Below are 72,089 nucleotides of genomic sequence, written 5' to 3' on the forward strand. Positions count from 1 at the left end.
TGGACTGCCTGTGGAAGGAAGGGCAAGGGCAATGGTCAGGCTAGAGTCCTCCTGCCTCCTCACCTCTGACAATCACACCACTAATGAAGAGCATTGTCACACCAGTGTAAATTTCCACAGCTCCCTTACAGTCAAAGGATGGCATCCGTTTCCTCCATCTGAGGATCTGGTCCAAGATGAGGCTTGATAAAATGCAGTGTAAATATGGAACAAGTTACAACCCAAACCCAACAATCTTAGGAATTATGGACATCCTATTGCTACAATGGAGAGCTAGCTGAGGAAAGAAGAGTAAGTCTACATCTACACTACGAGCTAGGGGAGTGATTCCCAGATCACATACGCTACTTGCAATAGCTCAAGGATGGCTAGCACAAGTCTAAAAAGTAGTATAGCCATGGCAGAAGGGGAAACTGTGCTGAATACAAAGCCCCAGGGTTCAGGTGGGTCTGTACTCAGCATGGCTACCGCAGCCACACTGCTATTTATGCTCACCAAGCTAGCCCACGAGTACATGTATGCAAGCTGGTGAATCACAGCCCTAGCTTGCTGAGTAGACATAGCCTAAAAGAGTTTGGCTAATTTAACCTAGCACAATGCTGGCTGAGAGAGGTTAGGATCACTCTCTATAAATACATCGAGGGGGTAAACCCCAGGGAGGGAGAAGAGCTCTTGATGCTAAAGGACAATGTCGGCACAAGGAGGAACGGGGATAAATTGGCCAGGAGTAAATTCAGCTTGAAAATGAGAAGAAAGTTTGTCCCCATCGGAGGAGGGACAATCTAGAGCAGCCTCCCAATAGGAGCCGCTGGGGACAGACAACTTAACTGGTGTTAACACGGAGCTGTGTCAGTTTAGGATGGAGATTATATGACTGGGTTGCCAGTGAGAGCAGGGGATTGGACTCGGTGACCCAGGTCCCTTCCAGGCATTTCTTCTTCGGACAAACAGCAGGCTAACAACTTGGACAGAAAACTAGACTTCTAAACCAGCAGCACAGCCTGATCCCCTCTTCCAAGGGAAACAAAACACGGACATACCCCGAGCCCCAAGTGACAGCTCCTCTGTGATGATTCCACACCAAGTTCTGTGCAGAGACGGCCTGCTACCTGCTGACAGATTGATTCATGGTCCCTGATACCTACAACACTTGTGTCTCTGTGTAAGGATGGGCTAGGAGCACCCCTCGGTTACTGCTGTGGTTTATCATTTCCCTCTCTATCTTCATGTGCGTGCTAGGCAAGACAGTGGCAATCAGGAGACTTGGGTTATGTTCTTGTCTCTGCCACTGACCTTCTGCGTGACCTTGAGCAAGTTGCTTCCCCTTTCTGTGCCTCTCTTTCCTCTTCCCCCCTTTCTCTGCCTTGTCTACTAGGACTGTGATCTCGGGTAGGGAGGGGCTGTGTTTTGCTATGTGTATGTTCTGTGCACCAGTTTGCAACATTGGTGTTCAGCTGGCAGCAGTGTGGGACAGAGGATATGGGGCTGGAGAGGGAGATCTTGCTTCTGTCCCCCTTCATTTCCTCTGTGTCCTTGGGCAGGGTTGAGATAGACAGGCTTCAGGTGGCTGGTGCAACGTTGACTCTGAGTTTACAGGTGCTAGTGTGTACAAAACACAATCTGCAGGCTTTGCTGCTAACCTGTTTTTTTACCTTCCCGTAACTATTTCTTTGAAACAGGAATAAACACGGTTGCAATAGAACAAACAGGTTTGAAATGGCTGTATTATTAAATATAAGAATAATGTTTCCCATCTTTGTTTAAAGCTCAATTTCCAATTAAAACTAAACAAAAATGTCCAGGGAAAGTTGCTGCTATACTTGAAACAAATTTAAAAAAAAAACACAAAACCTGAAAACCTCAATTTTCCTTTGTTGGCAATGTGACATTTTCACTTAACACTAGTATTTTGCTAAAAACAAACACGTCTGGTTGCCAAATCCTGAATCTTTTTCTGATTTTGGGGTATCTGATGTAAAGTCAAAGTTTTGCGCTGATTTTTTTTTTCCTGACTGGCTCTAGTTCTCTGACTTAATTGACAGCTAAAGCCTTAAAGGGTTCAAATGATCATTTATGTTTAAGGTCTTACATTTGTTCTGTATATTAATCCATGACTGTATTTAATTGAAATTAGTGAATTTACTGTGCTAGTCTCTGTGGATTTTCCCCAAACTTGTGATGTATCTCGGATCGACTGAGCATGGTAGTGTAGATCAGCCCTAAAACAGTTCAGATTGTAATTTCACATTTATGGTCTTAAATATTAATAGACCATATTATGTAACTGAAATAGCAATCTTACTGTGCTGGTGTTTGTGGACTTTGTCTCAGCTTGTGATGCAGTCGATTCTCAGGCATCAGAATTGTTTGGACATTAGCTAGCTAGCTAGCTAGCACCTGTCACTGTGTTATCCAGCACTCCTTTGCTGTCCGCTTGCTGGATGTCCTGAGTTGCTGACAGTCTCTGCAGTTCCTAGCAGACCAGGATCTACTCCACAGATGGGCGCTTCCTGCTCCCCTCCTAGGGCAGGCTTGGCTGAGAGGCGATGGACTAAATGGGATCAGGGACTGAAAGCCCCTCCCAGCTCTAGAGCTGACCCCAGCTTGTTCAGGCTTCAGACACGGCCACAGCCCAGGATGTCCCTGCTCTGGGGCTAAAGAGCCGAATCTGGTCTCCAGGGCTGTGAGCCCAGCTCTGGTCTCACCACAGGAACAAACCATCCTGACAACCTGCCCTAGTTGATCCTAAGCCCACAAAGGTGAAACAGCACCCACCCTGGATCTCTCATGATGGCAACATCCCTGGAAGAACCCTTGTGTTGGAGACCCCAGGGCATGGCCACTAGTTAAGTCGAGGGGATGGAAGGCCATAAGGGTTGAGGAAGTCTCCTTGCTGAAGGCCTAAGGGCTTCTTCTTAACCCCCCTTAATAGAATTCAAGCCTGGCTGCTTTGAGTCAGCTCTTTTGCTTTTAAAACAATGTTGCAGCCACAGATAATGCCTCATAGTGTAAGGTTTGCTGACGCCAAGCTAAAGATAATAGGAGATAGTCACAAGGCCAGACAGAATGTGCTGGTTGTTTAAGTTGCTAGGAATTCTTGTTAGAGGTTGCAGGAAATAAACATTGTTGTACTCCATATAAGGAAGGCAGAGTATTTGTGCAAAGTTTTAATTGGCTGACGTGTAGTGCAATAGCATTAAGGAATATAAAAGTGTGTGTAATAACCTGCTCTGGTGTGCAGGATTTGAGATTCTCTTCTCCCTGTACCTTGTTTGCAGCTACAAATAAACTTTTCTGCTTCTCCGCCCCGTTGTGATTACTGAGTGACGCACACCGGGTAACGAACCCCTGCTGTTGTTTTGCCTCTCGGGACTGGGTGCCGGCAACAGCTTTTCGCGTCTCTGGGTGGGCAACGAGGCTGCAATTTAGCCTTGCCCGGATCCCTTCCAGAGGTCGAGGATTGCAGTGACAACCGACGCCCAGCGCACACTGGTGAGTTCATCGGGGGCCTCGGAGGAGACGCAGTTTGATCGACCCCGGAGGGCACGACGGTGCAACGCACTCACATAGCGGAGAAGCAGCTGTGGGCGACAGTGGTGGAACCGGTCCCTTGGATAAAGTAGGAATCTTTTAAAATCCGGATTGTATGCTCTGTTGGAACCTGGGGACGCCCAGAGTTACCCTGTAGGTATGGGACAGGAACAGAGCACGGGAGGTAGGGTACGGTGCACACCCCTAAAGTGTATTTTAATAAATTGAAAGGTATTTGAATCAGATCCAATAACTAAGGGTAAATTGAAGCGATTTTGTACGGTTAACTGGCCTCAGTACCAGTTAGAGGACCAGGAACAGTGGCCTCTCGGAGGATCACTAAATCATAATACAATCCTCCAGTTACTCCTGTTCTGTCAGCAAACGGGGAAGTGGAATGAGCATTCGTATGCTTATTTGTTTATGACCTTGTGGACTCGTACTGATAATTTCCGATGCTGTAATTTAACCCTATTGGCCCAGTAGCAATTAATGTCAGTCCCCGGACCCCCACCCCAAATGTAATGGCAGATCCGGTGTCTCCTTCGGCCCTTACATCCGCACAGAGTGAGGCTCCTTCGGCCCCTACACCCACACAGAGCAAGGCTCAAAGTAAGATTCCTAGTGAAGCTCATAGTGAGGTTCGAGCTCCATCTGCTGGACTATACCCGTTACTTACTGAGACTAAAATCGCCCGTAATGAAATAGAAAGAACAAGCTGCTCTTACTATGCAGGTCTATACTCATGCACCTTTTAATCCTATGGACCTGGCCACTTTCAAAGCACAGGCTGGAAAATTTTCTATCAACCCAAGCAAGTTTGTATCGGTTTTTGAGGGATGTCTTAGCAGCTACAAGCCAGACTGCGATAATTGTAATGTCCTTCTGCAAACATTATTGACTGAGGTTGAACGAGAACAGGTCATAGCTAAAGCAAGGGAGGAAGAAAAGAGGCAATATGACCAGGACCGTAACAATATCCCAACCCCAGATGATCAGGTTCCTATAAAGGATCCTAGGTGGGACCCAAATGACAATCAGGCTGTGACCCACCTCAACTCCTATACGGAGCTGCTACTGTATGGACTCCGTCACGCAGCTGTCAGACAGAATAATTGGTCTAAACCATATAAGGTAGTGCGGGATCCAAAGGAAAACCCTAGAGCCTTTTTACAGCTCATTCGAGATACAATCCGACAGTATACCAATGCAGATCCTAATGATCCACAAACTGAGGCAATTATTAAAAAAGTATTTACAAGCAGGGCAGCCCCCGACATTAAAAAAAAGCTACCAAAAAAAAAAGGATTTGATGGGTATAACCATGGCACAAATTTTAGAAGCAGCAAATCGAGTGTATAGTTTAAAAGAAATGAAAAAGAAAAAAAAGCAAGTGAGATTGATGGTAGCGGCGGTGCAGGCAGGCACGAAGGAAAGTGAAAGAGAAGAAAGGGGTCGTGGACGCGGACGTCCAGGCCCGCAGGAGAGACGACTGGGGTGCAATCAGTGTGCCCTGTGTCGGCAAGAGGGACACTGAAAAAATAAGTGCCCAAACAAGAAGGAAAGGGGGGGTACCTCTACAATGGCAATAGAAGAACAGAAATAGGGGTGTCAGGGGAGACGGATCATCCTACCCCCGGAACCCTGAGTAAAAATGCAGGTGGGAAATAAAGAAATAGATTTTTTAGTGAACTGTGAAGCAGCGCAAACTGCTGTAAATCAACCCCTTCAGTTGCCAGTAGCAGACTCCCTCACTGTGACAGGAGCCACAGGCAAAGATACCAAGCAAAGCTCTTAGAGAACCCTGAGGTCACGCTGCGGCCTTGTCCATCCCTTAACCCTGCCACCCTCTTACCACAAACAAAAAACAGGAACATGACTGTTTGGAGATCATAGATGCCCAATATTCTAGCCGCCCGGACTTGAAGGATGTGCCCCTCCCAAATGCAGATTATGAGTGGTACACTGATGGTAGCAGCATGGTGATAAATGGGCAAAGAAGGGCGGGTTATGCTCTTGTGACCCTCAGTGACACCGTGGAAGCTAAAAGTTTGCCCGCTGGGACCTCTGCCCAATTGGCTGAGCTAGTGGCCCTGACCCGTGCACTCAAACTGTCGAAAGGAAAACGGGTCAATATTTTCACTGATTCCAAATATGCTTTTGGTGTGCTGCATGCTCCTGCTGGCCTGTGGAAGCAGAGCGGAACGCTGACAGCCCAAGGCTCCCCAGTCAAGTGCGGGCCCCAAATTCTCCGGCTTCTAGAGGCAGTGCAACTCCCTTTAGAAGTGGCAGTGGGACACTGTAAGGCCCATCAGAGGGAGGATCAAGATGTGACCAGGGGTAATGTCAGGGCAGATAGAGAGGCGAAGCCTGCTGCCACCCTGATGTCCCCTCAAACTGAGAATACCTATATGCATGCCCTTATCCCATCAGTGGGAGAGCTCCTGACCCCTCAGTATTCTGGGGAGGAGAAACAGCTAGCTGACAAACTTGGTCTCCAGGAAAAGGAGGGATGGCTTCATTCCCTGGAAGGGAAAGTCCTCTTACCAAAGAGCCTAATTCTGCCCGTATTACAGAAATTACATCAGACCACTCATGCTGGCAGGGAGGCACTTATCCAACTAATGGGAAAGTACTTTATAACCTCCAGACTCCAACCCCTGGCTGCCCAGTGGCTCTCAAGTTTGTTAAGGAGATTATTCCTCGCTTTGGACTTCCCCAGTGGATGGAATCTGACAATGCAACACACTTCACGTCAAAAATCGTCCAAAGCATCTCAGACGCCTTACAGATTCCCTGGAAACTCCATACACCCTGGAGACCACAAGCCAGTGGGGTAGTGGAGTGGACCAATCAGACCCTTAAGCGACATCTCTCAAAAGTATGCCAGGAGGCCTCCCTACGGTGGCCTGATGCCCTGCCCCTAGTTCTGCTCTGCATCCGTGCTCTCCCAAAGGGTAGATTAGGGCTCAGTCCCTTTAAAATTATGTTTGGAAGGGCATGGCCTATAAATGGTACACCGGTTGTGTCAGGGGGAGAGTGAAAATTGGGAAATGAGTTTTTGTCTCAGTATATGTGTTCCCTGTCTGCTGTTCTTTCGTCTCTTCATAGGTATACTAAGGATTCCCAGCCTCTACCCTTGGATTTGCCCATCCACTCCCTGCAGCCTGGTGATTCAGTGCTTGTACGTACCTGGAAAGACGAGCCCCTCCAGGAAAAGTGGAAGGAACCCTATACCGTTCTGCTGGTCTCCCACACGGCAGCAAAGGTCGAGGGACACAAGAATTGGATTCATTATACCCAGCTGAAAGCGGTGTCAAACCCCACCCCACCCCCCCCCACCCCCGGCTGAAAGGTGGACCATGCATTCAGCCCCCTCCACTGAGGATCTTGGACTAAAATTACTATTTAAACGGCAGCCCACCAAAAAAGCAAAAAAATAAATAAAAAAGTATATTTTATTCCCCCTCTTAGCCATGTGCCTAACCGGTACTGCTGTTTCAAGCATTGTACCCGTAAATACCTGGCTGGCACTGGCCCAGAGTGCAGCGAACGCAACGTCGTTCTCAGAGAACCTTATTCTCAGAGACTAAGGCAGCAGCTCTGGCCTTTTCTTTAGTTGGTATCCCTGGGCTTGTGGTGCATAATTATCACGCAGTAGAGCACCTTGCCTGCACGGTGGCAAAGGCCATTAACTTAACCTCAACTGTCCTGGCCCAACTCTCACATGAGTTAGGGGACGTACGTCAGGGTATGCTACAGAACAGGATGGCTGTGGACTATTTGCTTCTACGCCATGGTCACCTATGCCAGGAGTTTGCAGGCATGTGTTGCTTTAATATAACAGATGCAGGGCCATCCGTAGAAGCTGACTTACAATGCCTAAAGCAGCTGGCAAAGGGCATTCATCAGCAAACTGGGAAGAATTGGCTAGGCTCTTTATTTTCTGGTTGGGGCCTTTCCCCGTGGCTAAGTGGGTTGTTTAGCTATTATTTAAGGGTTTTTTTCCCTGTATGAATCATGTTATGTTTACTGTGTTGTATGTGGCCCTGTGTAAGAATGCTTATTTTGCACAGTTTTGAACATTTTAATTTTATGCATGGTCCGCTAGTAAGTAAATAAAGATGAGAAGACTCAAGCAATAAAAATGAGTATTCTCAAAGGAGGGAATTGTTGGAGACCCCAGGGCATGGCCACTAGTTAAGTCGAGGGGATGGAAGGCCATAAGGGTTGAGGAAGTCTCCTTGCTGAAGGCCTAAGGGCTTCTTCTTAACCCCCCTTAATAGAATTCAAGCCTGGCTGCTTTGAGTAAGCTCTTTTGCTTTTAAAACAATGTTGCAGCCACAGATAATGCCTCATAGTGTAAGGTTTGCTGACACCAAGCTAAAGATAATAGGAGATAGTTACAAGGCCAGACAGAATGTGCTGGTTTTTTAAGTTGCTAGGAATTCTTGTTAGAGGTTGCAGGAAATAAACATTGTTGTAATCCATATAAGGAAGGCAGAGTATTTGTGCAAAGTTTTAATTGGCTGATGTGTAGTGCAGTAGCATTAAGGAATATAAAAGTGTGTGTAATAACCTGCTCTGTGTGCAGGATTTGAGATTCTCTTCTCCCTGTACCTTGTTTGCAGCTGCAAATAAACTCTTCTGCTTCTCCACCCCATTGTGATTATTGAGTGAAACACACCGGGTAACGAACCCCTGCTGTTGTTTTGCCTCTCGGCACTGGGTGCCGGCAACACTTGGCTAAAAACAAGGCAAGGCAGAGTCTGAAAGGGTACCCTAAGGTGTTTTCAGAAAGAAAATATAGAGCACAGACACGTGACTTGCAATAAGTAAGAACCCAGAGGCGCCAGAACCTCAGTTGGCCCAGAATAGCCTGTTCCTTCATTAACCCCACATAATTACCTCTGGGCGAACAGAGATCTTTTTTTTCTCTTGCGTTGCACCAGCAGCTCTTGGGATGCAGCCACCAGAGGTACCTGCTGCTCAGGCTGACCTGTTTGCTTGAAGCTGATCACTAGGAGGTACCCAGAGGGAAAGACTAAAAACAAAGGGCCAAGCACAAAGCCACTGGAAATTGGTACAGTTCCATTGACTTCAGAGTAGTTAGGATTATTTACTCCAACTGGGAATCTGGTCATGTGATTTGAATGGAGGTATGCTGGTTTACACCAGCAGGGGATCTGGCCCGCTACACAGTTTCAAATCCATATTCTTTGCCTGTGAAACGGATCTGAAGCTGATTCCAAAGTTCCTAACCCGTCTGCACTTTCTTCGCTCTTTGCCCCTTGGGATTAATTACAAGTGAAACTTTTAATGGTGATGGAGAGATTCGTTTCCACTCGGGATAGAACTTTGGAGGAATTGAGTGTTGCTAATATTTTCTGTATCTGATCTTCAACTTCTGTTGGGATGAATGGCCCAGAATCAATCTTTCTTTCTTTCTTTCTTTCTCAACATTTACATTGTTTTTCCTCTTAGTGCAGACAGCACTAAACTAAAAGGCTCATTGGGCTGCAGATGCAATGCTGCATGACATTTTAAAAACCTGTAATTCATATTTGTTGCCAAGCCTGTGTAAATTGGCTGTAGCTCCTTTGGAGTCTACATCCCTGATGCCTACTCTGCAGAGGTGTTTATCGCCTACTTCATGTTAATTGTCCGCTCATTTTAAGTGGTCTCCTACAACATGTGTGATCTTCTTAGTGTAACAATCTGTCCCATCTTATATTTAGCTTGGACTCTCTAGTTCTCTTCTCCAGAACTAAGGAAGAACTCTGAGAAGTGTGAAAGCTTGCACCTTCCACCAGCAGAAGTTGCTCCAATAAAAGATGTTACCTCACCTACCTTGCCTCTCTCAAAATCTTGACAAGTCTTGCAGGACAGAAAACCCGTTTCCCACGCAACTTTACTATTCAAGTATTCTTCTGTGGTCTGCGTCTGGTCACCATGGACATGTAGACAACAATAAAATGTAGCTGTCGATCTCAAAGTGATTTATCAAGCAGGGTCGATATCATCAGCCACATTTTCCAGATTGCACAGAGAGTGGAAGTGACTGGCCTGAGGTCACACAGCTGCTCAGAGGAACAGAACCCAGGTGTACAGAGTCCCAGTTCCTTAGTCATGTTGTAATGACTGAGGAAGGATGGTCCAGTCATTTGGATGCTACCCTGGAACCTGGGAGACCCAGCCCGGTTCCCTGCTTTGCCACAGATTTCCTGTGTGATCTTGGGCACATCACTCTCTCGGGGCCTCAGTTCCCATCTGTAACATGGGATGGCACTTTTCCACTTTCAACAAGGTTAGAACAAAATAACCCCACAAAAGTAACTTATACCAGTGTTTCTATTACTGTTGAGTGCAGCCCAGAGACTTTGGGCCAGAACATCATCAGTATTATACTGGTGATGTCAGTGGGTCTACTCTCCATTGGTGCTGGTCTAGCTGAGTTAGAAAATGGGACCCTTACATCTCTGTCACCCTCACTTTTTCCAGGGTTCTGTCAGCCAAATCTGGATCCTTGTGTGTACTGGCCATTGGCCAAATCCTGATCTCTTTGAAGTGAGGGGCTAGACCCCAGTGACTTCAATGGGATCCAATTTTGGCCTCATTATCCCGAGTCAGAGTTTCTTTAGGAGACACTGGGAAAAGTTTCCCTTCAGAACAGCCTTTCCACCACAGCACGAATGACACAGCTTTTACATAATTATTTAAGTTAACTTGATCTAGTTGGGGATTGGTCCTGCTTTGAGCCGGGGGTTGGACTAGATGACTTCCTGAGGTCCCTTCCAACCCTGATATTCTATGATTCTATGAAAATGATAAAAAGATGGCTCTTTGTTCCCCAACACATCATTGATAATACAATCATACCCCAACAGTATAAACATAATCATTTCAGCAGGAATTCAACCATGCAGAAACCTCTTTTGCACCCTTTTATCATTGTGGGGAGCAAACCTTCAGTGTGCTCAGAAGAACCCCATCAAGGGAGATGACATATGGGCACTCCCAAGAGAGGACAAACATTGAAATCCCTGTTGAACCAAACACTCACCATCTCCCTGGGCCTTTCCACCTCCAAAACCACCTGTAACAATGAAACAAATCAAACCACCAACCAACCAGGTAAACAAAAATAAATTAAAAAACAGAGAAACAAACAACAAATGAATTGAAACCTCAATCAGAATATTTATCTCCCAAAATAAGAAGAGCCAGAGACCGCACTAGAGACTTTTGCTATGGCTTCTGATATTATGTGCAAGATGCTCAGATAGTTTGGTGATGGGTAACAGTATATAGTTACTAGATAGATAGATAGATTCTGATCCTGTTTACATTGGTCTAAATCTATAATAACTTTTTTTTCTTCAGTCAAGTTTGTCTGGATTTTTACTAGTGTAAATACCCAATTCTGCATAAACAGATAGCATGGTATGTTCTCATGGAGACAATAATGTCGTCAGGTAATTATATTTCTAAAGAAACACAGAATGAAATCATGATCCAAGGAGAAATAGGAACACTTCATTCTTAATAAATAACCTCCAACCTATCAGTTTACTCAGTGCACCTTTGAGCTCCTTGGTCCTCATGGTGTAGATGATCCGATTCATCGTTGGTAGCAACACAGAATAGAGAACAGCCACCACGAGATCCAGACCTGAGGTTGAGCTGGAGGTGGGTTTCAGGTAGGCAAAGGTCCCCGTGCAAATAAACAAGGAGACCACAATGAGGTGAGGGAGGCAGGTGGAGAAGGCTTTATGCCGGCCCTGCTCAAAGGGGATTCTTAGCCCTGTGGTGAAGATCTGAACATACGACACAATTATGAAAATAAAGCAGCTTGAGGCTAAGCACACACTAAAGATGAGAAACCCAACTTCACTGAGGTCTGAGTCAGAGCAGGCGAGTTTGAGGAGCTCGGGGATTTCATAGAAGAACTACTCCACCATGTTGCCTCCACAGAAGGATATTGCAAGCTGTTTCCAGTGTGCACTGCAGAGTAGAGAAGAACACTGATCCAGGCACTGGCTGCCATTTGGACACAAGATCTCCTGTTCATCACTGTCTCATAGTGCAGTGGTTGGCAGATGGAGATGTATCGATCATACGCCATGATGGTCAGTATGGCAAAATCTGCTGAACCGAAGAAGACGAGGAGAAAGACTTGGTCAACGCATCCAGAATAAGAAATCGAACTTGTGTTCATGAGGGAATTGGCCATGGATTTGGGGATGGTGACAGAGATGGAGCCAAGGTCTAGGATGGACAGATTCATCAGGAAGAAGTACATGGGGGTGTGAAGGTGGTGGTTGAGGGCTATGGCTGTGATGATGAGAAGGTTCTCCAGCAGTCCAGTTTTCAGTAGAAAGTTTTCATTTGCTAAAAATTAAAACAAAAAATAGATTTTGTGTTTTCGGTGAAATGTCAAACTTTTCCTGAGAGGTGGAAAAATTCCTGTCATCAGTAGGTAATTGATTAAACTGAGAGTAAAGTTTTAACGTGTTCATATTGTAATTCATACATATAATCTTAATTTCCCCCTGTATATTGATCCCCAAACATATTGAATTAAAATAACAAACTTACGGTGCTAATCTTTGTGGATTTTTTTTTTTTGCAACATATGATGCATTCAGTCATCCAGCACCAGGATTCTTTGGTCAATATCTATCTATATACCACAAACTAGAAGCTAAAGGCACAAGTATCTGAGCATCCTTTCATCTCTCACTCTGTGACTGAACTAGACTCAGACCTGTTGCTCTCTGCGGGCTGAGCTGTGTGTAGCTGGCTTTAATTTGCACTGGCATTAAAGGACCCATGCTGCAGGAAGGTGATTTATCCACTTCTATTTCCTAAGGGCTAGTGGGACTCACTCCCTGGAGCTCTGCACAGCTCAGCAGCAAAGGCCCAGAGGAAAGTGCATAGATGTCTAGGTGATAAAGCCAAAAGGGTCCTTCTGATCCTCTAATCTGATCCCCTGCCTAGCACAGGGCCTACGATCTTCCCCAGGGTTCCCTGATTCCAGCCCAGCTTCTGGGTTATCTGTAGGCCAGGATTACAAATGGATTTAGGCATCTAATTAGATGGAGACAGGCACCGACTGGGATTTATCAATGCTCCTATGTGAGCTAAGTGGCTAAATCCCAGGAGTACTTGTGACACCTTAGAGACTACCAAATTTATTAGAGCATAAGCTTTCGTGGGCTACAGCCCACTTCACTGGATGCATAGAATGGAACATATAGTACGAAGAGATGTATATATATATACATACAAAGAAGGTGGAAGTTGCCATACAAACTGTAAGAGGCTAATTAATTAAGATGAGCTATTATCAGCAGGAGAAAAAAAAACTTTTGGAAGTGATAATCAAAATGGCCCATTTAGACAGTTGACAAGAAGGTGTGAGGATACTTAACATAAGGAAATAGATTCAATATGTGTAATAACCTACTGGGAGTAGCTGGGTCATTCAATGGGTGTTGGGTGCCTAAACCGTTGGTGTACTGTAAATCCCTGTAGGTGCCTATCAGCTTCTTTGGGTGCCTAAACCCCTTTGTAATCCTGGCTTTGCATCTATTTTCTTGACTTCCAAGGCCTGGGCTTCTCTTCAAGTTCAGAGAATGACAGCAGGGATTTAAGGAGCCTAAGGGAGTAAGGCATGTACATCTTGAGCTTCTAACTCCTGAAGACTCCCTTAAGAATCGCGACCTCAAATGATAGCACATAGAGCAGTCAGCAGTGGCTAGAGAAAGGAGGTCAAGATGCCAGGAGCTCCTGTGATCTAAGCCTGACTATACACTATATTACCTCAAGTCTCTGTGCCTCAATTTACTAAAACAATTAATCAGAGGAATATTAACTGAGACGGGAAGAACAATTCATAAAGAATCATTTATTTAGAGCTGATCCATTGTTCAGTTTTGTTTGAGCTTTTAATGAATTTTCACAGAGCTGGGTGAAATATCTGTCAAGTTTTTTGTCAAGCAGATTTTCCTTGTTTTCCACAGGAACATAGGAATTGCCAGAGACCAGTGCCCTGGGTCTGATTGGGGCCAGCCCCAGATGATGCACCACCCACAGCCTGGAGCAAAGGTTGGGAAGTGGGGAGATCTGACCCCAATGCAGCAGCTGCAGCATTGTCTGCCTGACTCTGTGGAGAGCCTGAGACAATGGCTCTGGGAGAGGGGAACTGCCCCAGGCGTCACCATGGGGTTTGAATTCCCAGCCCCACTTCTCTGAGGACCCCACCAACCTTGCCCCAGCAGGGGACTCAGTGTGCAGAGGAAGGGGAAGAGCACAGCAGCCCTGACCCCCTCACCCAAGCAGATACACCCTGGCTGGGAAGGTAAAGACTGGGGGGACTACAATTGCCCCCTGCCTGTCTGTGGGCACCTTGCTGATCCCAAAGGGCGGGGAAGAGTCACCCACTGCCTCTTCTGGGAGGGAGCAGGGGTCCCATGACACTGTCCCACCCACCACTGACACTATACGTGGACACAGGGTCAAGGGGGCAGAGCCCCATGCATGGCCCTGGAGTGCCTGAACCCAGTCCTGAGAGTCAGCAGAGTTTTATGGGTCTAAGTGCACCTCTTTCCACAGGCTCATGAAACAGCCCTGCTCAGGGCAGTGACTCCTGGGGGGACCATAAGGGAGGTTTCCTGTGAGTTAGTGGCTGGTTGGAGACCTGCACCATGGCGGTTTAATTCATTCTCTTATCTAATGTCATCTTGAAGGCTCTCGTAATCCATGCCAATGACTCACCCTGCTGAGCTCTTTGTCTCAGCGATATCTTGTGGCAATGAGTTCCCCAGGTCAATGGACTTATGAGCTCTTTAGGAGAGCTTCTTGAACATTTTCTAGCTAAATGTTTTGTTTGTCAGAAAATGCTATTTCATCAAAACAAAAACTTTTCTCGGGAAAGGGTTGGATTTGATGAATCTTCTGGTTTAATTTTTTTTTTTTGTTAAAGGTGCAAAAATGGCTGAAATGTCCTGTTCTGACATTTTCCAGCTCAAAATAGTGGTTGGTTTTTTTTTTCATTTTGATGTCTCAGTTAATTTATACTAAAGAAAACGTGAAAATAATTAAAAAGGTCACAATCAAAGCAAAACTTTCCTCTGGAGCATGGGGCGTGTCAGCACCTAGATTTCTGCTGTAAAAGTTCCCCAGGTACCTAGTTTATGCCACTGGGACATGCGCGGCTGCCTCCCTTCCAGGCAGGTTGATGCCTCAGCCCTGGTGTGTCCCACAAAGCAGAGGAAGGTGGCTGCAGGAACGGCTATCCCCAGCAGATGTAAAGATGCATAAATCCATTGAAGCCAATGTGCCAGGTGCCCCAGCTTATGAAAAACAGTTCAAATCACTCAAATGTTTTCTAACCGCTGGGGATTGGAACCTCGGCTATTTTGGTTTAAAAAAAAAAATCTATGAATGTTTTCAAAGACTGAAAACAAAATCATACAGATCATAGTTTACTCAGGAGAAGGAAACAAGTTTTTCACATATGTTGAAAAAATTATGTATTATAATTTTTTCTTAATTGGCATGAGGGTTTTTATCATAGAACAGTCCAACAGATGAATATGTAAGGGGACTGTTGCCCCCTTACTAACATTCAGTGGGGGTGTTTTAATTGCTAGCTCCCAGTACTAAAAGGGGGAAGGGTCGATGGGGAATCAGGACCCTGAGACTGCCAGTCCCTAGGAGCAATGGGGAGAGGCCAATGCTTCAGGTCAGCCTGACTGACAGGGCAGGGAGGCTAATCAGGGAGTCAGGAGGCCAGGGAGGTCCCGTCCTCCTCCGGGTGAGCTAGAATTGCCTGGGTCAGACAGAGTGGAGCCCAGCTAAGGAGAAAGCAGGGGCCCAAGCTGAGCTGGGGAGCAGAGCTGTGCCAGATCCAGAGGGACCAGAAAAGCAGCCCAGAGAGAGCAGACCCTGTGCTGGGAGCAGAGCTGCAGCCCCAAAGCCAGAGGCACAGCTCAGGCAGAGCAGACTTGCCCTGGGAGGAGAGCTGCAGCAACCAGAGCCAGGAGGGCCAGAAAAGCAGCCCACGAAGCAGGTCAGTGCTGGGAGCAGAGTCACAGAAGCAGCCTGCAGAGCAGACCTGTCCTGGGAGCAGAGCTGCAGCAACCAGAGCCAGAGGGGCCAGAGAAGCAGCCCAGGGAGCTGGAGGCAGAGCAGCAGCCGTGCTGAGGCAGAGCGGAGCTGGGGCTGGAGCATTCCGGGGCCAGGTGTCATGAGCAGTTGGGGAGAGCGAGGGGGACCCCGGGCAGCGGGACCAGCACAGGGAGATGCCTCAGCCAGAACACTCTGCAGGCCAGACTCGGAGGGGGATTAGTAACCCTGACAGGGTGGGGGCAATGCTGGGAAGAAGGGCCCTGCCACCTAGAGCCCGAGAGCATGTGGCCACCACCAGAGCGAGTGTCCAACCTACAGCAACCCTGTAGCACAGCCAGGGACCTGAGAAGAAGGCCTGGGACTTACAAGGAACAGACTGTGAACTGCCTGGACATTCCAGAGACACTCTTTGTGATGTTCCCTGCCACAGAGCGGGGTGATGTGTTTCATTTAACCTTTCCCATTTTCCCTTACTCTTTTTTAAAATTAATTGTTGATTAAATAACTTGCATTTGCTCTAAATTGTATGTAATGATCATTGGGTCAGAGAAGTGCCCAGTGCAGAGAGAGTACCCCAGAGTGGGGACACCCTAGCCCCTGTGCACAGCAGGGTTGGGGGTCGAGCCCCCCAGGAATCCTGGGCCCAGCCTTGTTGGGGTTACGAGGACTCTGCCAGACAGGAGAGTGGAAGGGGAGTCCTCAAGCGCAGGGAGGCCTCTGGGTAAAGGAAGTGGGAGCGAGGACTCGGATCCTTTCGCTAGCCCACTTCACCAGGGTAGTGCAGAAGCCAGGAAAGTTCCCCACAATAGCGGGACTATTCCCCCACTTACAAATATAGTAGTCTAGTATCATATGGCTCAGTCTTTTTACTCATCCACTTTTCTTGTTACTTGCATTTCTCGTAGGATTAGTTAGCAAGATAGGTTAATTAATTCAGTCTTTATGTTTCTATTTCTAATGTCACAAGTTACACTTAAATTCTTTTTGGTTGCATTTTCTCAGAAACCTGACATAAAAGTGAACTTTTAAACTGAGCTGCTCTACCTTTTTTATCATTGTCACAGGGTCCGCACAGGTTTCCTCTTTCTCTCCCCTGTGCCCTGTGCTGAGGCTGGCAAAATAAGAGTCCTCACACCTTCTTCTGGTGTTTCACCCTTGTGCTTTTATTTACAGTGCAGTCCTGTCATAAATCTAAAGGGAAGGGTAACCACCTTTCTGTAAACAGTGCTATAAAATCCCTCCTGGCCAGAGGCAAAATCCTTTCACCTGTAAAGGGTTAAGAAGCTAATGTAACCGCACTGGCACCTGACCCAAAATGACCAAGAAGGGGACAAGATACTTTCAAATCTGGAGGGGGGGGGAAAGGCTTTTGTCTGTCTGTGTGATACCTTTGCTGGGAACAGATCAAGGATGCAAGCCCTCCAAGTCCTGTAAAGTTAGTAAGTAATCTAGCTAGAAAATGCATTAGGTTTTCTTTGTTTTGGCTTGTAAATTCACTGTGCTGGAGGGAATGTGTATTCCTGCTTTTGTGTCTTTTTGTAACTTAAGGTTTTGCCTAGAGGGATTCTCTATGTTTTGTCTCTGACTGCCTGTGAGATTATCTTCCATTCTAATTTTACAGAGTGTTTCTTTTACCTTTGTTTTCTTCTTCTAATAAAGTTCTTTTTTTTTTTAAGAATCTGATGGGATTTTTAGGGTCCTAAGAAACCCAAGCTGGTCTGTGCTCAACTTGTTTATTCTCAAGCCTCCCCAGGAAAGGGGGTAGAAGGGCTTGGGTGGATAGCTGGGGGAAGAGGAACTCCAAGTGGTACTTTTCACTGGTTCTTTGTTAAAGCACTTGGTGGTGGCAGCATACCCTAGTCCAAGGGCAAAGATTTTGTCTCTTGGGGAAGTTTTAACCAAAGCTGGTACAAATAAGCTTAGGGGTTTTTTCATGCAGGTCCCCGCATCTGTACCCCAGAGATCAGAGTGGGAAAGGAACCTTGACAAGTCCCCTTTATCCCCCAACAGTTATCCCCTTTCTAACCCATTCCAGGGTCTCCTGACCTATGAGGCACCCTTCCTCTGGTGAGGAGACAGAGCTGTAGCCTCCTGTCCCCTCCCAGGCTAGCCTCCTGACTGAGCTTTCTCTAGGGCTTTTATAGCCCTTCCCTTCCCTTCCTCAGCCGAGCTGCTGCTACTTACCTACCAGACAGCAGGGCTTAGCCAGCATTTTGGCAGGGCATTCAAGGGGTTTTACCCCTGCCCTGCCACAATCATGAAAGACATATAAGGTATCTTTTTTATTGAAATTAGAATATAAAGTGAAAAATATTATCATACATTTTCCAGTACTTTGCAGAGATAAAAATAAAAAGTATAAAATAAAAATAGAATTAAATTAGTCTTTGGGCTTTCCTTTTCTTCCCCTGTTCTCCTTCTCTCTTTCTTTTTTCATTAAAAAAAGGGGGGGAAGTAAAAAAAGAGAAAAATGGGACAGAAGTAGTAAAAAACAACGAAAGGAAACAAATGTGTTCCACCATGAAAACTAATATTGTCAAGAAAAGGCCTCTTCTTGCTCAAGAGATCAGCAATCCATGTGTATCAGAGACTTTCAAAGGAACTTGTACTCCGAAAACCTTAAGTGCTTTTGAAAGTCCATATTTATCTGCTGTAGTGATGGAGAGCAAACAGTAAACACCAAAACAAAAAAATAGATAGAGAGCCTGGTAAAAAAGCATAGCTGGCGTCAAGTCCACAAGGTCAACCAATTTAGATGCCCTTTGGAAATATGGTAGCAATTCTAAAGTGAGGGAGTTTTTCTAGAATTGGCAAGCCCGCAGCCTTACAAGTTAGAACTCTATTTTTCTCTATTCGATCTACTCTAAATTGTACAGATGGACCTATTCTACTAGTAGAATTGGGTCTATTCTATTGTATTTTGAACTAGTACAGGATGGTCTATTCTAATCTAAACTAGTACAGGTGGGTCTATTGTATTCTGTTCAAAGTTGATATTGAACTACCCAGTGAAATTAGGAAATAGACTATTTTAATTGAGATGTTTATACCACTGCCATAATCAATTACCATGTTTCAGCTAGAATGCTGAAATGTGGGGACATTAATTGGCTGCTGAGGCCAAAATGAGATCAAATTTAAAGTTGACTTTTCAATCAGAGGTCATGTAAATCTCATCAGTATTTTCTTCTCCCCCTTCTTCTTTCCACTACATCCAAGTCACTTCCTGGACCTGGCATAACCGCAAGAAGTCTTGACTACCCCTCTCCAGCTCTAACCCTAGAGTCAGGTTTATGTCTCAGAGCCAAGAAGAGAAGCCAGGGGTCAGGAAGCAGGGCCTGCAACAGAGCAAGTCTCCAGGCAGCCTCATCAGTACAGCTGGCCTGCAGCAGGGTGCCTGATTAGCAGTGCCACCTGATTGGCTGCAGAGGCCAGCAGGCTGGCTCCTAGGCCAGCAGCTGGAGCAACTCACTAGCCTTGCCATGCTCATGCTCACCACTGAGCCTGCTTATGTGTTACCTTGTTCCTGCTGCTCCTGCCTCACACCCAGACTTGCCTCTGTCCTACCCCAGCCTTGAACCCCTCGTTGCCTGCTACCCTGCTCACTCCAGTTCCTGCCCTCTGTGTTGATCCCTGGCTTTGGCACCGAACTACTGATGCTTGTCCCGATCTACTGATGCTTGCCCCGATCACTAGATGTCATGCCTGCTCAGACCATTAGGCTAGAACACCCTCCTCCGGGTGGGCTGACATCAGGAGTCTTGGGATTTCCTTTCTTTGGAGGCTAGACAAATACCCAAGTCATCCCGTTTCCCAAGTATCCTCCTCATGTCCACCCAATAAGTCTTGGAGCACTGGGGAAATTCCAGAAGACTGGAAGAAAGCTCATGTTGTGCCAAGGGTAAATGGGATGATCTGGGAAATTATAGGCCTATCAGCCTGCCATTGATCCTGGGCAAGATAATGGAGTGGCTGATACTGGACTCAATTACTAAAGAATTAAAGGAGGATAATGTAATTAATACAAATCAACATGGGTTTATGCAAAAGAGATCCCATCAAACTAACTTGATCTCTTTTTCTAAAGTGATTACAAGTTTGGCTGATACAGGTAATAATCTTGACCTAATATACTTAGTCTTCTCTCAGGCGTTTGACTTGGTACCTCTCAACATTTTGATTACAAAACAAGTAGGATATAAAATTACCATGGCACATGGTAAATGGATTAAAAACTGGCTAAGTGAAAGGCCTCAAAATGTAACTATAAATGGGGAACTGTCATTGGGCAAGTGTGTTTCCATTGGAGTGCCACAGGGAACAATTCTGGGGTCAACAGTATTTAATATTTTTATTAATGCCCTGAAAGGGAAGATAAAATCATCACTGGTAAAGTTTGCAGATGACCCAAAATTTTGGGGAGTGGTAAATAATGAAAAGGACAGGTCACTGATTCAGAGCAATCTGGATTGCTCGGTAAATTGGGCACAAGCAAATAATATTCATTTTAGCACAGGCAAAACGTAAATGTATACGTCAAGGAATAAAGAATATAGGCTGCACTTAAAGGATGGGGAAGTCTATTCTGGGAAGCAGGGACTCTGAAAAGGATTTGGGGGTCATGGTGGATAATGAGCAGAATATAAGAGCCTAGTGTGACACTCTGGCCAAAACAGCTAATGCGATCCTGGGATGAATAAACAGGGGGATCTAAAGCACTTATTCAACCACTGCTAGAATACAGAGTCCAGTTTTGGTGCCACAATTGAGGAAAGATGTTAAAAAATTTGCAGAGGGTTCAGAGAAGGGCCATTAGAATGATTAAAGGATTAGAAAATGTACCTCTTAGTGATGAAGCCAAAGAGCTCAGTCCAATTAGTTTAAGAAAGAGAAGGATAAGGGGTGACTTGATTACAGGCTACGTAAGTATCTACACAGGGAACAAATATTTAATAATGGGCTCTTCAATGTAGCTGAAAAAGTTCTGACATCATTAAATGTCTGAAAGTTGAAGCTAGACAAATTGAGACTGAAATAAGGTGTAAATTTTTAACTGTGAGAGTTATTAACCTTTGGGATAAAATACATGCTGTAAGAATTATTTTGGGGAAATTGTCTGGGCTCTGTTATACAGGAGGTCGGGCTAGATGATCACAATGGTCTCCTCTGCCCTTGGAATCTATGAGTCTCTGAACTCCAGTAAACTCTGTAAATTTCCAAAGACTATTGAGTTTGGGTGGCTAATGATAAACATGAAGCAAATGAAACACTCCATGAACTTATTAATGATTGCCCTTGTGACAGAATCCCCAAAGCTGTGAAGTAGCATCTTCTTGATCAGGCCCAGATCAAGCTCAGGGGGATTTCAGAGAGTCTTTGATGTTAGTTCCAGTCTTAGCACATGGGTCAGATATGGTATAAGGGGAAGATTTCTGGGGCTTTCTCCTCTTTCGAATAAGATTCCCTTCCCCTGCCTGTTCAAAGAGCAATGATCAGCCTTCAAATGTGACGTCCCCTGGCCATCCTCAATTGTTAGGATATAGATATTCAGGCCTGTCTGTAAAGGCCTATACTCTAAGACTTTAGGTGTATTCTTATCACTTAGCTAGTTGTAGAGGTATAAAAGAAAGCAAGCAAGAAAGAAAGAATCAAAATCACTGTCTGACTGTATAAGGCCTTTTCTCACTGTGACCAGTCCGAGGCCCTGCTCTTAGACTAAGGCCTTTGGCTAAGCAGCAGAGGCAGCCATAAGCTAGGAAGCGAATGGTCACATCCTTACATTCCAACCTAGTCACATTGAAATAAGGCAATCTGAGGCTGTTAGAAAGGTGATCTGATCTATCACCTCCAGAGAAAGGGAAGTGCCGAGAAGATGTAAAAGGAAACTTAGTTTGATAGCATCCTGTCTGGCAAGAACTTACTTATCAATAGCTGGGATGTGAAATCCTCACTTGTGTGTTGTTCTATCATTGTAGTCCACATTAACCTATTGTTTGTCTGTATAATCTCTGTCTGGTTCTGTGATTGTTTCTATCTGCTGTAGAATTAATTTTGCTGGGTGTAAACTAATTAAGGTGCTGCGATATAATTGGTTAAATCATGTAACAATATGTTAGGATTAGTTAACCAATCATTTTACTGAAATTAAACTGAGGTATAGCTAAGCAGAACTCTAGTTTTACTATACAGTCTGCAGTCAGTCAGGAAGTAAGGGGGGAATGGGAACAGGGAATGGGGGTGGGGAAATTGGAATTATGTTTTGCTAAGGGGGAGAACGGAAACAGGGACACAGGTAACCCTCTGTGGTCTCAGAGCTGGGAAGGGGGGACACTAAGGAAGGAAAGTGGAATCATGCTTGCTGGAAGTTCACCCCAATAAACATCAAATTGTTTGCACCTTTGGACTTTGGGTATTGTTGCTCTCTGTTCACGTGAGAAGGACCAGGGAAGTAAGCGGGTGAAGGAATAAGCCCCCTAACACCAGGCAAGGTATTAGTTTATCTTTGTTTTCTCAACTTGTGAATTTTCCCTTTGCTAGAGGGAGGTTTATCCCCGTTTTGTTGTAACTTTTTGAAACTAAGGCTAGAGGGGGTTCCTCTGCGCTTTTTCAATTTTCTGCTACTCTGTAAGGTTAACTACCAGCCTAAGTTTACAGAGGTGATTCTTTTACCTTTTTCTCTTGAAATAAAATCTTTCTTTTTCAGAACCTGACTGATTTTTCCATTGTTCCAAGACCCAGGGGTTTGGGTCTTTGATCATTTTGTAACCAACTGGTTAGGATGTTATTCTCAAGCCTCCCCAGGAAAGGGGGTGTATAGGCTTGGGGGAATATTTTGGGGGAATAGGACTCCAAGTGGTCCTTTCCCTAATTGTTTGTTAAATCACTTGGTGGTGGCAGCGATCCCAGGCAAGGAGGAAATCTGTGCCTGGTAAAAATAAGCTTTGGGGGTCTTTCATGCGGGTCCCCACATCTGTACCCCAGAGTTCAGAGTGGGAAGGAAGCCTGACATATGTTAAAGCCAGACCCCAAGAAGGGAGACATGAGCCTTTGTGGAGTTATTGAGGAGCTCCAAGGAAGGAAATGGAGGCCAGGCACTGCAGAGTCATCCCAAGTCATGACGTGGCACTCCAGAGGTAGCGACACTATTTATACATCCCTTTACCAAACTACCCTTTCCTATCCTATCCACATAATTCATGGATATTGATGTAGTAGAGTTGTGTGCAGGGAGGGCTTAGTTTGATCCATGGTGGAGACAGAAGACTGGCATTCCCAGCGGAGCAGAGTTAAGGTTGCTCGAGAAAATCTGCCTTTAGTTTTCCCCTTAACTTCTTTCAAGGGCTGTTTGGGATTTTTCACTTGAGAGATTTTTCCCTTGAAAAATGTGATTTCATCAAAATTTACATTTCCTGCTGGACAGCTGGGAAGCCAGACAGCATAGGTATCTGGGCAGCCGAGGAATCAGGCAGCAGTCAAGTTGAAAGTCAACCAGGAGCCTGCCTGGTTTCCACTAAAAGTTTCAATGGATTCAACACACTCCCATGAAAAGTTCCTATTCTGTCAAAACAGTATGTTCCAGTGGAAAATTGTTCCATATGATAATTTTTGATTGTTGTGGTTCAAATACAAGACAGAACAAAGCTTTAAGCAAGCAAGCAGGCTGGTCTGCCGACAGGCTGGTCCGCCTGTCAGCTTTTCCACCCTCTCCTTTATTTCTCTCTCTCCCCCCGGGCATTACATACTCCAGCAGATAAAAGGAATACACTGGCTTTGTATAATATTCTTATTTACCAATTTCTATCTACCGCATTCCTTGCTCTCGGGCCTTGAGCCCAGTCCTGGGAGGCTTCCCACGGTTCATGTCATCTGGGGGAGATTCCAAGGTTCATGCCCTTGAGAGGAGCCGTGTGTGCACTGCTCCTACACAACACTCCGGGTGTGCCCTGAATGTTGCCAGGTGCATGAACCCCGTATGAATGCTACATTTGATCAGCACTAATCATTATATTTTAGTGTATTTATCCCACTGATGGGGGTGATGTGCAAGTTATTATCAAGGTCACTCGAGAGAAGAAAGGGGAATCTGATTCAGAGATCCTCAGCTTCTCTGCTCAGCCCATTATGTGAGTAAGATTTTGGGTGCAACATTGCGTACCAAACTATAGTGCCCAGTTTCTTGCCCACAAGGATCAATGGGAAATTTGGGTGAACAAGGAAAGCAGGGTTATGACTCCAGGACTTTATTGCTTGTAGTGATAAATTATTTATTGCTTCAGATTCACCAGAGCACTTATCCCGTATTAAGCCAACCGCTAACTGATGAGGATACGTGGGGACTTTTCATGGGGTCATGGTGTTCCACCTCTCAGTCTTATCAAAAAGAAGACTGAGAGGTGACTTGATTAAAACCTATATGTTCCTTCCTGGGGAGAAAGTACCTGGTCCTAAGGGCACTTTCAAATTAGCAGGATAAGAACCAATGGCTGGAAGTTGAAGCCAGACAAATCCAAATTAGAAATAGGGCACAAATGTCTAACAGTGAGGGTTTGAAAGGGTACAGTGACCCCACACTGGCTGGAAAGAAGCTAATGAGGGCCCAGGTGCTCAGTCAGCCCTACCCTGTTACACCTATGAGAGGGGTCAACGCCTGGAGGGAGCAGTTGAAAAAGGAAAAGCCCAATACAGTAAGGGCTGAGCAGGAGAAGGAGTGGACCTCTTGTGCTAGCACCTTGAAGGAAGGCCTGGCTGGGGTCAGAGAAAACCTATAGATTGTGTGGAGGCAGGCTGGTCTGGGGCCAGACGCTGTCCTGAGCCTGCTAGGTGCCAGATCCTCTTTGGGGCAGATAGACCCCACCTTGGACCTGTACATTTCCTTTGTTCACCATAACGAATCCTCTTTCCCTCTGGGATCTGTGGAGGAGTGAGCCTGAGAAGGAGCTGTGAGAAAGGCTAAGGGCCAGGCTCGTTGGTCAAGGGGTATGAGTCTCACTCGCTCTGGGTGCAAGAGGTCCCAGTTTCAAATCCCAGATGAGCACTCTTGAGTTTCCCTGCAGGAAAGGACCTGGGGATTGCAGTGGACAAGAAACTAGATATAAGTCAGCAGTGTGCCTTTGTTGCCTGGAAGGCATATTGGGCTGTATTAGTAGAAGTATTGCCAGCCGATTGAGGGAAGTGATTATTCCCCTCTTTTCTGCACTGGTGAGGCCACACCTTGAGTATTGTGTCCAGTTTTGGTCCCCCCACTACAGAAGGGATGTGGACAAATTGGAGAGAGTCCAGCAGAGCTCAACAGAAATGATTAGGAGGCTGGGGCACATGACTTACAAGGAGAGACTGAGGGAACTGGGGTTATTTAGTCTGCAGAAGAGAAGAGTGAGGGGGGATTTGATAGCAGCCTTCAACTACCTGAAGGGGGGTCCCAAAGAGAATGGAGCTAGGCTGTTCTCAGTGGTGGCAGATGGCAGAACAAGAAGCAGTGGTCTCGAGTTGCAGTGGGGGAGGTCTAAGTTGGATATTAGGAAACACTATTTCACTAGGAGGGTGGTGAAGCACTGGAATGGGTTACCCTCGGGATGTGGTGGAATCTCCATTCTTAGAGGCTTTTAAGGCCCAGCTTGACAAAGCCCTGGCTGGGATTATTTAGTTGGTGTTGGTCCTGCTTTGAGCAGGGGATTGGACTAGATGACCTCCTGAGGTCTCTTCCAACCCTAATATTCTATGATTCTATGAGAGGCTGAGTTAGAAAGTAGCCCAGGAGGAGGCAAAGGGTGTGAATAGAAAGACCTGAACAGCTTACTACAGGGTACCCAGAGTAGATAGTAAGCCTGAGTTCCCCTCCCAGCCCCCCAAGGATGGTGGCACAAAGACCCCCCAGAGATGAGCTGGAAGGTCAATAAAGGATGAAGTCAGCCTGAAGACCTGGCTTGAAGCCACTGGACTACTGAGGAGCTAGACTGGGTTTACCTCAGATTGGATGGGAATACATGTGACTTGGCTGGAGGGCTGAGTTACGAGAAGTAGATCACAGCACAGCCAGAGTGACAATCAGCAAAGAGTGCCGAAGAAGAAGTGACCTTGCTATGAATCATAGAATCATAGACTATCAGGGTTGGAAGGGACCTCAGGAGGTCATCTAGTCCAACCCCCTGCTCAAGGCAGGACCAATCCCCAACTAAAACTATGCTATGCCCAACCATGAGGAGGCACGCCAGCCAGGGAGTCACACTTCTGGAGAAGTCGATTAACCATGGGAACAAGCTACCAAGAGAAGTGGTGAATTCTCCATCTCTTGATATCTTCACATAAAGACCAGATGCTTTTCTGAAAGTTGCTTTAACCAAACACATGATATTGGGCTAAATACAGGGGCAACTGGGTGAAATGTAATGTCCTGCTATGTACAGGGAAGGTGATTCAATGTCTCTGCTCTCCTAAGATGGTTGAATCTATGAACCCTCTTCTAAAGCAGTTGGTACTAGCTAATTCAGAGACAGGTGAGTGGACAAGGTGGATGACTGGCCTCCTCCAGAATGGCAATTCCTATGTTCCTTAGAACTGGTAAAGAGAAACACCTCCTTTGATGTTAGACATTTTCCTATCTCCATAACTATTCCTTTGAAGCTAGAAGTTGTCCTATTTCCACAACTTTCTCTCTGAGGTTAGGAGTTCACACATTAACCTTGTTTGTAAGTTCTAAAAATAAAATGGAGCATTAACGCTGCCTTTGCGGCAGTTGTAAATTCCCATTAGCATAAGTTTCCAGGGAGTTGTTTCACTCTCATATAATAAATCAGAGAAGGCATTCACTTTTTGGGATCAGATAAAAGCCAGCTGTGACAAGCAGGAGAATAGAACAGGGGATCCTCTGTAGAACTCTTAGGTCTCTTTACTGTGGTCCACGAAAAAGATGGTGATAGACTCTGGATCCTGGATCCTGGTCTCTGAAAGGCTGCATGAAGAGGTAACTTCAGAGACTCCAGCTTTTATTATACCTGTTTTTGAGGAAGCACAACCTTTCTCACAAGATTCACAGAAGGTAAAGGATGATGTATATTGTCGTGAATAATGTGTAACAGAGATATTGTGTTTCTGTGAGACACACCCTGAACAGACAGTTTTTAGACGTATGTAGAACACACTGGGTTTACTCAGTCAGCCCTAGCCAGAGCTAGATGGCAGGAATTTGTGAGGATTTATGAGAATTTCTGCCTCCCCCGTCATTCACTGCACAAAAGCCACGTATTCAGTAGGAGGAACAAATCTTAAAATAGGAAATCTTCAATGAGGTATCTAGCTAGCTAACTCTCTGTCTGCCCATCTGTCGCTATCTATCCTTCCCTCCACAATCTAGCTTTATTTCTGCCTGTCTATCTGGCAGTGTCTCTGTCTCTCCTTCATCTCTCTATCTACCTATCTATCTAACTTCATTAATTTGCCATCAGAGTGATTTTCTAAGTTACAGAAGATAAAAGAAACCCTAAAACACATGAGTTTACAGTTCAATATGACTGCAAAAACTGCAATGTCTAGCGGATATGAAGAAGAAATAGGCAAGTATTAAAATGAATACTGTATTGTATCTGATATTTGCATGGCTACTCATTCTGTTAAAACTCCCTAAACAAAGACATAGAATAACAAACAAACAACTACTATTGTACTGCTTAATTCAAAATTCACATACAAATTCATCACTAACTAAGGTATCAGTAAAAAATGCAGATATGTGTGTGACAAGGAGGTAGAATAATGAATCATAGAACTGAAGGGCTGGAAAGGGTCTTGAGAGGACACCAAGTCCAGCCTCCTGTGCTGACCATCTAGACCATCTCTGACAGGTGTTTGTCTAAGCTGCTTTTTAAAAAGTCAAATAATGGGGATTCCACAACCTGCCTTGTACACCTGTTCTGGGGCTTCCCTATCCTTAGAGTTAGAAAGTTTTCTACTGTCTAAACTAAATCTCCCTTGCTGCAGATAAAGCTGATTGCTTCTTGTGAGACCCTCAGTGGACATAAAGAACAAGTGATCCCTGTCCTCTTTGTGACAACCTCTTACATGTTTGAAGGCTCATCAGGTTCCCCCTCCATTTTTTCTTCTCTAGACTAAATATGCCCGGTTCTTTCCACCTTGCTTCATAGGTCGGGTTTTCTGAACCTTTTATCATTTTGTTGCGCACTTCTAGATTCTCTCCAATTTGTCCACATATTTCTTATTGTGTGATTGCCAAAACTGAACCTAGTCCTCCAGCTGAGGCCTTCTCGGTGAGCTTATGCTCAACTAAATTTGTTTTTGTTAAAAGAAGAGGAGTACTTGTGGCAACTTAGAGACTAACAAAGTAACCCCCTCCCCGCAAAGGTATCTGTTTCATGTCACATTTCACAAGCTATTATTACTACTTTTTAAAAATTACTTTTCTTGCTAGAATCCATGGCAGACACAAAGGAGAGAAATCAAACGTCCATCACAGGATTTATCCTCCTGGACTTTGGGAATCTCCATGAACTGAAAATTCTTCTCTTCCCGCTGTTTCTGGTGATCTACATTGTGACAGTGGCTGGGAACATCCTATTTGTTGCACTAGTTGTGTCCGATCAGCACCTTCACACCCCCATGTACTTCTTCCTGGGGAACTTGTCCTGCTTGGAGACCTGCTACACCTCCACCATCCTGCCCAGGATGCTGGCCAGTCTCCTGACTGGGGACAGATCCATTTCTGTTCGTGGCTGCCTGGTACAATTTGATATCTTTGGTTCTCTGTTAGCTGCAGAATGTTGTCTCTTATCAGTGATGTCTTACGATCGGTATTTAGCCATATGCAAACCACTGCATTATGCAGCCCGCATGAATAGTAGATTTTCCTTCCAGCTAGCAGCTGGGTCTTGGCTAAGTGGGTCTGTAGTCAGCAGCATCACAGCATGTTGGCTATCACAATTGATTTTCTGTGGTCCCAATGAAATTGACCATTTCCTTTGTGATTACACCCGATTGATAAAACTGTCCTGCAGTGACACCAGCTTGATGGTTCTTGTGATTTCCCCTGTCTGCTTCATATTCATTCTTCCCCCATTTCTATTAACCCTGGCATCTTACGTGGCTATCATCAGCACTGTCCTGAGAATCTCTTCCAGCACTGGAGGCAAAAGGCTTTTTCCACCTGCTCCTCTCATCTCATCGTGGTGACAATTTTCTATGGGACCCTATTCGTTGTCTACATGCTCCCAGACACTGCTGCACTGCGAGACCTGAACAAAGTATCCTCCGTCTTCTACACCATCCTGACTCCCGTGGTCAATCCCCTCATCTACAGCCTGAGAAACAAGGAGGTCAAGGAGGCCCTGAGAAAAGCTCTAAGTAAGACTATGGCTTTTATAACCAATCACAAACTTTTTTCTCAACATTTATTGTAAGTTGCAATAAAATGGATATAATGGGAGCTCATCAAGTGGTGTAATATAGCAAACCACAGCGCACGTGGGAGCCCTGAATTATTCGAGCTGTTCTATTACCTACAGTGAGACCCCTGGTGTGCAGAAGGGCCAGTTTCTAAGTAATGATTGCAGCACCAGGTATTCGCTGACTCATAAGGCACGATCTGGATGGACCTGGATCTGCCTGGAGTAATGTGAGCTAAAAGAGCTGCACTGCGAGATGGGCAGAGCATGTCCAGCCCACCCTGAACTGAACTCCACTGATGTCAGTGGGGACTTAAGGGGTTTATTCATGATGAAGTTCCCTAGAGTGCAGCAGGTCTACGCGAGGTATACGATGTTTGCATTGTTGTTTTAGCTGTGTTTTTCCCCAGGATTTTAGAGAGACAAGGTAGGTGAGGTAATATCGTTTATTGGTCCAGCATCTGCTGGTGAAAGAGACAAGCTTTTGAATTTACACAGAGGTCTTCTTCAGATCGGGGACAGGTACTCGGCATGTCACAGCTGCATACAAATGTGGAACAGATAAGGCCTTAACATGTTGCAAGAGGCTATTCAAGGTGAAGTGGGCAGTTAACACCTCTCCAGTCACAGGACAAAAAGGGTTAGGGTATGTCTACACTTACTATGTAAAGGGCAAAAAGTCTCTTTTTTGCGCTAAAACTGCTGGGCTGTCTACACTTGTTAATGACTTTTTGCAGTAAAACTTATAGCTCTGGGATAGCTGCCCTACAGCGCTGCTCTCATCGGGGATGGAAGTGCTGGTACTGTAAACACTCTCTGACGCCTGAGGAATTGAGTGACTACACAAACCAGCGCTTTACTTTCACCGGTCCCCTATCACCAGTGAAACTTACAGCATTACAACTTACAGGTTACAACTCAATAATTAAGGCCATGATTTTTGCTGTGTAGCGGATTTATGAATTTAAGTACCCTGAAACAATTACAACCCATACTCACTGGGGACCACATCCTGAATGATATCTTTCCGGAACCCCCTCCTCTGGCCTTCAAACACACCCCTGCAACCTCTCCAACCTCATTATCAGAAGCAAGCTCCCCACACACCAGGAGCCACCAACTCAAAGCGGCACCAGCCCCTGCCATAACAACAGATGCAAAACCTGCCAACATATCTCCACTGCCACAGTAGTCAACACCCCCCACAACACACATTTCCAGATCCGTGGGCTCTACGCATGCCTATCACAACATGTGGCATACCTCAGCTGGTAGGCCTTCTCAGAGCAAGCCCAACCACATACCAAATGGCAGGGAGAGGAGAAGGCCTCTCTTATAAACTTTAGCCCACTGCTTAGGGTACTCGCCAAGAATATGGGAGACCCCCAGTTCAATTTCCCCCTCTGCCTGAGAGGAAGAAGGGATTTGAACATTGGTTTTCTACATTTTAGATACATGCTCTAACCATTGGGGAAAAGATAGGCTTGAAGGATTAGATTTGTGTCTCTAAATGTCCCGTACACATCAATTTTACAGTACACACACAAAATAATGAAAAAAATATTTCTGTTGCTAAGAATAGAAATTTACAGATAGGCAAAGTAAGAAAAATGCTGCTTGAGAATTTATTAGAGTTTGATTTAAGGATATTTGCCTTGTATATTTTGACACGTGATGTTGTCAGCGTGTGTTGTAATAGTTGTAAAGCTTTAACTTTTAAAAACCAACATCTCCTGTCATATAAAGAATTATTGTCTGACCAGCTCTGTTGTGTGACTCACCCTCACAATTTCCCACACCTCTCATTGTTTAAATCAATAAAAATCTGGAAAAAACAATACTTAAAACTCAAATGCAAAAATTGATAAAAATAGAAAAAAAATGCTTAAAAGTACGCACTGATATTATACACTGAAATTATACAAAAATAAAAATTGAATTCTGCCAAGCCTAACTAAAGGATATCCAAATGTGGTGCTCTTCCCGTCTCTCCTGTTGAAGCTGTTGTACTGTATATAAACAATTCAATATGCACTGGGCCTCATAGTGAGCAAAAGTGACTCTGTATCCCAGTGGTCAGGTCAGTCATTGGAGAGATGGAAGATCCTTGTTCTAACTCCTTCTCCTGATCAACCAGAGGCCCTGCCCCCGCACCTCCTCTTCCCCCATGGCCCCGCCACCACGCCACCCCTTCCCTTGAGGCCCCACCCTCATCCTGCACCTTCCCCCGAGGCCTCCTCTGGCTCCACCTCGTCTCCCAAAGGCCCTGCCCCCTCAATGCCTCTTCCCCAAGGCCCTGCCCCCGCACTGCCTCTTCTCTGAGGCCCCAGCCCCACACCGCCTCTTCCCCCAAGGCCCCGCCTCCACGCCACCCCTTCCCTCGAGGTCCCCCCCTCATCCTGCACCTTCCCCCGAGGCCCTCCTCCGGCGCCACCTCTTCTCCCGAAGGCCCTGCACCTTGATTGCTCTTCTCTGCCACCTCCCACCTCTCACTTGCCCTTAAGGCCAGTAAAAAGTGATGGGGCCATGGCCCCCTGGCTCCCCCTATTCCAGCACCCCTGTGTCCCTCTGGCCATTTTGTGTAGAGTTATGTGTGTTCAGAGCCTGCCCACTGGACAAGGTTTCGCAGGTGAGATAAGCTGGGTGAAACCCATCTTCACAGGTTTGTGGATCATTCTGGGGCTTCCAGGGATGCATGCCCAGAGACACAAAGTAAGATACTTTGGGAATGTTTACAGTGCAAATTTAGGTGCCTAGCTCCAGATTTTTAAAGGTATTTTTAAAGGTAGGGATTTCAATGGGTGTTAGGTGCTCAGAGGCTTTTGAAAATCCCACTAGGCACCGAAATACCTTTAAGAATCTGGCCAGAAGTAAGTTTAGGTACCTACAGAGTTAACTGGAAGCAGAGCGAGTGTTTGTGGATTGCAGTGGTGCCTAAAACTGCCTAAATCTAGTCTTGAGTTGCCTAAGTCCCTTTGTGGATCTGAGCCTGGATAACTAGAGGTCACTGGAGTCTTTTTCATTCATTGAAGCAGGCAGCCACTCATATACTATGAATTTTAGTTCCTTTTCACCTGGTCTGCTACTACCAGACCTATTGATTGAGACCTTGACAGAATGGCTCTGAGATATTCGTGCGTTACTCCAGTTACACATTGATCGAAACTCCTGAAATCAAAGCTATTGTGCTGACATAAAGCAGGGTGCTGAATCATGGTTAGTATGTTGAAAGTTCAGTCAGAATATCAAAGTGTTAATCTTCACATGGCTAGATAGTTATCATTTTCCCCATTTTGTAATCAGGAAGATCAAACAGAAAATTATTCTTATTTAGCATTTCTAGAACACCACAAATGGTTGCATGGGAATTTAACATACAAATAAAGAAAAAAATATTTTGCCCCCAAATCACGTTGTGCTAACTACTCTGATTTTGTATGATTAATTATTATTATTCTCGTTGTTGTTACTGTTGTTGCTTTTTATTTTAAATTCATATAAGAACATTTTATTAAATGTTAAAAACATGCTTAAAAACATGACAGTACATCAAATTACCAGCCAGCCACAGAGAGAGATAGACCCCAGTCTCAGTGTCACCCACTGACTGGCACGCAGCTCCCAGTGTCCACTGGGCACCCAGCTCCCTGCGCCTCCTGGGAAATTCCCAGTCCAGGAGCCTCCCCCCAGCAGGATATTTTCCAAATGGCAAAATTTGGAAAATGGTAAGAAAGTGCTTGGGGAAAGGCCCTACTTCTTGACCTTCCTCTAACTTTTGCCATTTGGAAAATAAAAATTAAGGGTTGAAAATATTACTGTCAGAGATAAAGCATACTTTCACTGTTAAAGAAAATGCTTTCAACTCTTAACAATAGTCAGTGTTCGGTGGAAATAGTTTGGAAACAGGAAGAAAGTGTGAAAAAACCCAATACTTTCCTATAATACTTTCCTATGGTTTCAAAATTTCTTTCAGGAAAATTGGAATTTCCAGACAGGAATCTTTCTAATGGGGATATTTCCCTTACAATTTTCCACAGGAAAAATCCTCATTTTCACACCAGCTCTACTCAACATCAAGAGTTTTCACATTATCCCCAGAAAGAACAGGGAACCTCTATCCATTCACAGAACAGGTCAAGTGTTCACTTCAGCAATGCTCCGCCCACCTCAGATCCGCATCATGTCAGTTAAACATGACCCATGTGCAGTGACGATCAAAGAGTTGTTTGTGAGCCACGTGTTCTACACCGAGCTCTCAGTGATAGCTTCAGAATGCATCATTTGGGGTGAAATATTACCCTCCCCAGAGTGCCAGCATTAGGCCTACGCAACACTTCAGACATATTTTGAGGACTTAACTGGGAGTCAGGTGGTGCACAGGTCTTGTATTGATCTTCTGAACAGCAGTGAGTTTCACCCTTTAAGAATTTGGGCCTGGTCCAAAGCTCACTGACTTCAATGGGAGTCTCCCCATTGACTTCATTGGGCTTTGGCTCCTTCCCTAATAGGATTGAGAGACTCAGGAGTTGGCCAAAGGTTCCCTGAGAAAAATTCTTTTTTGTAGTGTACCTAGAATGGAGAAATTGGAGAACAACCAGCCAACTGGCCTACTTTATGTGAGCCAGTTCTAGGAAGGAGAGGGAAGTATGAATGTCCACTGCCTTGCAACTTGTGCAATCATTCACACCTCTGAATGAGAATATAAATGCTCAGGATCTATTTCCTCATAGACTCATAGATATTAAGGTCAGAAGGGACCATAATGATCATCTAGTCTTACCTCCTGCACAGTGCAGGCCACCAAATCTCACTCACTCACTCCTGCAATAAACCTCTCACCTGTGTCTGAGCTATTGAAGTCCTCAGATCATGGTTTAAAGACTTCAAGGTGCAGAGAATCCTCCAGCAAGCGACCCGTGCCCCATGCTGCAGAGGAAGGTGAAAAAGCCCCGGGGCCTCTTCCAATCTGCCCTGGAGGAAAATTCCTTCCCAACCCCAAATATGGCAATCAGCTGTACCCTGAGCATGTGGGTAAGACTCACCAGCCAGATACCCAGGAAAGAATTCTCGGTAGTAACTCAGATTCCACCCCATCTAACATTCCATCACAGGCCATTGGGCCTATTTACCATGAGTAGTTAACGATCAATTAATTGCCAACATCATGTTATCCCATCATACCCTCTCCTCCATAAACTTATTCAGTTTAATCTTGAAGCCAGATAGGTCTTTTGCCCCCACTGCTTCCCTTGGAAGGCTGTTCCAGAACTTCACTCCTCTGATGGTTAGAAACTTTCGTCTAATTTCAAGTCTAAACTTCCTGATGGCCACTTTCTGCAAGTGTAATCGACTACAGAAGCTGCAAGGCCATGGAGATTCATACCATCATACTCCATGGTTTCTTTCAGACCTTGGCCATTGACTTCAAAGGAGCTACTCCAGATTTGCACAGTTGTGTAGCTGACATCAGAAAAAAGATGTGTACCCAAATTACTTTCTATGAGAAAATATTTTTCTCTTCATCATGTCCCGCAATATTCTCCTCAGAGCCTCTTTCACCTCCTTTTTCCTCAGGCTGTAAATAAAGGGTTCAAGGTGGGTGTGACGGTTGTGTAGATCAGAGATAGCACTTTGTTGCTGTCTGGTAAGTTAATGGGTCTTAAATAGATCAGGCTGCTGCTCCCATAATACAGTGTCACCACAATGAGGTGTGAGAAACAGGTGGAGAAGGCTTTGTGTCTGCCTTCAGCCAATGCCATCTTTAAGATGGTGGAGATAATAAAGCTGTAGGACACAAGGATGAGAGTAAATGGCATGAAGATGACCAGTATAGCAGTGTAAACAACTGCATTTCATACTGAGAGGTGTCAATGCAAGAAAGCTTAGTCAATGGGGGAATGTCACAGAAGAAATAGTTAATCTTATTGGATACACAAAATGGCAAGGTGAAACCCCGGACTGTTTGTACTAGGGACACCACATTATCACTGAACTATGAGAGAACTGCCAATGAAAGGCAGACCATCCTGTTCATAATGAGCCTGTACCTCAGTACGTTGCATATGGACACATAGCAGTGTCATAAATATAAAGAAAGCGTAGCACAAAATCCCTCCTTGGCGGCTGTACTGAATCGCTTTACCTATAAGGGGTTAAGTAGCTCAAATCACCTAGTTGGCACCTGACCAGAAGGACCAATGAGAAAAGAAGATACTTTCAAATCTTGGGCAGGGGGAGAGAGGGCTTGTTTATGGCTCTCTTTGTTTTGTTCCTTCTCCGGATGGAGGGAGAGACCAAGCAGGTACAACATCTCTTGAAAACATACCTGGAAGAATCCATCTAAAATTACAGAAATTGTAAGTAAGGCAAGGAATTGAGTTAGGTTCTCTTTTGTTTTGGCTTGTGAATTTTCCTCTGCTAGAAAGGTAGTTTTATTTCTGTTTTTGTAACTTTCAAGCTGAGCCCAGTGGGGAATCCTCTGTGTTTTAAATCTTTGTATTACCCTGTAAAGTTACCTTCCATCCTGATTTTGCAGGTGTGATTCTTTTACTTTTTTCTTTATCAATAAAGTTCTTCTTTGAAGAACCTGATTGATTGTCAGTGTCCTAAAGACAAAGGGTAGCTGGGGGAATTCACAGAAGAACTGATCCACCATGTTGCCTCCACAGAAGGATATTGCAAAGGTTTTTCCAGCGTGCACTGCAGAGTAGAGAAGAACATTGGTCCAGGCACTGGCTGCCATTTGGACACAAGCTGTTCTGTTCATCACTGTCTCATAGTGCAGTGGTTGACAGATGGTGACGTATCGATCGTACGCCATGATGGTCAGTATGGCAAAATCTGCTGAAGCGAAGAAGACAACGAGAAAGACTTGGGCAACGCATTCAGAATAAGAAATCGATCTTGTGTTCATGAGGGAGTTGGCCATGGATTTGGGGATGGTGACAGAGATGGAGCCAAGGTCTAGGATGGACAGATTCATCAGGAAGAATTACATGGGGGTGTGAAGGTGGTGGTCGAGGGCTATGGCTGTGATGATGAGAAGGTTCCACAGTAGGGATATCAGGTAAAGCACTAGAAACACCACAAAGTATAAAATCTGCAGTTCTGGAACATCAGAGAACCCCAGGAGAAGGAATTTGGTCATAGTGGTTTGGTTGGACATTTTCTTCCTCAGTACACTGTTTGATGGCTGCAGGGGGAATGAGAAGGACAATGGTCAGGATTAGAGCAAGAGAGGGAATTGCCCTGATTCCTCTTTCTCTAATATCTCATTATATGAATGTCAAAGGTGCACAGAACTCATCACTTACAATGACTAGGTGTTGGTAGTGCTCCTCACCTCTGACAATCAGTCAGTCATGTTATCACACTATTGTAAATTGGGTCAGATCCTTTAAAGTCAGTGGAGCTTCGTTACTTTACCCCATCTGAGGATTTGGGCCACGATGTTGCTTGTTAAACGCAGCCTGATTCCCACGTAGACACACACAGCCTCGTAAGTAGCAGCTCATCTGTGATTTTTCTACCCCAAGCTCTGTGCCTAGAGGGCCAGCTGCCTGCTTCCAAATTGATTTATGGCACCAACTCCCAGCTGCACTTCGGCCAGCATGTAACAATGGACAAACAGAATCCCTCCATCATCACTGAGTTGTATTGTTTACTCTGTGCGTGAGGTGCAGGGATTGCCAAGACACTTGGGCTCTACTCTTGTCTCTGCCAGTGACCTGCTGTGTGACCTTGGACCAGTCATTTCCCCTCTTTCTGACTCTGTTTCCCCTCCCTCCATTTCTCTGCTGTGTCTACTAGGACTGTAAGGGCTTTCGGAGAGGGGACGGGGGGCAGATTTTTAAAGGTATTGATGCACCTAGTGAGATTCTCAAAAGCATCAGGGCCCTCAACACCCCTTGAAATCAATGAGTTATAAGCTCCTAGGTGCTTCTGAAAATCCCACTAGGTGCCAAAATACCTGTGGAAACATAGCCCCATGTCTTGTTATGTGTAAGTTCTGCACACCCACTGACACCAAGTATACTCAGCCAGCAGCGGTGTGAAGCTAGGACAGGAGCTCTGACTTCTATTCGCGGTGACCTCCCGTATGTCCTTGAACGGGTCAGGATAGACAGGGTTTTTCTGCTTGGCTCAACTCTAACCCAGGGTTGAAAGGGGCTAGTCTGTAGAAAACAGAGTCTGTGAGCTGTCAGCTTTACCGGTTATTCAGTTGTTACCTCCTCACAGCTATCCCTTTGAAAGAGTAATCACACAGATGCAATAGAATAAATGGTTTGAAATTAAGGGTTTATCAGGCAATATTAATGTTCTCCAATTTATTTGAAGTTTAAGGCTGGTTGGAAATTTTCAGCTGTGTTCTTTTTAATCGAGACTGGGTTTTCAGCTAAACAACAACAAATCTCAGAATCTGTCTGCTTTTCTCCAAACATTTTTGGATTGTTCACTAAAGAAACTGAAAACTCAAAACTCAAACATTTTTGTTTTTTCGATTAAAAAAATCCCCTTTTCAGCAGAAAGTTTTCATTTGCCAAAAACTGAGGCGGGGGGGGGGGTGGATTTGGGGTTTTTTAGTGAAAAGTCAAAATTTTCCTGAAGGGTGGAAAAATTCCAATCAGCAGTAGGTATCTGATAATTTGAGAGTAAAAGTCTTAACGACTTCAGATTGTAATTCATATTTATCCTCTTAATTTTCCCTGTATGTTTGTCCCCAAACCTAGTTAATTGAAAAAGCAAACTTACTGTGCTGATCTTTGTGGATTTTTTCCCCAGTGTATGATCCAATCAGTCATTCAGCACTACGATTCTGTGGTCAATATCTATCTATGTTCCAGAATCTGGAAGCGAAAAGCACCTGCATCTGAGAATTCTTTCCCCCTTCATTTTGAGACTGCACTGCCAGAACTAGACTCAAACCTGTTGCGCTCTGCAGATGAGCTGTGTGTAGCTGGCGTTGAGCATCACTGGCATTAAAGGACTGATGCTGCAGGAAGGTAATTTATTCATGTCTATTTCCTAAGGGCGGGTGGGACTCACTCCCTGGAGCCCTGCACAGCTCAGCAGCAGAGGCCAGGGGCAAGTGCAGTTATGCCTAGCTGATGAAGGCAAAAGAGCCATTCTGTCCCTCCAGTCCTACCCTCACATAGCATGGGGCCTATGATCTCCCCCAGCATTCCCTGATTCCAGCCCAGCTTCTGTGTTATCTGTGGGCCAGGATCACAAAGATGGAGATAGGCACCTATGGGGATTTATCAATGCTCCTAAATGAGCTCGGTGCCTAAGTCCCATGGTCATTCAGTGGGAGTGAGTAGCTTAACCTGCTTAGATGCTATTGTACATCCCAAAAGGCAGCTGTCATAAATATAAAGGGAAGCGTCAGCACCTTTAAAATCCTTCCTGGCCAGAGGAAAAACTCTTTCACCTGTAAAGGGTTAAGAAGCTAAGATAACCTCGCTGGCACCTGACCAAAATGACCAATGAGGAGACAAGATACTTTCAAAGCTGGAGAGGGGGAGAAACATAGGTTCTCTCGGTCTGTGTTGTCTTTGCCGGGACCAGAGCAGGAATGCAGGTCAGATCTCCTGTAAAGGGCTAATAAGCAATCTAGTTAGATATGCGTTAGATTCTGTTTTGTTTAAATGGCTGAGAAAATAAGCTGTGCTGAATGGAATGTATATTCCTGTTTTTGTGTCTTTTTGTCACTTAAGGTTTTGCCTAGAGGGATTCTTTATGTTTTGAATCTGATTACCCTGTAAGGTATTTACCATCCTGATTTTACAGAGGTGATTCTTTTACTTTTTCTTCAATTAAAATTCTTCTTTTAAGAACCTGATTGCTTTTTCATTGTTCTTAAGATCCAAGGGTTTGGGTCTGTGTTCACCTATGCAAATTGGTGAGGATTTTTATCAAGCCTTCCCCAGGAAAGGGGGTGTAGGGTTTGGGAGGATTTTGGCGGGAAAGACGTTTCCAAGTGGGCTCTTTCCCGATTATATATTTGTTAGACGCTTGGTGGTGGCAGCAAAAATGTCCCAGGGCAAAAGGTAAAATAGTTTGTACCTTGGGGAAGTTTTAACCTAAGCTGGTAAAAATAAGCTTAGGGGGGTTTTCATGCAGGTCCCCACATCTGTACCCGAGAGTTCAGAGTGGGGAAGGAACCTTGACATGGTGGCAGAGCGGTGGGATTAACTTAAAATCATTTTGAGATTTTTTGAACCAGAAGCACAGATTTTTTAAAAGGAAATATTTTTTTTTTCCTTTGGGCTGCTGGAAAGCAGGTTTTAAGCTGTAACCTGTTAGAGTTTTTTTTCTCTCTGCTTGGCGGGCCAGAGCAGAGACAAAAGGGAATTGTCTTTTGTGAGCTGGAGTTTTCTTTACCTAAAGGCAGGGTAGTTAACCTCCTGCAGGGAAATTCATAAGTCTTCCCAGACCTGAAGTTGTTTTTTACCTAAGAGCAACTAGAGGGGTTTTCTGTCTATTTGCCTGGAGACAAAGGTGTTAGGGTTTTCTTTACGGATTTTTCTGTAGGCTGACAATCACTATCAGACAACATAGGTATCCGCTTACAGCACAACCTATATATATATAGACAAGCCAAGTTGTTTGTTTGTTTGTTTGTTTGTTTTATTTCTAACTCTCGGGTGTAAAGTTAGTTAAAAACAGAGAGGCAAACATGACAGAGCCCATGGCAGAAACAGCCAAAGAGGCTGCCCACAGGAGAGAACTGGAGGCAGCGAAAGAGGTAGAAAAACACCAAGAAGCTGCTCACAGGAGAGCAATGGAGGCAAAGGAAAAAGAAATGGAGGGGAAGGAAAAAGAGAGGAAGCATGCACTGGAGATGGAGAAGGCAAAGGCTGAGCAGAATCTACTGGATAACCCTAATCATCCTTCTCCAACAATCCACAAATGGGAGTGACTATGTCCACAGCATAATCAATCCAGTGATATTGCTGAATATTTTCTCGCCTTTGAGAGATTGTACACTCTCCTTAAAATTCCTGAAGCTCACAAGATGACCACATTGGTCATACAATTAACTGGATGAGTTCTGGACATATTCAATAAGATGCCTATTGATGAGGCTTCTGACTACAATTAGATCAAGGATTTGGTTTTAAAGCAATTTCAAATTGCATCTGAAACATACAGAGTAAAATTTCGAACCCTTAAAAGAGGGCCTGGTAAGGAATGTGGCTTATCTAAACCAGATGAAGGATCTGTTAGAGAAATGGGTCCAAGGAAGGGGTGTCAAAAGCTTTGACGGAATGTGTGATTTGATAGCTCAGGAGCAATTCCTGAATATGTCCAAGGAGGAAATAAAACAGTGTTTATGGGATAAGGAAATGGACTCAGCAGAAAGTCTTGCTTCTTATGCTGATCGATATGAGCAGTCCCAGACCACCAGAGAGGCGGGGCAAGCCGGAACAAAACGGGTGGAGGGAGGAGAGAGGAACAACCCTGGTCGCAGTTGGAGCGGATAACAGAAGGGACAACCTCAGACCACACCCTACTACCAGGGGCAGCCCAAGGCCCCAACTACACACCAAGGAATACTCCAGACACCTTATCATCCTGCCACACCGTTCTCCAGCAACCCACCTTGCCCCAGTGACCCGTCAGCTGGACGATGTTTTAAATGTAACGAGCCGGGCATGTAAAGTCCAACTGCCCCAAGAACCCCAACAGATTACAGTTTGTTGCACCGGAATAACACCAGAGGTCCTCAGGCCCAGATACCTCCCAGATACCCTTGGAGCAGAGGGAAACTGTGAGTGTGGGCAGGAAGAAGGTCACCACGTGGAGGGACACCGGAGCACAAGTGTCGGCTATCCATGCTTCCTTAGTGGACCCCAATTTAATTGACCCAGAGATCCAAGTGACAATTCAACCCTTCAAGTCCAACTCTTTCAATGTACCTACAGCCAAGTTGCCTGTCCAGTAGAAGGGCTGGTCAGGAACGTGGACCTTTGCAGTCTATGATGATTATCCCATCCCCGATAATCATCATCCCTGTTGGGGGAAGACTTGGCCAATCATGTGAAGCGAGCCAAGAGGGTGGGAATGGTCACCCGCAGCCAGGCTAAGCAAGCCGTTCCGCCTAGCTCTGTTCCAGAAACTTCTACCAGAACCCAGACAGAGGTGATGGACCCAGACCGCATGCCAACGTCTGCAACAGCAGTAGTGGATCCAGTCCCAGAGACCCAGACAGAGCCAGTCCCAGAACCTGATTGATTTTCAGTGTCCTAAAGACAAAGGGTCTGGTCTGTGCTCACATTGCTAACCAATTGGTTGGTATATTATTCTCAAGCCTCCCCAGGAAAGGGGGGTGAAGGGTTTTGGGGGGATATTTTGTGGGGATCAGGATTCCAAGTGACCCTTCCCTGAATTTTTGTATAAATCACTTGGTGGTGGCAGCAATACCGTCCAAGGACAAGGGAAGGAATTTGTGCCTTGGGGAAGTTTTAACCTAAGCTGGTAGAATATAAACTGAGGGGGTCTCTCATATGGGTCCCCAAATCTGTACCATGGAGTTCAGAGTTGCGGGGGGGGAACCCTGACAAGTGGTCATACTCCATGGCGGCCAAAAGGAAACACTCAGAAGCCCCAAGGAAGAGCAGGAAATCCATTTGTACAGCACAGCCCATGTAGGAAATGTTCTTGTCCTCCGAGAGGAAGTTCACGAGCATCTTGGGGACAGTGACCGAGGTGTAGCAGGATAAGACCCGGAGAAAGAAATACATGGGGGTGAAAGGCTGGGTCCATGGTGATGGTGATGAGAAGGATGTTCCCAGTCAGGGTAATGGTGTAAAATAACAGATAGATGGAGAACAGAGGTACCCCCAGCTCGCGGTGGTTGGACAATCCCAGTAGAGTGAATTCAGTCACCACAGTGAGGTTCCCCCTTCTTGATTCTTCTGCATATTTCCTCTTTGGGGGGACAATAAATATCTAGATAACATGTGAAGGAATGACCCACTTCAGGAATTAAGGAGGAGATGTTCAAAGGCACACATGGAAGTTATGGACTCAATTCCCGAGGACATTCAATAGGAGTTGTGGCCCACATCCCCAAAGGTATGGGAGTGGCTAACTCCCATCGATTTCTAGGGGGGTTAGGCACCTAAATATTTTAAAGTGTCTGGGAGCCTGAATGCCACATGTGCCTTTGAAAATCCTCCCCAAAAGTCATGGGGGCAAATTCTCTCTTCATGTCACCAAATACAAATCTCATGGAGGGTCCTTCCAAAATCCCTGTCTGGGTTGACTGGCATTTCCATATTCTCAATGTGGCCAGAAAATGGGGAAAAATGTCTCAAGAGAAAGAATCACCCCCAAAAGTTCATAATTTCTGTGTGAGCAGTCAGGACTGCCTGGAAAGGGTCCCTCAGTTAGAAAGATAGACTCACAGAGAAACCAATAGAAAGACAGATAGACAGACAGGCAGACCAGTAGAAATACAGATAGACTAATAGATAGATAGACCAGTAGACCAATGGATAGATTTCACTTGGACCCAAGTTACTTGTTTAAATTCTATCCTCTTTCACATTCCTTTAACCATCCCACCTTCCCTCCCACGCCAATAAGGATGCACAGTTTCTGACTTGTAATTCATAAGGAACAGATTGACTACACCATGTTCTAACTGACACACTATGCAGGTCCCCCGGTGGTGCAGATCAGCAAAGCTGCTTTGAAGTAAATGGAGCTATGCTGATTTATCCCAAGAATTCCATCTAATCAGCACAGAGTCTTCTGCCCCGCTAGGTGAATCTAAAGCAGAGGTGGGCAAACTTTTTGGCCCAAGGGCCATATCTGGGTGGGGAAATTGCATGCATGGCCATGAATGTAGGGCTGGGGCAGGGAGTGCGGGGTGTGGGAGGGAGTGCGGGGTGTGGGAGGGGGTGTGATGTGCAGGAAGGGCCTCAGGGCAAGGGGTGGGGTGCAGGAGGGGGCTCAGGGCAGGGGGTTGGGATGCAGGAGGGGGTGCGGAGTGTGGGATGGGGCTCAGGGCAGGGGTTGGGGTGAGGGGTGCAGGAGGGGTTGGGGGTGCGGGTTCCAGCCCTGCGCCATTTAACTTGAGGGGCTGCGGGGTGGCAGTGGCACGCAGTGGGGCTAAGGAAGACTCCCTGCCTGCCCAGGCCCTGCGCCACTCCTGGAAGTGGCCTGCACCATGTCCCTGTGGCCCCGGGGGCAGCGGGCAGAGGGCTCCATGCGCTGCCCTCGCCTGCGGGTACCTCCCACGAAGCTCCCATTGGCCGTGGTTCCCCGTTCCCAACCAATGGGAGCTGCGGCACGTGGGGGCCGCAGGGACGTGGTGCTGGCCACTTCCAGGAGTGGCGCGGGGCCAGAGCCCGCAGGGAGCCTGCCTTAGCCCCACTGTGCCAGGGACTGGCAATCCCGCGGGCCGCCTCCAAAGCCTTGACGGGCCGGATTCGGCCCACGGGCCATAGTTTGACCATACCTGATCTATAGTATGAAGACATTACCAGAGACCAGGAGGATGTGACTACAGGTCTACAAGGAAATGTAACAACTGTAAATAGGCATGTAGAGAGATGTAACAAAAAGTAGAGCTGGTTGAAAATTTTGAGGTAAATGTTTTCCCCATAACAAAATGCTAATTCAACAAAATCTAAATGTTTAGCTGCAATGCACTGATTTTGTCAAAATTTTCCAGGGGAAACTGATAAGGTTGAAACATTTTATTTTGTCTATATCATTTCATCTATAATATAGCATAATGATAAAGTCCAAATGAAATGTTTCAACCTTATTTAAAAAAACATTTTTCCTTATTGCTATGCAATATTTCAGAATATTTAGTTTCATGACCAGCTCTGAAAAAGAGGTAAAGCATTCCTCTTATTCTTATTTGTAATAAATACATTATAATAGTAATAATAATAATAATTAATAATAAGCCAATTCTTTGAGCCCATTACGCTAGACTTACTGATTGTCATTTCAATTGTTCCATGAGCAATTCGATGAAGTGAGCTGTAGCTCACGAAAGCTCATGCTCAAATAAATTGGTTAGTCTCTAAGGTGCCACAAGTACTCCTTTTCTTTTTGCGAATTCAGACTAACACGGCTATTACTCTGAAACAGAAACCATTGTGATAATTTACAGAACAGGGTCCCGTTCAATATGAAGGTGTCACAGTCTGTCACCTCTGAACAACTAACATCAGTTGTGTCAGCCTCACTGACTCTGGCTGAGGCAGGTCAGTATTTACCCCATTTCTGCAGATGGGGAAACTGAGGCACAGAGCGGCTAGACATGATTCTCTTCTAAGGTTGCACAGCTAATGTGTGGCAGGGGCAGAAAGGGATTCCAGATCTCATAAATCACCCTGGTCTAAGCACAGAACTACCCCTGAATATTCCCTATAGATGTGAGAGTATACACCTCTGCAGAAAACCAAATATATGATTAATCAAATGACTGAGATGGGGGTCATGTATCTATACAGAGAGATAGACAGACAAACTGTTCATTTCGTGCACCCACCAACCATCAATGCAGTCCCATTGTTTGCAATCTCAAGCTGTGCCATTCTAAAGACACCAGTAAAGGCTGCATGAATACAGCGGCTGCAGAGACCAGAGCCTTGACAGCTTGGATTTGGTGAATAATAATTGTAGTTTATGTTAATAATTCAGACCCCAGAAGGGGAGAGTAATTCCAGTGCACCAATTGTAAGGCTTTCTTTGACTGGGAAAGGAGAGAAATAGAGACAGTGTCAGGGTCTGACACCAGTTTGCTGTTAGCCTTCAGCCCTAGGCATAACCCTAACCCACATTCAGCAGGGACTTCAGCATGAGTTTACCTTTCAACCTTCAGTGGGGCCGCTCATATGATTAAAGTTAAGAATGTGCAGAAGTGGCTGTGGAATCAGGGCCTTTGTACAGAATGTTCAAAGAGAGTGAGTTACTCATGAGTGTTTGGAGCAGATTCTCAGCTGGTGAAAATTCTCAGAGATCTATTGACTTCAATGGAGCTATGACAATTTAAACCATCTGAGGATTGGCTCCTTGATTTTTAAGGATCCCCAGTGTGATACTTTCATTTGTTCACAGAAGCAAAAGAGAGCATGTTAAACATGTATCCTGTCAAAACAGCTCAAAGGTCAAACACCGAGTATTTTAGGACGAACTGTTTGTAAATAACAGCTAGAATAAGAGAGAGCCATAAAAATCTTTGTTAAATAATGTTTAATAAGGAGTCCTTATCAGAAAATCATGATCTGGACATAGACAATCGTTAACAGGAAAAGAAGCACAATAATTTGTACAATAATTTCCATAGATTATTCATTATCTAGCTAGCTAACATAATTCACAATCAAATAGAAATCTATCATTATGATGAAATGAGGTTGTGTGTTAGGACAAGGAATGGTCCTGTCTGTCTGTCTCTCTATCTAATCACATACTCTGCTTTTCTCTTCATATATGTAGTGTATACAACCATGCACAAAGATGATATTCTAATACTAATAACTGGCCAGCTTCTGAGATCCTTTCTCAGTTTGGATGTGAGTAGATCGACACGGGAAGGCGTATGGAACACCAGATCAGTGCAAGTGATGGCCCTTTTCCTCTTACACCAAGGTTAGAACAAAATGACCCCAGACAAGAAGCTTACACCAATGTTCATGTCACTACTGAGTGCTGCCCAGTGACTTTGGGCCAGAACCGCATCAGTAGTAAACGTGTGATGTCATTGGGTCTACTCTGCATTGGTGCTGGTCTAGCTGAGTTGGGAAATCTGACCCTGACCTCTCTGTCACACTCACTGTCTTCAGGGTGCTGTCAGCCAAATCTGAATCCTTGTGTATATAGGCTATTGGCCTTGTGTATATAGGCCAAATCCTGATCTCCTTGAAGTGATGGGCTAAACTCTAGTGGCTTCCATGGAATACAAATCTGACCTCATTATCCTGTGTCAGGTTTTCTTTAGGAAACTCTGGAAAAAGTTTCTCTTCAAAACACCCTTTTCACCATAGCAAGAATGACACCGTTTTTACATATTCAATAGGTAAAAATAATAGAAAAGATGCCTACCTGAGATTGTTATTTCTCTAACATCATTAATAATACAATAATACCCCAACAGTCAATACATAATCATTTCATCAGGAACTCAGCCAAGCAGAAACCTCTTTTGCACTGTGGGGAGCAAACCTTCAGCTCGCTCAGAAAACCTCATCAAAGAGATGACATAGTGGCACTTCCAAGGGAGGACAAACATTGAAAATTCTGTCAAACCAAACACTCACCGTCGCCCCAGGCTTTCCCACCTCCACAACTTCCTGGAACAAAGAAACAAAACAAACCACCAACCAACCAGTTAACCCAAAAAAAAATGCTAAAAATCTGACAAACAAACAAACAAGCAAAAAGCACAAAGAACAAATGCATTGATACCTCAATCAGAGATTTTATCCCCCAAAACAGGAAGAGCCAGAGATCTCACTACGGACTTTGCTTTGGCTACTGATTTTATGGGCAAGGTGCTCAGATAGTATGGTGATGGGTAGCAGTATATGATAGATAGATTCCGATCTTATTTACATTGGTCTAAACCTATACTAACTCCATTTTTCTGAGTCCTGTTTGTCTGGATTTTTCCTAGTGTAAATACCCAATTCTGCATAAACAGAGTGCACAGTATTTTCTCATGCAGGCGATAATGTCATCAGATGATTATATTTATAAAGAAACACAGCATGAAATTGTTACTGATGGAGAAATAAGGACATTTTATTCTTAGAGAATAACCTCCAAACTATCAGTTTATTCAGTGCACCTTTGAGCGCCTTGTTCCTCACGCCGTAGAAGATTGGATTCATCATTGGTGGCAACACAGAATAGAGAACAGCCATCACGAGATCCAGACCTGAGGTAGAGCTGGAGGTGGGTTTCAAGTAGGTAAAGGTCCCCGTGGAAATAAACAAGGAGACCACAATGAGGTGAGGGAGGCAGGTGGAGAAGGCTTTATGCCTGCCCTGCTCAGAGGGGATTCTCAGCACTGTGGTGAAGATCTGAACATACGACACAATTATGAAAATAAAGCAGCTTGAGGCTAAGCACACACTAAAGATAAGAAACCCAACTTCACTGAGGTCTGAATCAGAGCAAGCGAGCTTGAGTAGCTGCGGGACTTCACAGAAGAACTGATCCACCATGTTGCCTCCACAGAAGGATTTTGCAAAGGTGTTTCCAGTGTGCACTGCAGAGTAGAGAAGAACACTGATCCAGGCACTGGCTGCCATTTGGACACAAGCTCTTCTGTTCATCACTGTCTCATAGTGCAGTGGTTGGCAGATGGCAATGTATCGGTCGTACGCCATGATGGTCAGTATGGCAAAATCTGCTGAAGTGAAGAAGACGACGAAAAAGACTTGGGCAACACATCCAGAATAAGAAATCGATCTTGTGGTCATGAGGGAGTTAGCCATGGATTTGGGGATGGTGGCAGAAATGGAGCCAAGGTCTAGAATGGACAGATTCATCAGGAAGAAGTACATGGGGGTGTGAAGGTGGCGGTCAAGGGCTATGGCTGTGATGATGAGAAGGTTCCCCAGTAGGGATATCAGGTAAAGCACTAGAAACACCACAAAGCATAAAATCTGCAGTTCTGGAACATCAGAGAATCCCAGGAGAAGGAATTCGGTCATGGTGGTTTGGTTGGACATTTTCTTCCTCAGTACACTGTTTGATGGCTGCAGGGGGAATGAGAAGGACAATGGTCAGGATTAGAGCAACAGAGGGAATTGCCCTGATTCCCCTTTCTCTAATATCTCATTGTATGAATGTCAAAGGTGCACAGAACTCGTCACTTACAATGACTAGGTGTTGGTAGTGCTCCTCACCTCTGACAATCAGTCAGTCATGTTATCACACTATTGTAAATTGGGTCAGATCCTTTAAAGTCAATGGAGCTTCGTTACTTTACCCCATCTGAGGATGTGGCCCAAGATGTGGCTTGTTAAACGCAGCCTGATTCCCAGGTAAACTCACCCAGCATCATAAGTAGCAGCTCACCTCTGATTTTTCTACCCCAAGCTCTGTGCCTAGACGGCCAGCTGCCTGCTTCCAAATTGATTTATGGCACCAACTCCCAGCTGCACTTTGGTCTGCGTGTTACAATGGACTAGCAGCATCCCTCCATCATCACTATGTTGTATCATTTACTCTGTGCTGTGCGGTGCAGGGGTTGCCAGGACACTTGGGCCTCTACTCTTGTCTCTGCCAGTGACCTGCTGTGTGACCTTAGGCCAGTCATTTCCCCTCTTTCTGCCATGTCTACTAGGACTGGAAGGGCTTTTGGAGAGGGGACGTGGGGCAGATTTTTAAAGGTATTGATGCACCTAGTGGGATTCTCAAAAGCATCAGGGCCCTCAACACCCCTTGAAATCAACAAGTTATAAGCTCCTAAGTGCTTCTGAAAGTCCCACTAGGTGCCGAAATACCTTTGGAAACATAGCCCCATGTCTTGTTATGTGTAAGTTCTGCACACCCATTGACACCAAGTATATTCAGCCAGCAGCAGTGTGAAGCTAGGACAGGAGTTCTGACTTCTATTCGCAGTGACCTCCCGTATGTCCTTGAACGGGTCAGGATAGACAGGGGTTGTCTGCTTGGCTCAACTCTAACTCAGGGTTGAAAGGGGCTAGTCTGTATAAAACAGAGTCTGTGAGCTGTCAGCTTTACTGGTTATTCAGTTGTTACCTCCTCGCAACTATCCCTTTGAAAGAGTAATCACACAGATGCAATAGAATAAATGGTTTGAAATTAAGGGTTTATCAGGCAATATTAATTTTCTCCAATTTATTTGAAGTTTAAGGCTGGTTGGAAATTTTCAGCTGTGTTCTTTTTAATCGAGACTGGGTTTTCAGCTAAACAACAACAAATCTCAGAATCTGTCTGCTTTTCTCCAAACATTTTTGGATTGTTCACTAAAGAAACTGAAAACTCAAAACCCAAACATTTTTGTTTTTTTGATTAAAAAAATCCCCTTTTCAGCAGAAAGTTTTCATTTGCCAAAAACTGAGGGGGGAAAAAATGGATTTGGGGTTTTCAGTGAAAAGTCAAAATTTTCCTGAAAGGTGGAAAAATTCCAATCAGCAGTAGGTATCTGATTAATTTGAGAGTAAAAGTCTTAACGACTTCAGATTGTAATTCATATTTATCCTCTTAATTTTCCCTGTATGTTCATCCCCAAACCTAGTTAATTGAAAAAGCAAACTTACTGTGCTGATCTTTGTGGATTTTTCCCCAATGTATGATCCAATCAGTCATCCAGCACTACGATTCTTTGGTCAATATCTATCTATGTACCAGAATCTGGAAGCGAAAAGCACATGCATCTGAGAATTCTTTCCCCCTTCATTTTGAGACTGCACTGCCAGAACTAGACTCATTCCTGTTGCTCTCTGCAGATGAGCTGTGTGTAGCTGGCGTTGAGCATCACTGGCATTAAAGGACTGATGCTGCAGGAAGGTAATTTATTCATGTCTATTTCCTAAGGGCGGGTGGGACTCAGTCCCTGGAGCCCTGCACAACTCAGCAGCAGAGGCCCAGAGGCAAGTGCAGAGATGCCTAGTTGATGAAGGCAAAAGAGCCATTCTGTCCCTCCAGTCTGACCCTCACATAGCATGGGGCCTATGATCTCCCCCAGCATTCCCTGATTCCAGCCCAGCTTCTGTGTTATCTGTGGGCCAGGATCACAAAGGTGGAGACAGGCACCTATGGGGATTTATCAATGCTCCGAAATGAGCTCGGTGCCTAAGTCCCATGGTCATTCAGTGGGAGTAAGGAGCGTAAACTGCTTAGATGCTATTGTAAATCCCAATAGGCAGCTATCTCCTTCTTTAGGTACCTAAACCCCTTTGTAATCCTGGCCCTGTCTCTCTCATTAACTTCCAAGGCCTGGGCTTCTCCTGAATTACACAAAATCGTGCCTGGGACTGGCAAAGGAGCAGTGTCATGGAAAAATTAACCGCGCGGTGTGTTTGGATCAGAACAAAGCCTGAGGTCCGTTTATTCAAGCGTGCGCATACAGGGAGAGTCAGCCGGAGCTCCTCTGCCGCAAACAGAAAATACAGGAGCTGATAAAGCTGAAAACCACAATCTGTTAAGCACACTTCCTTCAACAGCATTTTTCCTTAGTTGGCCTACAGTGCAAGCTTCAACGATAGCTTTACCTGATTTGGAATATAGCAAAACAAGCTTCCTTTGTGGTTAACGGTCTTTTCTAACTTCTAGTGGTTGTGGTTACATTTTTAAGCTGAGCTCTTGCTATTTGCCTCTTAATGGAATTTTCCTCACCCTTTTCTTATGCTTCATACACACAGTTAGTTTGACCAAAGTTTTAGGCCTATTAGTTTAGGCCTGCTAGATTTTTCCTCCACAGCAGTAAGGCATGTATATCTTGGGCTCCTAACTCCCTTAGATGCCCTATCAGCATGTAATGATAACTAGTAAAGCAAGGGGTGAAAGTAACTTACAGGACTTGACCGGTACGCCGGAGTCCTGAGCAGGGGGGCGGGGCCTGAACCTGAAGAGGTGGGGCCTTGAAATCCCTGGGAACTTTAAATCGAGATTTAAAGGGCCTGGGGCTCCGGCTGCGGCAGCAGTGTCTGGAAGTCCTGGGCCCTTTAAATCACGGCCAGAGCTACCAGATACGGAGGCACCTGGGAGCCTCGGGGCTTGGGGGCAATTTAAAGGTCCCGGGGCTCCCCACAGGGACAGGAGCCCTAGGCCCTTTAAAATCACCGCCCCAGCCCTGCTGCTGGAATCCCCGGGGTAGGGGTGGTGGCCAGGGGCTCAGGTGGTGATTTAAAGGGCCTGGTGCTCCTGGCTGCCGCTACCGCAGGGGCGCCCCGTGCCCTTAAAATCGCCACCCGACCCCCGGGGTTCCCGGCCACCTCCATTACCCGGGGACTCCAGCAGCAGGGCTCTGGCAGCAATTTAAAGGGCCCGGGGCTCCAGCATCTAGAGAAAGGAGCTCAAGATGCTAAGAATTCCTGTGATCTAAGCCCAGCTATGCAGCTATGTTACCTCAACTCTCTGTGCCTCTCTTTACCAAAATCTGGGGGATAATAATTAAGACTGGATCAAAAATTCATAAAGAAACTTTTGTTTAGAGATGATCCATGATTCACCCAATGAACCCATCTTACCCGAGACTAGTGGTTCTCAAACTTTTGTACTGGTGACCCCTTTCAACTAGCAAGTCTCTGAGTATGACCCCCACCCCCTTAGAAATTAAAAACACTTTTTTATAGATTTAACACCATTATAAATGCTGGATGCAAAGCAGGGTTTGGGGTGCAGGCTGACAGCTCGCGACCCCGCATGTAATAACTTCGTGGCCCCCTGAGGGGTCCTGACCCCCAGTTTGACAACCCCTGCTCTAGACCCTGAGTGTTTCCCTCCCTCTCCCTCACTCAGCCCAGACCCCCAAGCAAACACCCACAGCCCTTAATCTTCTCCCACCCCTCTCACAACCCCCACCCCACAGACCCTCTCAGCCCTTGTTCTTTGAGATTTCCCCCTTCCATGGCCAAGAGCCAATTCCCCACCCAGAGTTCCTGACTCAGCTTCCTCAGAGATCCCTGTTTAACCCCTCTGCCCACCAGTCCCCTCTTCTACCATCAGTCCTCTCCTCTGCTCAGCCCCACTCCCCTGACATGGCTCCAGCCCCAGGGAACAGCCACTCACCCCTGGCTCCAAATACCTGCCCATTCTCTCCTCCTTCTCCCCATTGGCAAGCCCTGGACACCACTTCCTTCCTTCCCCACTCTCCTCCTTCCTCTGCCTGGCCCAGCCGCTTTTCTGAACAGTATTTTCAGGGTGGCCTCTGCCCAGTGCCAACCAGCACACAGCTAAGCTGGGGAACTCACTGCCACAAGGGATTGCTGAGACAAAATGACCAGCAGGGTGAGACATTGGCATGGATCACCAGAGCCTTCATGGTTACATTAGATCAGAGAATGAATTAAACTGCCATGGTGTAGGTCTCCAGCCAGCCATTAACTCACAGGGAACATCCCTGACACGGAGGTCAGTGCAGAATTGTCCACTGAGGGGGTTCCTCTCCCTCCCTCTTCAGCAGCTGGTGCTGGTCCCTCCAAGAGTCACAGCTCTGAGCCGACCTGTTCCCAGGAGCCTGTGGAAAGAGGCACAGTTAATCCCATAAAGCTCTGCTGACTCTCAGGGCTGGATTCAGGCACTCCAGGGGCATGCATGGGGTGGGGGGAGGCTTCAAAGAGAGGCTAGGCCAATGGCATGGAACCCTGCTCGGTCCCAGAAGAGGAGCAGGTGACTCTCCCCCAATGCCTTGGGATCACCTAGGTGCCCACAGTCACCTGCCCACAGCAGTGGGGCTGGGAGTTCAAACCCCATGGAGATGCCTGGGGCAGTTCCCCTCTCCCAGAGCCATTATCTCAGGCTTTCTTCGGACTCAGACAGACAATGCTGCAGCTGCTGCATTGTGGGCAGATCTCCCCATCCCACCCCGATTGTTCCAGGCTGTGGGTGATGCAGCATCCATTGCTGGCCCCAGTCACACCCAGGGCACTGGACACCCCCACCCCAGCATGCCCCACTCCTGGTACCGAGTCATGCCGTACTTGACGTGGTACAGCAGGCACTCTGGTATCAGGGGGTTCTCCTTGAGATTCACCAGGTGCGGGGTTTGCAGCAGGGGGCAGAGGGATAGAAAAGTGGAGAAGGAGACACTATGGTCAGTGGGGGGCTGGAGGGCAGAGCACCCCATAAAGAAGGGCCATGCCCCAGGGGATTCTGGGATTGAGGGTCCCAACATCTCATAGACAAGGGCTGTGCCCCAGGGGATTTGGGATTGAAGGGCCCAGGACCACATAGAAAAGGGCCACACCTCAGCAGGGGCTGGAGTCAAAGGATTTGAATCTCCTCTTCCTGAGACCAGACATACTCCATTGGAACACCATGGACTTACCCTGGGGTGAGGGAGGGAGAAATCAGCCCCATTGAGTCCAATGGAGTTACTCCTGATTTACATCAGGGTGAGTGAGAGGGAATCAGCCCCATCGACTGGAAAGAAGTGACTTCTAACTTTCTTAACGTTGATGTGTTTTGGTGCTCATTTATTGTGCCCAGACAGAGATCAAACCAGGGCTCAGATCCTCACAGCAGGGAGCATTTCCAGTATTCAAGGGCCACTCACCAGCTCTTTGGAGGAAATAAAGCGATAGTGTTATTAGCCAAAGGGTTTAGCTCTCAGTTAGGCCTGTCAGCCTTGGAAGTGCTTGGAATCGCGCCAAATGGATTACGCTGTGCACGTGTATGGAGAGAGGATGAGCTGGTTGACAGCTACCTCTGGCTCACCGGCTGTGAGTCCTTGAAGGGGGAATGTCCAGTAGTGGCTGACAAACCCGCATGCCATCTGGGCACTTTGAGTTCACATCTAACCCTGAGCTGAAATCTGAACCTAAGAATAAGGAGGTACCTGGCTCTGCCTGAGGGTTTTGGATTGTGGGGAAATCACCTGGGTACCACAGGATATTTAGAAGGTGATGAACCAATTTTTGAAATGCACTTACCTGCTGGGAGGGGAGGATGATGGGGGTGGGAATTGGGGAGAAGGCTTTTTGGGGCAGCGAGGGGAGGGGTGATTATGGAGTGCGGGACAGAAAGGGTGGGTGGGTAGGAGATGAGTTGGGGGTCAGGAGATGAGGAAGGGTGGGACACTGGGAAGAGGGGACATGAGGGTGAGTGATAGGGGGACTGGGAGAACAGAGGGGTGTGATGTCCTGTCTCTTTCAATGTTCAGGGGGCTCTATGCTCTAAGAACATAAGACAATAAGAACGGCCGTACTGGGTCAGGCCAAAGGTCCATCAAGCGCAGTATCCTGTTCTCTGACAGTGACCAATGGCAGGTCCCCCAAAGGGAATGAACAGTCAGGTTATCGTCAAGTGATCCATGCCCTGTCACCCAATCCCAGCTTCTGGCAAACAGAGGCTAGGGACACCATTCCTGCCCACCCTGGCTAATAGCCATTGATGGACCTATCTTCCATGACTCTATCTAGCTCCCTTTTGAACCCTGTTATAGTATTGGCCTTCACAACACCCTCTGGCAAGGAGTTCCAGAGGTTGACAGTACGTTACATGAAAAAATACTTTCTTGTGTTTGTTTTAAACCTGCTACCTATTGATTTCATTTGGTGGCCCCTTGTTCTTGTATTATGAGACGGAGTAAATAACACTTCCTTATTTACTTTCTCTATACCACGCACGATTTTATAGACCTCTATCATATCCCCCCTTATTTGCCTCTTTTCCAAGATGAAAAGTCCCAGTCTTATTAATCTCACCTCACACGGAAGCCATTCTACACCCCTAATAATTTTGGTTGCCCCTTTCTGAACCTTTTCCAGTTCCAATATATCTTTTCTGAGATGGGGTGACCACATCAGCACACAGGATTCAAGGTGTAGTCATACCATGGATTTACGTAGAGGCAATATGATATTTTCTGTCTTATTATCTATCCCTTTCTTGATGATTCCCAACATTCTGTTTGCTTTTTTGACTGCCGCTGCACATTGAGTGGATGATTTCAGAGAACTATCCACAATGACTCCAAGATGTCTTTTTTGAGCGGTAACAGCTAATTTAGACCCCATCCTTGTATATGTATAGTTAGGATTATGTTTTCCAATGTGCATTACTTTGCATGTATCAACATCAAATTTCATTGGTCATTTTGTTGCCCAGTCACCCAGTTTTGAGAGATCCTTTTGTAGCTCTTTGCAGTCTGCCTGGGACTTAACTCTCTTCAGTAGTTTTGTATCATCTGCAAATTTTGCCACCTCACTGTTTACCCCTTTTTCCAGATCATTTATGAATATGTAAAATAGGACTGGGCCCAGAACAGATCCCAGGGAGACACCACTATTTACCTCTCTCCATTCTGAAAACTAACCATTTATTCCTGCCCTTTGTTTCCTATCTTTTAACTGGTTAACAATCCATGAGAGAGCTTTCCCTCTGATCCCATGACTGCTTATTTTGCTTAAGAGCCTTTGGTGAGGGACCTTGTCAAAGGCTTTCTCAAAATCTAAATACACTATATCCACTGGATCTCCTTTGTCCGCATGCTTGTTGACCCTCTCAAAGAATTCTAGTAGATTGGTGAGGCGTGATTTCCCGTTACAAAACCATGTTGACTATTTCCCAACAAATTATGTTCATCTATGTGTCTCACAATTTTGTTCTTTAAGATAGTTTCAACCAATTTGTCCAGTACTGAAGTGAGGCTTACCAGCCTGCAGTTGCCAGGGTCATCTCTGGAGCCCTTTTTAAAAATTGGCGTCACATTAGCTTATTACTGTTTAGTTTATCAATTTGTTGCAAAACCTCCTCTAATGACACCTCAATTTGAGACAGTTCCTCAGATCTGTCACCCAGAAAGAATGGCTCAGGTTTGGGAATCTCCCTCACATCCTCAACAGTGAAGACCGATGCAAAGAATTCATTTAATTTCTCCGCAATGGCTTTATCGTCTTTAAGTGCTCCTTTAGCATCTCGATCATCCAGTGGACCCACTGGTTGTTTAGCAGGTTTTCTGCTTCTGATGTATTTAAAAAAAAATTGCTATTACTTTTGGAGTCTTTGGCTAGCTGTTCTTCACATTCTTTGTTGGTCTTTCTAGTTATATTTTTACACTTCTTTTGCCAATTTATGCTCTTCTCTATTTTCCTCATTAGGATTTATCTTCCACTTTTTAAAGGATGCCTTTTTGCCTCTCACTCTCTCTCCCCTCCCCAGTGCAAAGCTTCACTTTCCTGTTAGGTTCAGTTTTGCAGTGGGAACAATAAAGCAAGCACAGCACCCAGCTGTGTTTCCATTAGCGATATCTGCACCTGTGTGACTATCTCCTTCTCTGCTGGATACAGAACTAGAACAAAGGGCAGGGCGCCTGACAACCCCACATTCCCCTACCTTGTGTGTGTCAATATCAGAGGGCTCTCGATGTATCTATGGGTGTCTGATATGCTTCCTTCTCCCCCTTTTGTGATCTTGGGGGCTTTCTCCTTGCCTTTTGGTAGGAGGGGGACTGAGTCTGTCTCCCTAATCACCACTCCCAATGTGTGCCAGGGTCTAGGGAATTGCTGCCCCTTGGGGTGTGAAGCTGAGAAGAGGCAAAGGGGGACATGAACCCACAACACACTGAACAGCCTGCTGGCACCTGGGTGACTGATATGAGTGGAGCAGTTCACACCTCTCCAAGCGTTTGTTTCAGGCTGTACCATCTCCTGCAGGTGTTTCTCACTCCACTGAGAATAGCTCATTGAGATGAACAGGACACTTCATGCCTCTCTGAGCCTGCATTACTGCAGATGGCTGTGTCCAGCTTTGCGCTGCGCTTACTGACAGATTTGGGTGTGAGGAGACGATGTGACGGGAACCCAGATTGGCCAAGCAATGCACAGAATATAGCTCCTTTCCAGTAAAATGTGATCATTCTTAAAAGCACCTTTTGCTTCACTCATCATCCGTATCCATGGCTACCTACAGCTGCCACAATGACCACTGACTCCAACCAACAAGCTTGCTTTCTCTTAAAAAACTAGGAAATAAAATGGTAACAAACTTCATTAACACAGAGTTAAGGTTTCCCAGTGACAGCTCATGCCTGTTCAGAAGGTCAAGTTCATAGAATCTCAGGAGATCATCTCATCCAACTGCTGCTCAAAGCAGGACCAAGCCCCAATTTTGCCCCGGATCCCTAAATGGCCCCCTCAAGGATTGAACTCACAACCCTGGGTTTAGCGGGCCAATGCTCAAACCACTGAGCTATCCCTCCCCTAAACTCATGCATCTCACAAGGAAAATGCAGAATTGAATTAAATGCCCTCATAATTTAGATAGATAGATTCTTATCTAATTCACAGTAGAGTAACTCCACTGACTTCAGTGAACTTAGTCTGGATTATTACTACTGTGAACACAACATTTTTGCATAAAAAGCCTGCACATCACATTCCCACGGAGACAATCATGTCATCTGCTGATTATATCTGTAAAGAAGCACAGAATGAAAACATGGTCATGGGAGAAATCTGGAAATTTTATGCTTTTTGAATAACTTCCCCTCAGTCAGTTTCCTCAGGGCACCTTTGAGCTCCTTGTTCCTCATGTTGTAGATGGCTGGCTTCAGCACTGGAGGCACCACGGAATAAAGAACAGCCACCATGAGATCCAGACCTGAGGCTGAGCTGGAGATGGGTTTCAGGTAGGCAAAGGTGGCAGTGCAAATGAACAAGGAGACCACAATGAGGTGAGGGAGGCAGGTGGAGAAGGCTTTATGCCGGACCTGCCCAGAGGGGATTCTCAGCACTGTTTTGAAGATGTGAACATATGACACAATTATAAAAGCAAAGCATCTTAAGCCTAAGAACAAGAGAAAAGAAGTAACAACAACTTCACCGAGCTATGAGTCAGAGCAGGTGATCTTGAGCAGCTGGGGGATTTCACAGAAGAACTGATCCACCTGTTGCCGTCACAAAAGGGTAATGCAAATATGTTCCCAGTCTGCATAGTAGCAACGGGAATTCCACTGATCCATGCAATGGCTGCCATTTGGACACAAGCTCCCCTGTTCATTATAGTCTCATAGTTTAGTGGTTGGCAGATGGCGACTTATCGGTCGTACGCCATGATGGTGAGAAAAGCAAAGTCAACCGAGGTGAAGAAAATGAAGAGAAAGACTTGGGCAATACACCCAGAATAAGAAATCGACCTGGTGTTCAATAGGGAATTGGCCATGGACTTGGGGACGGAGATCAAGACAGATCCGAGATCTAGTATGGATCTAGTAAATTCATCAGGAAGAAGTACATGGGGGTGTGAAGGTGGTGGTCGAGCACCACAAGGATGATAACAAGGAGATTTCCCACCAGGGCTGCCAGGTAAATCCCTAGAAACAGCACAGAGTGTAAAATCTGCAGCTCCCGAACCTCAGACAATCCCAGGAGAAGGAACTCTGTCACGGTGGTTCGGTTAGACATTTTCTTTCTCAGTACATCATGGACTGCCTGTGGAAGGAAGGGCAAGGGCAATGGTCAGGCTAGAGTCCTCCTGCCTCCTCACCTCTGACAATCACACCACTAATGAAGAGCATTGTCACACCAGTGTAAATTTCCACAGCTCCCTTACAGTCAAAGGATGGCATCCGTTTCCTCCATCTGAGGATCTGGTCCAAGATGAGGCTTGATAAAATGCAGTGTAAATATGGAACAAGTTACAACCCAAACCCAACAATCTTAGGAATTATGGACATCCTATTGCTACAATGGAGAGCTAGCTGAGGAAAGAAGAGTAAGTCTACATCTACACTACGAGCTAGGGGAGTGATTCCCAGATCACATACGCTACTTGCAATAGCTCAAGGATGGCTGGCACAAGTCTAAAAAGTAGTATAGCCATGGCAGAAGGGGAAACTGTGCTGAATACAAAGCCCCAGGGTTCAGGTGGGTCTGTACTCAGCATGGCTACCGCAGCCACACTGCTATTTATGCTCACCAAGCTAGCCCACGAGTACATGTATGCAAGCTGGTGAATCACAGCCCTAGCTTGCTGAGTAGACATAGCCTAAAAGAGTTTGGCTAATTTAACCTAGCACAATGCTGGCTGAGAGAGGTTAGGATCACTCTCTATAAATACATCAAGGGGGTAAACCCCAGGGAGGGAGAAGAGCTCTTGATGCTAAAGGACAATGTCGGCACAAGGAGGAACGGGGATAAATTGGCCAGGAGTAAATTCAGCTTGAAAATGAGAAGAAAGTTTGTCCCCATCGGAGGAGGGACAATCTAGAGCAGCCTCCCAATAGGAGCTGCTGGGGACAGACAACTTAACTGGTGTTAACACGAAGCTGTGTCAGTTTAGGATGGAGATTATATGACTGGGTTGCCAGTGAGAGCAGGGGATTGGACTCGGTGACCCAGGTCCCTTCCAGGCATTTCTTCTTCGGACAAACAGCAGGCTAACAACTTGGACAGGAAACTAGACTTCTAAACCAGCAGCACAGCCTGATCCCCTCTTCCAAGAGAAACAAAACACGGACATACCCCACGCTCCGAGCGACAGCTCCTCTGTGATGATTCCACACCAAGTTCTGTGCAGAGACGGCCTGCTACCTGCTGACAGATTGATTCATGGTCCCTGATACCTACAACACTTGTGTCTCTGTGTAATGATGGGCTAGGAGCACCCCTCGGTTACTGCTGTGGTTTATCATTTCCCTCTCTATCTTCATGTGTGTGCTAGGCAGGACAGTGGCAATCAGGAGACTTGGGTTATGTTCTTGTCCCCACTGACCTTCTGCGTGACCTTGAGCAAGTTGCTTCCCCTTTCTGTGCCTCTCTTTCCTCTTCCCCCCTTTCTCTGCCTTGTCTACTAGGACTGTGATCTCGGGTAGGGAGGGGCTGTGTTTTCCTATGTGTATGTTCTGTGCACCAGTTTGCAACATTGGTGTTCAGCTGGCAGCAGTGTGGGACAGAGGATATGGGGCTGGAGAGGGAGATCTTGCTTCTGTCCCCCTTCATTTCCTCTGTGTCCTTGGGCAGGGTTGAGATAGACAGGCTTCAGGTGGCTGGTGCAACGTTGACTCTGAGTTTACAGGTGCTAGTGTGTACAAAACACAATCTGCAGGCTTTGCTGCTAACCTGTTTTTTTACCTTCCCGTAACTATTTCTTTGAAACAGGAATAAACACGGTTGAAATAGAACAAACAGGTTTGAAATGGCTGTATTATTAAATATAAGAATAATGTTTCCCATCTTTGTTTAAAGCTCAATTTCCAATTAAAACTAAACAAAAATGTCCAGGGAAAGTTGCTGCTATACTTGAAACAAATTTAAAAAAAAAACACAAAACCTGAAAACCTCAATTTTCCTTTGTTGGCAATGTGACATTTTCACTTAACACTAGTATTTTGCTAAAAACAAACACGTCTGGTTGCCAAATCCTGAATCTTTTTCTGATTTTGGGGTATCTGATGTAAAGTCAAAGTTTTGCGCTGATTTTTTTTTTCCTGACTGGCTCTAGTTCTCTGACTTAATTGACAGCTAAAGCCTTAAAGGGTTCAAATGATCATTTATGTTTAAGGTCTTACATTTGTTCTGTATATTAATCCATGACTGTATTTAATTGAAATTAGTGAATTTACTGTGCTAGTCTCTGTGGATTTTCCCCAAACTTGTGATGTATCTCGGATCGACTGAGCATGGTAGTGTAGATCAGCCCTAAAACAGTTCAGATTGTAATTTCACATTTATGGTCTTAAATATTAATAGCCCATATTATGTAACTGAAATAGCAATCTTACTGTGCTGGTGTTTGTGGACTTTGTCTCAGCTTGTGATGCAGTCGATTCTCAGGCATCAGAATTGTTTGGACATTAGCTAGCTAGCTAGCTAGCACCTGTCACTGTGTTATCCAGCACTCCTTTGCTGTCCGCTTGCTGGATGTCCTGAGTTGCTGACAGTCTCTGCAGTTCCTAGCAGACCAGGATCTACTCCACAGATGGGCGCTTCCTGCTCCCCTCCTAGGGCAGGCTTGGCTGAGAGGCGATGGGCTAAATGGGATCAGGGACTGAAAGCCCCTCCCAGCTCTAGAGCTGACCCCAGCTTGTTCAGGCTTCAGACACGGCCACAGCCCAGGATGTCCCTGCTCTGGGGCTAAAGAGCCGAATCTGGTCTCCAGGGCTGTGAGCCCAGCTCTGGTCTCACCACAGGAACAAACCATCCTGACAACCTGCCCTAGTTGATCCTAAGCCCACAAAGGTGAAACAGCACCCACCCTGGATCTCTCATGATGGCAACATCCCTGGAAGAACCCTTGTGTTGGAGACCCCAGGGCATGGCCACTAGTTAAGTCGAGGGGATGGAAGGCCATAAGGGTTGAGGAAGTCTCCTTGCTGAAGGCCTAAGGGCTTCTTCTTAACCCCCCTTAATAGAATTCAAGCCTGGCTGCTTTGAGTCAGCTCTTTTGCTTTTAAAACAATGTTGCAGCCACAGATAATGCCTCATAGTGTAAGGTTTGCTGACGCCAAGCTAAAGATAATAGGAGATAGTCACAAGGCCAGACAGAATGTGCTGGTTGTTTAAGTTGCTAGGAATTCTTGTTAGAGGTTGCAGGAAATAAACATTGTTGTACTCCATATAAGGAAGGCAGAGTATTTGTGCAAAGTTTTAATTGGCTGACGTGTAGTGCAATAGCATTAAGGAATATAAAAGTGTGTGTAATAACCTGCTCTGGTGTGCAGGATTTGAGATTCTCTTCTCTCTGTACCTTGTTTGCAGCTACAAATAAACTTTTCTGCTTCTCCGCCCCGTTGTGATTACTGAGTGACGCACACCGGGTAACGAACCCCTGCTGTTGTTTTGCCTCTCGGGACTGGGTGCCGGCAACAGCTTTTCGCGTCTCTGGGTGGGCAACGAGGCTGCAATTTAGCCTTGCCCGGATCCCTTCCAGAGGTCGAGGATTGCAGTGACAACCGACGCCCAGCGCACACTGGTGAGTTCATCGGGGGCCTCGGAGGAGACGCAGTTTGATCGACCCCGGAGGGCACGACGGTGCAACGCACTCACATAGCGGAGAAGCAGCTGTGGGCGACAGTGGTGGAACCGGTCCCTTGGATAAAGTAGGAATCTTTTAAAATCCGGATTGTATGCTCTGTTGGAACCTGGGGACGCCCAGAGTTACCCTGTAGGTATGGGACAGGAACAGAGCACGGGAGGTAGGGTACGGTGCACACCCCTAAAGTGTATTTTAATAAATTGAAAGGTATTTGAATCAGATCCAATAACTAAGGGTAAATTGAAGCGATTTTGTACGGTTAACTGGCCTCAGTACCAGTTAGACGACCAGGAACAGTGGCCTCTCGGAGGATCACTAAATCATAATACAATCCTCCAGTTACTTCTGTTCTGTCAGCAAACGGGGAAGTGGAATGAGCATTCGTATGCTTATTTGTTTATGACCTTGTGGACTCGTACTGATAATTTCCGATGCTGTAATTTAACCCTATTGGCCCAGTAGCAATTAATGTCAGTCCCCGGACCCCCACCCCAAATGTAATGGCAGATCCGGTGTCTCCTTCGGCCCTTACATCCGCACAGAGTGAGGCTCCTTCGGCCCCTACACCCACACAGAGCAAGGCTCAAAGTAAGATTCCTAGTGAAGCTCATAGTGAGGTTCGAGCTCCATCTGCTGGACTATACCCGTTACTTACCGAGACTAAAATCGCCCGTAATGAAATAGAAAGAACAAGCTGCTCTTACTATGCAGGTCTATACTCATGCACCTTTTAATCCTATGGACCTGGCCACTTTCAAAGCACAGGCTGGAAAATTTTCTATCAATCCAAGCAAGTTTGTATCGGTTTTTGAGGGATGTCTTAGCAGCTACAAGCCAGACTGCGATAATTGTAATGTCCTTCTGCAAACATTATTGACTGAGGTTGAACGAGAACAGGTCATAGCTAAAGCAAGGGAGGAAGAAAAGAGGCAATATGACCAGGACCGTAACAATATCCCGACCCCAGATGATCAGGTTCCTATAAAGGATCCTAGGTGGGACCCAAATGACAATCAGGCTGTGACCCACCTCAACTCCTATACGGAGCTGCTACTGTATGGACTCCGTCACGCAGCTGTCAGACAGAATAATTGGTCTAAACCATATAAGGTAGTGCGGGATCCAAAGGAAAACCCTAGAGCCTTTTTACAGCTCATTCGAGATACAATCCGACAGTATACCAATGCAGATCCTAATGATCCACAGACTGAGGCAATTATTAAAAAAGTATTTACAAGCAGGGCAGCCCCCGACATTAAAAAAAAGCTACCAAAAAAAAAAAGGATTTGATGGGTATAACCATGGCACAAATTTTAGAAGCAGCAAATCGAGTGTATAGTTTAAAAGAAATGAAAAAGAAAAAAAAGCAAGTGAGATTGATGGTAGCGGCGGTGCAGGCAGGCATGAAGGAAAGTGAACGAGAAGAAAGGGGCCGTGGACGCGGACGTCCAGGCCCGCGGGAGAGACGACTGGGGTGCAATCAGTGTGCCCTGTGTCGGCAAGAGGGACACTGAAAAAATAAGTGCCCAAACAAGAAGGAAAGGGGGGGTACCTCTACAATGGCAATAGAAGAACAGAAATAGGGGTGTCAGGGGAGACGGATCATCCTACCCCCGGAACCCCGAGTAAAAATGCGGGTGGGAAATAAAGAAATAGATTTTTTAGTGAACTGTGAAGCAGCGCAAACTGCTGTAAATCAACCCCTTCAGTTGCCAGTAGCAGACTCCCTCACTGTGACAGGAGCCACAGGCAAAGATACCAAGCAAAGCTCTTAGAGAACCCTGAGGTCACGCTGCGGCCTTGTCCATCCCTTAACCCTGCCACCCTCTTACCACAAACAAAAAACAGGAACATGACTGTTTGGAGATCATAGATGCCCAATATTCTAGCCGCCCGGACTTGAAGGATGTGCCCCTCCCAAATGCAGATTATGAGTGGTACACTGATGGTAGCAGCATGGTGATAAATGAGCAAAGAAGGGCGGGTTATGCTCTTGTGACCCTCAGTGACACCGTGGAAGCTAAAAGTTTGCCCGCTGGGACCTCTGCCCAATTGGCTGAGCTAGTGGCCCTGACCCGTGCACTCAAACTGTCGAAAGGAAAACGGGTCAATATTTTCACTGATTCCAAATATGCTTTTGGTGTGCTGCATGCTCCTGCTGGCCTGTGGAAGCAGAGGGGAACGCTGACAGCCCAAGGATCCCCAGTCAAGTGCGGGCCCCAAATTCTCCGGCTTCTAAAGGCAGTGCAACTCCCTTTAGAAGTGGCAGTGGGACACTGTAAGGCCCATCAGAGGGAGGATCAAGATGTGACCGGGGTAATGCCAGGGCAGATAGAGAGGCGAAGCATGCTGCCACCCTGATGTCCCCTCAAACTGAGAATACCTATATGCATGCCCTTATCCCATCAGTGGGAGAGCTCCTGACCCCTCAGTATTCTGGGGAGGAGAAACAGCTAGCTGACAAACTTGGTCTCCAGGAAAAGGAGGGATGGCTTCATTCCCTGGAAGGGAAAGTCCTCTTACCAAAGAGCCTAATTCTGCCCGTATTACAGAAATTACATCAGACCACTCATGCTGGCAGGGAGGCACTTATCCAACAAATAGGAAAGTACTTTATAACCTCCAGACTCCGACCCCTGGCTGCCCAGTGGCTCTCAAGTTTGTTAAGGAGATTATTCCTCGCTATGGACTTCCCCAGTGGATGGAATCTGACAATGCAACACACTTCACGTCAAAAATCGTCCAAAGCATCTCAGACGCCTTACAGATTCCCTGGAAACTCCATACACCCTGGAGACCACAAGCCAGTGGGGTAGTGGAGTGGACCAATCAGACCCTTAAGCGACATCTCTCAAAAGTATGCCAGGAGGCCTCCCTACGGTGGCCTGATGCCCTGCCCCTAGTTCTGCTCTGCATCCGTGCTCTCCCAAAGGGTAGATTAGGGCTCAGTCCCTTTAAAATTATGTTTGGAAGGGCATGGCCTATAAATGGTACACCGGTTGTGTCAGGGGGAGAGTGAAAATTGGGAAATGGGTTTTTGTCTCAGTATATGTGTTCCCTGTCTGCTGTTCTTTTGTCTCTTCACAGGTATACTAAGGATTCCCAGCCTCTACCCTTGGATTTGCCCATCCACTCCCTGCAGCCTGGTGATTCAGTGCTTGTACGTACCTGGAAAGACGAGCCCCTCCAGGAAAAGTGGAAGGAACCCTATACCGTTCTGCTGGTCTCCCACACAGCAGCAAAGGTCGAGGGACACAAGAATTGGATTCATTATACCCAGCTGAAAGCGGTGTCAAACCCCACCCCCACCCCCCCACCCCCGGCTGAAAGGTGGACCGTGCATTCAGCCCCCTCCACTGAGGATCTTGGACTAAAATTACTATTTAAACGGCAGCCCACCAAAAAAGCAAAAAAATAAATAAAAAAGTATATTTTATTCCCCCTCTTAGCCATGTGCCTAACCGGTACTGCTGTTTCAAGCATTGTACCCGTAAATACCTGGCTGGCACTGGCCCAGAGTGCAGCGAATGCAACGTCGTTCTCAGAGAACCTTATTCTCAGAGACTAAGGCAGCAGCTCTGGCCTTTTCTTTAGTTGGTATCCCTGGGCTTGTGGTGCATTATTATCACGCAGTAGAGCACCTTGCCTGCACGGTGGCAAAGGCCATTAACTTAACCTCAACTGTCCTGGCCCAACTCTCACATGAGTTAGGGGACGTACGTCAGGGTATGCTACAGAACAGGATGGCTGTGGACTATTTGCTTCTACGCCATGGTCACCTATGCCAGGAGTTTGCAGGCATGTGTTGCTTTAATATAACAGATGCAGGGCCATCCGTAGAAGCTGACTTACAATGCCTAAAGCAGCTGGCAAAGGGCATTCATCAGCAAACTGGGAAGAATTGGCTAGGCTCTTTATTTTCTGGTTGGGGCCTTTCCCCGTGGCTAAGTGGGTTGTTTAGCCTATTATGTAAGGTTTTTTTTCCCTCTATGAATCATGTTATGTTTACTGTGTTGTATGTGGCCCTGTGTAAGAATGCTTATTTTGCACAGTTTTGAAAATTTTAATTTTATGCATGGTCCGCTAGTAAGTAAATAAAGATGAGAAGACTCAAGCAATAAAAATGAGTATTCTCAAAGGAGGGAATTGTTGGAGACCCCAGGGCATGGCCACTAGTTAAGTCGAGGGGATGGAAGGCCATAAGGGTTGAGGAAGTCTCCTTGCTGAAGGCCTAAGGGCTTCTTCTTAACCCCCCTTAATAGAATTCAGGCCTGGCTGGTTTGAGTAAGCTCTTTTGCTTTTAAAACAGTGTTGCAGCCACAGATAATGCCTCATAGTGTAAGGTTTGCTGACACCAAGCTAAAGATAATAGGAGATAGTTACAAGGCCAGACAGAATGTGCTGGTTGTTTAAGTTGCTAGGAATTCTTGTTAGAGGTTGCAGGAAATAAACATTGTTGTAATCCATATAAGGAAGGCAGAGTATTTGTGCAAAGTTTTAATTGGCTGATGTGTAGTGCAGTAGCATTAAGGAATATAAAAGTGTGTGTAATAACCTGCTCTGTGTGCAGGATTTGAGATTCTCTTCTCCCTGTACCTTGTTTGCAGCTGCAAATAAACTCTTCTGCTTCTCCACCCCATTGTGATTATTGAGTGAAACACACCGGGTAACGAACCCCTGCTGTTGTTTTGCCTCTCGGCACTGGGTGCCGGCAACACTTGGCTAAAAACAAGGCAAGGCAGAGTCTGAAAGGGTACCCTAAGGTGTTTGCAGAAAGAAAATACATAGCACAGACACGTGACTTGCAATAAGTAAGAACCCAGAGGCGCCAGAACCTCAGTTGGCCCAGAATAGCCTGTTCCTTCATTAACCCCACATAATTACCTCTGGGCGAACAGAGATCTTTTTTTTCTCTTGCGTTGCACCAGCAGCTCTTGGGATGCAGCCACCAGAGGTACCTGCTGCTCAGGCTGACCTGTTTGCTTGAAGCTGATCACTAGGAGGTACCCAGAGGGAAAGACTAAAAACAAAGGGCCAAGCACAAAGCCACTGGAAATTGGTACAGTTCCATTGACTTCAGAGTAGTTAGGATTATTTACTCCAACTGGGAATCTGGTCCTGTGATTTGAATGGAGGTATGCCGGTTTACACCAGCAGGCAATCTGGCCCGCTACACAGTTTCAAATCCATATTCTTTGCTGTGAAACTGATCTGAAGCTGATTCCAAAGTTCCTAACCCGTCTGCACTTTCTTCGCTCTTTGCCCCTTGGGATTAATTACAAGTGAAACTTTTAATGGTGATGGAGAGATTCGTTTCCACTCGGGATAGAACTTTGGAGGAATTGAGTGTTGCTAATATTTTCTGTATCTGATCTTCAACTTCTGTTGGGATGAATGGCCCAGAATCAATCTTTCTTTCTTTCTTTCTCAACATTTACATTGTTTTTCCTCTTACTGCAGACAGCACTAAACTAAAAGGCTCATTGGGCTGCAGATGCAATGCTGCATGACATTTTAAAAACCTGTAATTCATATTTCTTGCCAAGCCTGTGTAAATTGGCTGTAGCTCCTTTGGAGTCTACATCCCTGACGCCTACTCTGCAGAGGTGTTTATCGCCTACTTCATGTTAATTGTCCACTCATTTTAAGTGGTCTCCTACAACATGTGTGATCTTCTTATTGTAACAATCTGTCCCCTCTTATATTTAGCTTGGACTCTCTAGTTCTCTTCTCCAGAACTAAGGAAGAACTCTGAGAAGTGTGAAAGCTTGCACCTTCCACCAGCAGAAGTTGCTCCAATAAAAGATGTTACCTCACCTATCTTGCCTCTCTCAAAATCTTGACAAGTCTTGCAGGACAGAAAACCCATTTCCCACCCAACTTTACTATTCAAGTATTCTTCTGTGGTCTGTGTCTGGTCCCCATGTACATGTAGACAACAATAAAATGTAGCTGTCGATCTCAAAGTGATTTATCAAGCAGGGTCGATATCATCAGCCATATTTTCCAGATTGCACAGAGAGTGGAAGTGACTGGCCTGAGGTCACACAGCTGCTCAGAGGAACAGAACCCAGGTGTACAGAGTCCCAGTTCCTTAGTCATGTTGTAATGACTGAGAAAGGATGGTCCAGTCATTCGGATGCTACCCTGGAACCTGGGAGAACCAGCCCAGTTCCCTGCTTTGCCATAGATTTCCTTTGTGATCTTGGGCACATCACTCTCTCGGGGCCTCAGTTCCCATCTGTAACATGGGATGGCACTTTTCCACTTTCAACAAGGGTAGAACAAAATGACCCCACAAAAGTAACTTATACCAGTGTTTCTATTACTGTTGAGTGCAGCCCAGAGACTTTGGGGGTCTACTCTGCATTGGTGCTGGTCTAGCTGAGTTAGAAAATGGGACCCTTACATCTCTGTCACCCTCACTTTTTCCAGGGTTCTGTCAGCCAAATCTGGATCCTTGTGTGTACTGGCCATTGGCCAAATCCTGATCTCTCTGAAGTGAGGGGCTAGACCCCAGTGACTTCAATGGGATCCAATTTTTGGCCTCATTATCCCGAGTCAGAGTTTCTTTAGGAGACACTGGGAAAAGTTTCTCTTCAGAACAGCCTTTCCACCACAGCACGAATGACACAGCTTTACATAATTATTTAAGTTAACTTGATCTAGTTGGGGATTGGTCCTGCTTTGAGCCGGGGGTTGGACTAGATGACTTCCTGAGGTCCCTTCCAACCCTGATATTCTATGATTCTATGAAAATGATAAAAAGATGGCTCTTTGTTCCCCAACACATCATTGATAATACAATCATACCCCAACAGTATAAACATAGTCATTTCAGCAGGAATTCAACCATGAAGAAATCTCTTTTGCACCCTTTTATCATTGTGGGGAGCAAACCTTCAGTGCGCTCAGAAGAACCCCATCAAGGGAGATGACATATGGGCACTCCCAAGAGAGGACAAACATTGAAATCCCTGTTGAACCAAACACTCACCATCTCCCTGGGCCTTTCCACCTCCAAAACCACCTGTAACAATGAAACAAATCAAACCACCAACCAACCAGGTAAACAAAAATAAATTAAAAAACAGAGAAACAAACAACAAATGAATTGATACCTCAATCAGAATATTTATCTCCCAAAATAAGAAGAGCCAGAGACCGCACTAGAGACTTTTGCTATGGCTTCTGATATTATGTGCAAGATGCTCAGATAGTTTGGTGATGGGTAACAGTATATAGTTACTAGATAGATAGATAGATTCTGATCCTGTTTACATTGGTCTAAATCTATAATAACTTTTTTTCTTCAGTCAAGTTTGTCTGGATTTTTACTAGTGTAAATACCCAATTCTGCATAAACAGATAGCATGGTATGTTCTCATGGAGACAATAATGTCGTCAGGTAATTATATTTCTAAAGAAACACAGAATGAAATCATGATCCAAGGAGAAATAGGAACACTTCATTCTTAATAAATAACCTCCAACCTATCAGTTTACTCAGTGCACCTTTGAGCTCCTTGGTCCTCATGGTGTAGATGATCCGATTCATCGTTGGTAGCAACACAGAATAGAGAACAGCCACCACGAGATCCAGACCTGAGGTTGAGCTGGAGGTGGGTTTCAGGTAGGCAAAGGTCCCCGTGCAAATAAACAAGGAGACCACAATGAGGTGAGGGAGGCAGGTGGAGAAGGCTTTATGCCGGCCCTGCTCAAAGGGGATTCTTAGCACTGTGGTGAAGATCTGAACATACGACACAATTATGAAAACAAAGCAGCTTGAGGCTAAGCACACACTAAAGATGAGAAACCCAACTTCACTGAGGTCTGAGTCAGAGCAGGCGAGTTTGAGGAGCTCGGGGATTTCACAGAAGAACTGCTCCACCATGTTGCCTCCACAGAAGGATATTGCAAGGTGTTTCCAGTGTGCACTGCAGAGTAGAGAAGAACACTGATCCAGGCACTGGCTGCCATTTGGACACAAGATCTCCTGTTCATCACTGTCTCATAGTGCAGTGGTTGGCAGATGGAGATGTATCGATCATACGCCATGATGGTCAGTATGGCAAAATCTGCTGAACCGAACAAGACGAGGAGAAAGACTTGGTCAACGCATCCAGAATAAGAAATCGAACTTGTGTTCATGAGGGAATTGGCCATGGATTTGGGGATGGTGACAGAGATGGAGCCAAGGTCTAGGATGGACAGATTCATCAGGAAGAAGTACATGGGGGTGTGAAGGTGGTGGTTGAGGGCTATGGCTGTGATGATGAGAAGGTTCTCCAGCAGTCCAGTTTTCAGTAGAAAGTTTTCGTTTGCTAAAAATTAAAACAAAAAATAGATTTTGTGTTTTCGGTGAAATGTCAAACTTTTCCTGAGAGGTGGAAAAATTCCTGTCATCAGTAGGTAATTGATTAAACTGAGAGTAAAGTTTTAACGTGTTCATATTGTAATTCATACATATAATCGTAATTTCCCCCTGTATATTGATCCCCAAACATATTGAATTAAAATAACAAACTTACGGTGCTAATCTTTGTGGATTTTTTTTTTTGCAACATATGATGCATTCAGTCATCCAGCACCAGGATTCTTTGGTCAATATCTATCTATATACCACAAACTAGAAGCTAAAGGCACAAGTATCTGAGCATCCTTTCATCTCTCACTCTGTGACTGAACTAGACTCAGACCTGTTGCTCTCTGCGGGTGAGCTGTGTGTAGCTGGCTTTAATTTGCACTGGCATTAAAGGACCCATGCTGCAGGAAGGTGATTTATCCACTTCTATTTCCTAAGGGCTAGTGGGACTCACTCCCTGGAGCTCTGCACAGCTCAGCAGCAAAGGCCCAGAGGAAAGTGCATAGATGTCTAGGTGATAAAGCCAAAAGGGTCCTTCTGATCCTCTAATCTGATCCCCTGCCTAGCACAGGGCCTACGATCTTCCCCAGGGTTCCCTGATTCCAGCCCAGCTTCTGGGTTATCTGTAGGCCAGGATTACAAATGGATTTAGGCATCTAATTAGATGGAGACAGGCACCGACTGGGATTTATCAATGCTCCTATGTGAGCTAAGTGGCTAAATCCCAGGAGTACTTGTGACACCTTAGAGACTACCAAATTTATTAGAGCATAAGCTTTCGTGGGCTACAGCCCACTTCACTGGATGCATAGAATGGAACATATAGTACGAAGATATGTATATATATATACATACAAAGAAGGTGGAAGTTGCCATACAAACTGTAAGAGGCTAATTAATTAAGATGAGCTATTATCAGCAGGAGAAAAAAAACTTTTGGAAGTGATAATCAAGATGGCCCATTTAAACAGTTGACAAGAAGGTGTGAGGATACTTAACATAAGGAAATAGATTCAATATGTGTAATGACCTACTGGGAGTAGCTGGGTCATTCAATGGGTGTTGGGTGCCTAAACCGTTGGTGTACTGTAAATCCCTGTAGGTGCCTATCAGCTTCTTTGGGTGCCTAAACCCCTTTGTAATCCTGGCTTTGCATCTATTTTCTTGACTTCCAAGGCCTGGGCTTCTCTTCAAGTTCAGAGAATGACAGCAGGGATTTAAGGAGCCTAAGGGAGTAAGGCATGTACATCTTGAGCTTCTAACTCCTGAAGACTCCCTTAAGAATCGCGACCTCAAATGATAGCACAAAGAGCAGTCAGCAGTGGCTTGAGAAAGGAGGTCAAGATGCCAGGAGCTCCTGTGATCTAAGCCTGACTATACACTATATTACCTCAAGTCTCTGTGCCTCAATTTACTAAAACAATTAATCAGAGGAATATTAACTGAGACGGGAAGAACAATTCATAAAGAATCATTTATTTAGAGCTGATCCATTGTTCAGTTTTGTTTGAGCTTTTAATGAATTTTCACAGAGCTGGGTGAAATATCTGTCAAGTTTTTTGTCAAGCAGATTTTCCTTGTTTTCCACAGGAACATAGGAATTGCCAGAGACCAGTGCCCTGGGTCTGACTGGGGCCAGCCCCAGATGATGCACCACCCACAGCCTGGAGCAAAGGTTGGGAAGTGGGGAGATCTGCCCCCAGTGCAGCAGCTGCAGCATTGTCTGCCTGACTCTGTGGAGAGCCTGAGACAATGGCTCTGGGAGAGGGGAACTGCCCCAGGCATCACCATGGGGTTTGAACTCCCAGCCCCACTTCTCTGAGGACCCCACCAACCTTGCCCCAGCAGGGAGCTCAGTGTGCAGAGGGAGGGGAAGAGCACAGCAGCCCTGACCCCCTCACCCAAGCAGATACACCCTGGCTGGGAAGGTAAAGACTGGGGGGACTACAATTGCCCCCTGCCTGTCTGTGGGCACCTTGCTGATCCCAAAGGGCGGGGAAGAGTCACCCACTGCCTCTTCT

The 72,089-nt window shown here is 45.7% G+C and overlaps 1 protein-coding gene and 5 pseudogenes across 1 annotated transcript; 1 reads left to right on the plus strand and 5 right to left on the minus strand.

Moving 5' to 3' along the window:
- Positions 1-10,680: 10,680 nt before the first annotated feature.
- Positions 10,681-19,496, minus strand: LOC119567682 (annotated as a pseudogene).
- Positions 19,497-28,092: 8,596 nt separating this feature from the next.
- Positions 28,093-29,183, plus strand: LOC119567683 (annotated as a pseudogene).
- A 5,364-nt stretch (positions 29,184-34,547) lies between these two features.
- On the minus strand, positions 34,548-43,525 carry LOC119567684 (annotated as a pseudogene).
- Positions 43,526-46,807: 3,282 nt separating this feature from the next.
- LOC119567576 (olfactory receptor 14A16-like) lies at positions 46,808-47,800 on the minus strand. Its single transcript, XM_037914108.2, has one exon. It carries the CDS (start codon positions 47,765-47,767, stop codon positions 46,808-46,810), a length of 960 nt encoding a protein of 319 aa, XP_037770036.1. The 5' UTR covers positions 47,768-47,800.
- A 9,371-nt stretch (positions 47,801-57,171) lies between these two features.
- On the minus strand, positions 57,172-58,138 carry LOC114019625 (annotated as a pseudogene).
- Positions 58,139-68,959: 10,821 nt separating this feature from the next.
- Positions 68,960-69,761, minus strand: LOC119567685 (annotated as a pseudogene).
- Positions 69,762-72,089: the final 2,328 nt, after the last annotated feature.

The sequence above is a fragment of the Chelonia mydas genome, chromosome 14 (assembly GCF_015237465.2).
Source record: "Chelonia mydas isolate rCheMyd1 chromosome 14, rCheMyd1.pri.v2, whole genome shotgun sequence".
Taxonomy (NCBI): domain Eukaryota; kingdom Metazoa; phylum Chordata; order Testudines; family Cheloniidae; genus Chelonia; species Chelonia mydas.

Bases quoted from the DNA above. Each gene is read 5' to 3' on its own strand.
- LOC119567576 (XM_037914108.2), bottom strand. From the start codon at position 47,767: ATGTCCAACCAAACCACCATGACCGAATTCCTTCTCCTGGGATTCTCT.